Here is a 69,178-nt window from a genome sequence, read left to right as displayed (position 1 = left end):
CGAAGTTTTCCCGAATTCGGAAGAGGGGACGTGGCACCACCCATACTAACTAAAATATAAAAATAAGTGAACGTTTTTGGTGTGACAATATAACTTAAGAACGGATTCACCGAATTCAACCAAATTTATGCGGCATATTCGGGCCATCATGCAGATATTTTATGTGGAGTTTTCCCAAATTTGGAAAAGGGGCGTGGCATATGTATGTATCTTATGTATAATTACTGGTATAGAAAAACAATGAACTCTGAAAAGAATAACTATTTTATTCAACAAAAAAACTTTTTGTGTAACACATAAAGCATATTAGGGGCCACCAACTTACCTATTTTAAAGTATAGTTAAATCGTCAACGGATTAGATAACGGCACAGAAACGTAAGGAACATACATAGAAATATGTTTACTTGCCTTAAAGGAAAGGCGTTCGCTTTATGAGCGAAGAGTTAAATTCATGAAAATCATAAAAAAAATTTGAATGTCAATGATGAATAAATTTTGAAAAGGGCTAAAAAAGGGCTAGGAGCAATTTCAAATTTTTGTGGCCAAGAAAAGAATTTGGTAGCCAAATTTGGCCACCAAAGGGCTAAAACGGCAATACTGCTCAGAATGCACATAACTATAGCGGTATTCTCGAAGTCTTGCAAAGATCTTGCACCGTGCACGGATTGCACGGTTTGCAAGGTTTGCAAAGTTGTCGCAAAGGAAAACCGGTTTTTACCATGCAATTCGTGGGCCGAGCAAGGGCTTTGCAAGACTTCGAGAATATCCCGTATGCGAATAAAGGTGACCTCAAACAGATGCGATACTGCCGGTGCGATGCGATATCGTATTTGATGCGATAACGATGAAAACCAAAGGCCCTCAAATAGGTGCGATACGATACACTGCGGCGCTTTATCTTCCTTCCGAAAAGTTAACATCATATAACATGTACTAAATACTTTAACCCAAAGTACACCTCCTACCGTCATGTACCGTTCCCCTCCCGGTACCACCGACACGGATTTCGTCGGGATAATAACACTCTGTGACTGCAAATGTTATATATCTAGTGAAGCACACAAAATATGCATACTTAGAATTAAAGGGTATTCTCCTCAAATCTGGACTTTAGGTCTAAAAACGCGTTTTCATAGGTTGAGCCTTATAATTGTTCGTAATTTAATTTCTGTTTATCAGATGACAAATATTTACGTTCAGTTCCATAAATGCAAGTCCTTAAAACAAAACAACAGCAATGCCTACAACATTCCTTGTTTATGCATTCCACACACACAAAGGCTGCGTTTCTTTATACATTCCGGATAATCCCATTTCACAGCCGGAATAAACAGAATGCTTTTGAAATATACGTTAACATATCATCAGGAACGTTCTAAAGAATAAGTAAACAAAAAAGTTTATTCCAAACGTTCAGAATGAATAAAGAAATTCAGCCAAAATTTAAACTTTTTGGCATTTCTTTGACTTATATTCTGGAAAAACTAAAAAGTTTTGTTTTGAGAGAAAGTACAATGTTCCCATATCTGTCCAAGTGCTGAAAGCTAATGTTACATAAAAATAACCAACTGAATCTTTTTCCAGACTAGAAATACATTGCTGATGGTTCTAGACCGTTACTCGCTTGAGTAAATACACAAAGTTTTTCTTCTTATAATTATTTGGCGCTATAACCGCCTAAGTAATTTCGACCGAGTCCAAAACAGCCCGCCAGTCGTTTCTTTTCTGCGCCAACTGACGCCTAGTCCTTCTCCACTTGGACCTGCCATCGCAGTGGGGACTTCTGTCCATTTGCACGCCATTACCAAGCCAGCGTAGCCGTTGTATTTTAATTGGCCGCACTATGTCCATGTCGTTGTAAAGCTTATACAACTCATCGTTCCATCGTCTGTCGTACTCGCCATCGCCAATGGGTAAAGGCCCGTAACTCCTCCGCAAAATCTTTCTCTAGAATATTCTTAGAGCCGCCTCATCGGATGTTGTCACAGTCCATGCATTTTGCGACATATATGTACCAGGACGTGCATGATGAGTGACTTATAGAGTGTGGTTTTCGTATGTCGAGAGCGGACTTTATAGTCCCATCTGATGCGTACTCGTACGTCAATACCGCAAAAGTATGCGAAGGAAGTGGCGTACGTTATGCAAAGATACGCCACAATTAAGGTGTTTCGTTTGCAAACAAAAATCAGGTATTCTTTTTGGCGGCATACTTGGGGTTCACACGAGTTAATTTTTAGATCCTGAAGCAATACCTTTACAACTTTTTACTAATATATTTACACTTAACTCATTGTCTTCATCGCAGTCTTTAGATTTTCGAAAAAAGTTTATTGTCTGGACGCCTACTTTACTCAAACGATGTGCGAATTAATACATATTCCCAATTCTCTTGTCCCTTATTCTGGCGTGGCCATTACTCCTGAATTGCCTACTCTTGGATTTCGATGCTCATATTATTATCGGTGTTAATGCTGGTTCCCCGCTGCTGGGCGGCCGCTGTGGTGTAGTGGTAAGCAGTGCGCGCTTTCACTCCTGGTACGCCTGGGTTCAAACTAGAGATGGGCACGGGACTAAATATTTAATCCCGATCCCGCCCATCCCGAAATTCGATTTTTAAGTCCCGAACCCGCCCATCCCGACGTTTTTCAAAGTTGTACCGCGGGTCCCGATATATATCTCTAAAGCAGGCTACAAACGACGGTTGAGATTTCAACGTGTGTGGCGTGGTTCACAAACCGATCGAAGGTTGATAAAAATGTTCATGTCTTTCGAATTAATTTCAAATAATAATAATGAAAGATCTGGCATCTTTCGATTTTGTTTTGCTTTGCTGTTCGTTTTCGTCTCAATGAAACATTAGGAGTGCATATTTTAAACATCGTTTTTAATTATGATTTTATGAATTTGCGGGGGTTGCGGTTTTATCGGCAGTGTCGGGAAAGGATTTGGGTCCCGTCCCGCCCGCCATATTTTTACAGATCTTCCCGATGCCGCCCGTCCCGGCCAATTTTAAATCAGTACCGAGGGTCCCGCGGGTCCCGCTATCCCACGCCCATCTCTAGTTCAAACCCTGGTCAAAGCAACATCGCAAACAAATTTAGAAAAAAGGTTTTTTCTTAACAGCGGTCGCCCCTCGGCAGGCAACGGCAAATCTCCGAGTGTATTTCTGCCATGAAAAACAGCTTCTCGTAAAAATACAGTCGCAGTTCGGAGTCGGCGTAAGACTGTAGGTCCCTCCCCTTTTGTGACAGCATCAAGGCGCACACCACAAATCGGAGGAGAAGCTCGGTCAGACACTAACATGTGTGTAAGCGCCAATCTATTATTATCTATAGATATATAAATACGCCACATGAAAATTTTGCAATCCCTTTTTTGAAGGCACCGTTCGCTCAATTTCAATGAAACATACACCGATTTAAAGGATATAACTTCCTCTAATCCAGAAATGTTAATCCCGATACATAGGGGGCGTGGCATCTGACATATGTGAAAACCACTAAATCTCTAAAACCAATTATGCTAGGGAACTGAAACTTAGCACAGATGCATAGGTGGTGGTGAAAAATGGTAGGTACTGGGAAAGTATGCATGACACTTCCCATACAAACAGAAATTCTCATATCGCTTATCTCTGGAACCACTTATGCTAACGTCCTGAAATTTGACACAGCAACATATGTTGTCAATACCGTACTTACGGCGAAAAGTGGAAGATTTTTCAAAAGGGGCGGGATACCGCCCATACAAACTGAAATTTTACATCGCTTATCTCTGGAACCGCTTATGCTAACGTCCTGAAATTTGACACAGCAACATATGTTGTCAATACCGTACTTACGGCGAAAAGTGGAAGATTTTTCAAAAGGGGCGGGATACCGCCCATACAAACTGAAATTTTACATCGCTTATCTCTGGAACCGCTTATGCTAACGTCCTGAAATTCGACACAGCCACATATGCTATTAATACCGTACTTTAAGCCGAAAAGTGGTGAATAATGGAAAAGGGGGCGTGGCACCGCCTATAATACATATAAAATAGCAAGAATTATTCAAACGGTACCATTTTCTACCAAATTTCTAAATCGCATTGAACGATTGTTATTGTGTGTAATGATTTTTGAAAAGATGAGTGTGTTTTTCTTCCGTTAGGTGACGCAGGGATTGAAAGTGAAGATGGGCATGGGACTAAATATTAAGTCCCGATCCCGCCCATCCCGAAATTAAATTTTTAACTTCCGAACCCGCTAATCCCGCCGTTTTTCAGAATTGTACCGCGGGCACAAGTAATTTTTAGCAAAAAAAAACCGACCTAAAAAAAATATATATATATATATATTTCATGATCCAATGATCGGATCTAAACCAGATTAGTATGGGACCACCCCTGAGACACTACCTTTCCGAGGCAAAAAGAATTATCGAAATCGGCTCACGAGGTGGTTATGCGGTAACATACATAAAAAAAAAAAATATTCCGACAAATTGATAACCTCCTCATTTTTTGGAAGTCGGTTAAAAGTTCACATGTCTTGGAAATTAATTTTAAATAAAANGGATACCGCCCATACAAACTGAAATTTTACATCGCTTATCTCTGGAACCGCTTATGCTAACGTCCTGAAATTTGACACAGCAACATATGTTGTCAACACCGTACTTACGGCGAAAGCTAGTAGATTTTGGAAAAGGGGGCGTGGCACCTCCCATACAAACTGAAATGCTCCTATCTCTTTTCCCTGGAACCGCTTATGCTAACGTCCTGAAATTCGACACAGCCACATATGCTATTAATACCGTACTTTAAGCCGAAAAGTGGTGAATAATGGAAAAGGGGGCGTGGCACCGCCTATAATACATATAAAATAGCAAGAATTATTCAAACGGTACCATTTTCTACCAAATTTCTAAATCGCATTGAACGATTGTTATTGTGTGTAATGATTTTTGAAAAGATGAGTGTGTTTTTCTTCCGTTAGGTGACGCAGGGATTGAAAGTGAAGATGGGCATGGGACTAAATATTAAGTCCCGATCCCGCCCATCCCGAAATTAAATTTTTAACTTCCGAACCCGCTAATCCCGCCGTTTTTCAGAATTGTACCGCGGGCACAAGTAATTTTTAGCAAAAAAAAACCGACCTAAAAAAAATATATATATATATATATTTCATGATCCAATGATCGGATCTAAACCAGATTAGTATGGGACCACCCCTGAGACACTACCTTTCCGAGGCAAAAAGAATTATCGAAATCGGCTCACGAGGTGGTTATGCGGTAACATACATAAAAAAAAAAAATATTCCGACAAATTGATAACCTCCTCATTTTTTGGAAGTCGGTTAAAAGTTCACATGTCTTGGAAATTAATTTTAAATAAAAAAATTGTATGAAAGATCTGGCATCCTCCGATTATTTTGTTTTGCTTTGCTGTTCGTTTTCGTCCCAGTAAAATATAAAAAGTGCATTTCTCATAAAAATTTTTTAAGGAAGATTTTCTTAATTTTCGGAGGTTGCGGTTTTATCGGGAGTACCGGGAAAGGATTTTGGTCCCGTTCAATATTGGTGATAAGCAAAATTTACAAGTGTATGAAAAAATGTCGCATTTCGACAACTGGGCGATACTAGTTATTATTAATGATGGTTCCCAAGTAAACGAAATTCTCTGCTATCTTGGAATTATAACTGTCAACAGTGACGTGGATACCAAAGCGCGAATGCGCTTATCACGTTTGCCATTTCCAATTTATTTTTCGGACCAAAAAATGGACCAAATGGTAAAAAATGGACCAGTTTTTATTACATGGGGAAATTGAGTGGAGTGTATTCCTCTTTATCAAGAAAATATGCCAATTCAGATTTTATAACGATTTTTTTTTATATTGCATCCAAAGTGCATTACAATTGTATATTCGTTCCCACGACGGGTCTACGTAATCGGAACGACCCAGGTTTATATTTGGTAAAGGACTGTCACTCCAGCAACACTCACCAAAAACTCTTTGGGAGCTTGTATGCTGCTACTATTATTAACATTATATTATTTAAAGTTTTAAATTATAATTTCAAGATGTAATAATTTCAAGATGTTTATTATCTTTTCGATCAACTAAATAGAAAAAATTGAAAACGCGAAACTCTTGCATGAAGTGAAAGGGTGATAATAACCTAACCAAAAGGCAAATGGACCATTTTAAAAAGAATTGGACCAATGGACCAAACGAAAAGAAATGGACCGTGGCGCTTACTGTTTGTTAGTTACAAGAAAAACTTCATTTTCCCTCGTTGACCACCAGACCTAATCGCTTTGCTTTCTTATCCAACTTGGAAAAGGCAGAACACACTTTGCTGCCCTTGTTACCGCTGACGTCGATGCCATCGGCGTACGCCAGAAATTCTGCGCTCGTGTTGAAATTGTTTCTGAGCGGTTCAGTTCTGCAGCCCTTATTATCTTATACAACATCAGATTAAAGAAATTAGATGAAATCCCGTTTAGTAGCAAACGGCTCGGAATGATCTTTCCCAGTTTAGCGGCGTATAGGCAACTACTTTTAGTGCTATATATGGCGAGTGTCGATCCTTTTCCTTTTACCGGGTCTATGGGGGATTTGCCAGGTCTAAAGCCACACTGATAAGGCCCAATCAGCTCGGTAACGGTGGGCTTCAGTCTTTCACACAATACGCTCGATAAGGCCATGTTCCTTATGCTTAGAAGGCTGATCCCGCGGTAGTTATCGCGTATGGCGTAGTCGCCTTGCTTGTGGATTGGGCAGAGCACACTTAAATTCCAGTCGTCGGGCATGCGTTTATCTGACCATATTCTGCATAATAGTTGATGCATACACCTTATGAGCTCGTCACCGCCGTACTTGAATCGCTCAGCTGTCAGGCTGTCTGCCACAGCAGCTTTGTTGTTGTTGTTGTTTGTTGGTGGTGCTGCATCGACTCCGTCATCATCGACTGGGGGTTCGGGTTCGTCTTCTGCACAACTCTCAGTGTTACTACCATTCAGTATGTGGAAAAGTGTTCCCTCCATAATGTAAGTACGTTGTGGACATCGCTCAGAAGGTGACCATTGTTGTTTTTATAGGAGTTCGTATCGTAGTCCTTTAAACGTTTGCCGTGGTCGTCATCAAAAGAGGGGGTCTCAGCCGAGGCTCTTTTTCTTACCGTATACAGGTCTTTTAACCGTATACAGGTTTATATAGCCGAGCCGCTTGATCCAAGACCGACGCCCGCTTGCAGCCGCACCGCAAAATGTTTAAATAAAGTGGCCTGAAGAGAACTGGAGTTTTCCGATAGAAAAATAATAATTTTCAAGAATTCTATACCATTTTTACGAAAAGTGTTTTTATCCCATATAAATTCATGGAAAACTTTGGGCGCTTTGAGCGACCTCTAAATGTTTTTTTTTTTTGATTTCAAAATAAAAAATAGGGTTATATTTTTTCGCGATAGAACAATGCCTTGGGGTGAGAACATTAAAATTCAGACTTTACTTATTTAGGATCACCCTAATATGCATACATACAATATTTACTAAGGTTATACTAGATCCCACAATTTTTAGTCTGATAAATTCCCTAGATGATATGTGGGTGTGATGACTAGTGCCTGGTAGAGACGCCGTTTTTAAATCGAAGATCGATTACTCAGACGCTTCCTATTAGATTATTTAGTTCCAATTTGATTCGTAAGTCGATCTAAAACAATTCGAGAATCAACATTCGAATTTTCTTCAATTGATGCATATTTATATGCTCTGGAAAAATCTACAAAATTTTAAAGGGATGCCTATTGAAAATAACTCTGTATATCATTTTGGGTAATACTACAACAAACAGTTTTGTAACCCAATGAATTTTAGTATGTGAAAGTTTAAAGATGTTAGGACTTACCGTTAATTTTTGAATATTTTTTTCTTGACGCTCTTACAAATTTTCTTTCATAGAAAAAAGAATTTCCTCAAAAGCCTCAGCACTCTTGTAATAGCAGTTAATTTTGAAGTTATGTTTTACTCTTTTGTAATAAAAAAAATTCAAATAGTTTCACCCTCTTCCTAAGTAGGACCAAGAAATGAAAATCTGCAACAGTGTTGCAACTGCCAAACTTTAACGCGTTGCTAGAAATTCACACCGAACGTGATACTTCAATAATTCGCGCAACACTGCAGTTGTGATTGCAACTCGAAAAAGCCCTTGAGGGATCGATTTATATTTTTTTGACGATTTCTTCCGCATCCATCACTTTTTTCCGATTCGAAACGATTCAAAAATAGATTTTTTTTTGTATTTCAATCTATCATCGACCTATCTGCATCATTATTGTTTTTTGTTTATTTTTTTTTGTTTATTTAATTTTTTTTGGCGAATAAAAATTTATATTTTAAAATTTTATTGAGTTTGATGACGTTTTTAATGATTTTTTTAAATATAAAAACTTAGACATTTTTATTAATAAGAGAAAACAACCATATAGTTTAGAGATTTTATTTAATTGTTATTCGAATGTAAACAGTCACAATTCGATTTAATACATGTATTGTATATAAATATAATTTATTAAAAAAAGTCGTATTGTATATATTTCGAATGTTTATTAGATCAGATTATAAGAAACTTTTTATATTAAATAAATACACAGAAAAAAAATATCGCAATAGTAAACTTGTAAAGTCAATTCCTTTTCCTTAATTAATGCTATTGCAAGAATTGATCAGTTATTCTCAAAGTATCAAACAGCATCTGTAAATTCTTACAAACTTTTAGCCAACTATGTATGTATGTACGTATTTATGCGTGCACGTTTTGACCAAGTGAAGTATTTAGAAGAAGAAATCACCAAAACTTTCCACATCTGGCTGATACTGTGGTTGTGGTCGCTGTTGGCGTTTTTCAGGAACTATTATGTCATTGATCTCGTGCACAATACCATTCGTGGCGATCGCATCACACTTGGTCACACCAGCATTTGCGATCTTCGGGCGACGTTCGCGGGTAATGCGCAAATGAGCGCCATTCAGTGTCTCAATCGAACGCATAAATGGCCATTTGGTCGGTATAATACCAGCACAGCAGACAACATCATTTACGATATGTGTCTTGACCAGATCTTCTAGTTCGGATTTATCTTTGGTAAGTGTCGTCTGCCAGTCGGCGACTTCCTCGAATACGTCGTTCTTGGGCACAAGCAGTGTGTAGCTATCACTGGCATTTGTCAAGATGCTGCTTAGATTGGCGGCACGCACCAATTCGAGGAATTTGCTATACATGGGATTGGATTCCAAGAACTCCAAGAGATTCTTAAAAATGGCAAAACGAAGTTAAATACATAAGTTATTTTACATCGGGTGGTATTTCACTGCTTACCAATTTTGGTGCCTCCAGTGGTTTGTCCACTTGATGCAACACTGAACCACAGCTTTCATCATCGAAGTGCACCAGCCGCGCGCAATTGACGGTAGCACGATTCATCACATTCGAGAAGAGCGCATGTGTGGAGTAGAGATTTACACGCACTTCTGGACCAGCAATAGTGGGCAAGGTGGTATCTGACAAGTCGCAGGTCTTTGTCATCGGTTGCACGACGTGGTATTTGAGGAATTCAATCAATTCAGCGTTATTGCGCAACTGTTCCGGTGACTCTTCCAACAGCTGTGCCCATTTGGTGTCTTGCAAAGCTTTGTCAGTTGGTGCGAATACCGTCACATTATCCATGTCATCGAAGCTGTTATCCAATCCAGCGGCCTCAAGAAGCCGCTTAAATATGGTAACATTCTTCTCTTCCATCAATGTCGATAGCGGTAATGCAGACATTGTTGGTAGAATGGTATCAATCACATGCAATACGCCGTTGGTGCCCATTATGTCCGCATCAATGATTTTCGCAATGCCATTGATGATGACCGGCTGCTCACCAACCAAATCGGCAACTTCTGATTTGCCAGCGGATGAGTCGCTGCGATTGAAACGCATCGCTTCACCAAGCACGTTGTAGGCGGTAGTCTTGGCACCGGGTATGGAGGCAACAGAGCAGAAGGTCAAATCGAGAATGTGATTCTTTAAAATGTCTGAAAATGCAAAGTTAATTTTATGAGAAAATTGTAATAGGTACATTGATTAAGATACTGGGGAAGAGCTGATAATCTGTTCTGTAGCCTTACGTACTTAAGTATATAACTATCTATGATTTTCTGTATTACTTATATCTACTAATGTATTGCATTTGATGCCCACGTGGTCTACTGGAACTTAGTTTTAAAGTATGTTTGTGCAAAAGGACCAGGATGCACCAGGATCACTGATATATATTTGTTGAACACCATCTCTTCGTGGCCCATAATAGATTTTGCCATTTAATAAAAAAAAAACTTAAAAAATTATCAAATATACGGTTTATATAAAATCTTTTGAAGTTCAGTCCATGGTCAAAAAGGAGCAGTTGTCTAGGTGGTCCCATGTTATGCAACGTTAGACCAGAGGTGGGCAGGTCCAATGACATCACAATGGTAATGTAATCATATTTTCTCCATATACATATTTGAACAATTTTGGTCACTAGTATTTTTATAAGGTAGCGTGGTCATGTACTTATATTTAACCTAGTCCCACTTTTTGTAGGGATATGTGGAAAACAAACTCTGCTCATAGCAAAGTGTGTGTGGTTTTTTATTAAGAGCAAGAACATGTGTGTGAGCCGATTTTACTACAAATTTCTGCTCATGCACAAAATAATACAAATATTTTTAAAATACAATTTTTTATAAAACGTTATTTTTTATAATAAAAACAAAATCAAGAAGAGTGATACGATGTTTGTTTTTTTATTTGACAGAAAACATATTAAAAATTTATTTAAGACTTGAGTTAGGTCAAAATTGTTGGCCATAAAGCAGTAAGAGCTCTCAGACCCTTCTGATCACCAAAGTTCTCTTAGGATAAGCGAGTTCCCAGAAGAAATTGCTCAACTTTAACACAAATAGAGAGTTACCAGACCAACATTTTGTCCTCTGTTTACGAAACTGTCTTTCATGTCTCCATGCTCGGAACCTCATCATGAGCTGGGTCGAAAGTATTTTTGCAAAGCAATTTCTTGTCTCGAAGAGATAATTTTTTTCTCACTAAAGATCTTTAAAATTTTGCAAAACGGATAATTTCGATTCAAAGGAAATTAAAATTTTTTTTTGCCGCCTTTTTAATTTTTCGTCATATTGAAATTTACATAATCGGATCTTAGAGCATGATGAAATAGCGGAGTTCACGATGAGTAGCGTTTTAGGTGTAAAGTTGCTACGCAGCAGCCTAGCACGCATTTCGTTGTTGGAAAAGCAACAAAATATGTGCTTGATTGCTAGGTACGTAGCAGCTGTATACCTTAAATGCTACTGATCGTGAACTCCCCTTATATCTCGATGTATCGCACCCAGTCGGAACTAAAAATTTTGCAATATTAATTCTTTCCCATAAAACGGTTCGCAGACCAAATTTCTAATATCCATTAAAACTGTTTTGGTTTTTTTTGCACGACCTCTCCTGAACATTTGGGATGTTTTTGAGTTGTGACTGTTCTTGATTTAGGGTGCGATATAAAGGACGCCCAAACCAAGCGAAGCAATTTGCTTATAAGTATGTTGTTCTGCTTAAAGTATAAGTAAATACTTACTTGCAGCACAGCCTTTGCCTTCCTTAAGTGCACGTCGGAGATGTGAATCCACTTTGTCGAAAGCGTCATCGGTCGGCACAAAAATGGTGACTGGTTTCTCACCCTCTAACAGCTCATTCAGCTTGGTGGTCTCGAGTACGGTGCGCATAATCGACATATCGGCACGTTCGCGTATTAAATCCATAACGTTTTTGGTTACTGGCTTCATTACACCGCCCAACGTGTGAATCATACCCAGATCTGAGAGCTTATCATGTTTCTCAATTGGTACGCAGTTGGCTGTAAAGCGGTAAGGTTCATCACCCAAAGCGAGTGGCACCTCAAAGGTGTTAATACGTATGGACTGATCGGGTTGCTGAGTCTTCAACAATTGATCGTTTCTCATATCATACAAGCTGATTTCACCATCCACAATATGGCGCTTATATAAGTTCATCATAGTACCATCGGCCTTAGGCTCAACAGCGTTCTAAAAACAGTAAATAAAAAAAATATATTATTGTTTAGTAAATCTGTTTTTATCTCATCTGAAGAGTAGTGAATGACGACGTCGTTCTTTTTTATACGCCACTTACATTTTCGCTTTGCATTTGTTCGAGGTAATCATTGAAAGCTGCATCCAAAGGCATAAAGATGGTCACGTTTTTCTTGCCAAACACATCGCTTATGCCAGCATTCTTGGCAGTCGCCACGAACTCTTTGGCTCCCATATCGGCTGCAGTTTCGTCGATGCTTTTAATTTCCATTTTCTCGCATGGCGTTGCGAAGTCGGCATTACGTGGACGTCCATAACCATGACAGCACTGACGTGTTACGGTAACCGTTTTCCTCTTGCCATTTTGGGTTAAGCTGTTTTTTTTTTTTTTTGTTTGGTGTGGAAAAAGTACATGAAAACGCGAATTTAGTAAAACAAAGTCTTCATAGGCATATTTCACAAAATAAAGTTTGGCTTGCAACCGTGACTTTTTCGCTTGTCTGTTTATTTTTTTATCTTGTGTAGCTGGGGTTTGTGTAGCAATGTGCAAAAAAAGACTCAATACTTACATTCGAGTACAAACGTATTTGTTGTGTTTCTCAACACATGAATTGAGGCTAATTTGATATTGTCCGAAAATGCTGGGTCTCACGTCAACGACCTCCGAAACACCTGGAGCAATCTCTTCATCGCTGGTGGAATCGGCTTTGGAATCGATTACCTTTTCGTCCTCTTCCTTGTCGATGCAAACGTTTGGACTACGAAATAGATTATTAATAGGATTATTTATATATTTATTTAGGTAGTGAATAAATAAAGTTACTAAGCAAATATGTAGTGCAGTCATAAGATTAAATTTTATTATGATATGGGTGGTCCAAAAATAAGCAGGAAAATCAACTTTTTAGAGTTTACTTTTTCCGCAAAAGTATGAAAACCCGGTTTTTTAACGGTAAATCAAGATTTTGGGGGTGTTTGGCAAATTTCATATTTCGATTCTGGTTTTTCTTGAAAAGACCAACCAGAAAATATACATAACTTCCCAGGTATGTATTTCTGCTTTAAGCTTTTTTTTGTAGCGCAGCAATAGGCAAGCTTTCAAAAAGCGCAATTTCCACTGCATTATACATACATACATATTTATAAGCAAGCAACAACCTACATTAACAGATGCCACGCAACAAAATGTTTGTGGTTTTGATTAAACGGCATTTAAATACTTCAATATAGGTACATATACATACATACTTATGTAAATATATTGTGTATATGTATAACAAATAATAGCTGTGACCGTGAAAATTCTAAATGCTGAACTAATTTTCAAAACAAACTGATTACTCATAGTCAGTAATTAATTCATTGCTATGAACTAATTAACTTTCTACCGGTGACATATGTAAGTACGAGTGTTATAAATACACAACTGGGTTGCGCTATGTTAATCGAACAATTAGTACATACATATGTGTACTCACATATACACTGGTGGCAAAAAAACAAAGTCTTGGCCTTTGACTTACTCGTTCATACCTCGTCAAGCAGCTATTTTTTTTTATCTCACTTGCCATTTCAAGTATTTACGCACCTTTGCTCGTTGGCGACGGCGGATGCCGCAAAAAATGGAACGATGACCTGTATGCGCTTTACAATGCCATCTATATAGTACAGCGAATTAAATACAGTTGCTCCACTGGCTAGGCCAAGCCCTACGAATGGACGCAAGCGATCTGAAAGTATTAAAGTGGTAGCGTAGGAAGAGGAAGAGCCTTGGAAAGATAAGGTGGAGAAATACATGGGTTCAGTTGGCGTTTTCAATTGGCAACAATTGACGTAGAAGAGAAGTGACTCGCGTGGTTTGTTGGACTTTAAACAAAATATAATTACAATAAAAACGCTAAATTAAAAAATCATTAAAAATGAGAAAAAATGTCCCTGCCCGAGTACTTGAACCTCAGACCTCAGGAATGGCAGGACAATACACTATCTCTGTCGGCCATTGCCTCTGTTGGATTGCCGCGAATAAAATGGCATACTTACCCCTTTCAGGGCAGATGAATTGGCAGACTATCCCACCAACTGCTATGATGTTACTAGTATTTCTACTGGTACGCGCTGATGCATAGCCAGACAATTGGCATCTCGTAGGACACCGCCATGTCAAAAGTACCAGCGCTAATATTGGAAAAGTATAAACGGGAACTAGTTGGACTGAAACGCAAACTGGTAGCATTCTAGTTCACAGCTAGTAGCTTTCCCTGCAGGGGCATTACAACGGGTATATGTACGTCCATACATACAAATATTGAACTATGTGCGCGAAGGTTGGACCCTCCAATCATTCTAGGCTAACCTAGAATGCAATTCAGAAATCCGATTATAGTTAAATGTGTACATAGATATTTCCATACATATGTACATATGAATGTACCTACATATGTATAGTATATACAAATGTACATATGTACATATGTACATACATGTATATTTGAGCACTGTGTCGATTTGCCGGCCGGCCAATGCACGCAACTAAACTAAGGACCAGTTGTTGTTTCAATTGTTTCTAATTAATAACTTTTGTTTGTATATTTTTCGCAGTGAACAAGCGTTTACGAATTGTGTTGTTTGCTTGTTGTGTTCAAACGAAGAATTCGGGCAAAGTGCAATAATAATAGTCAAATATACGCGAATTAGTGCATTAGCAAGATACCTTAATTCGCAAAAGCCCTAACCAACAAATTTTTTATTCTACAGGAGAAGCAAAAAACTATAAAAATCAAATTATGCATATGTACATAACTCCCTTTTTTTGGGACTGGCACTTTCAAATTTTTAGTGAAATTGTATTTAATATATCCTACCAAAATCTGTGAAAAACGCAGTTTCGAAAAAAAAGTGTTGGTTAGGGCCAGCGTTGCCTCAGACAAATTTTTTTTCCTACCAAAATTTCCTACCATAACCAACCAAAACCTACCAAACATTTTTTTGAGTTTTAATATTTGTTTTCAATATCAAATTTTTTAAAAACATAGTTAACATAACATTTAGTAAAATTAAAACACAACTAGATTAATAAAAACAAATTAACTGCATATAACGATTCATTTTATTGTACAGACTTATCCATATGTACATATGTCTCTTTACACATACATACATATCGTCACCAGATACGAATAAAGACGCGAGCTCAAAAGTTGATAGCGAAAAAAGAGGCGTAAAATCAATTTCGGCGAAGAAAGACTCTTAACATAGGTGACGGCAAATAAAGGCGCATCAACCTCTTTGACAGCGAAGAAAGACCCATAAACTTATGTACGCGGTCAACTATGTATATTTTCGAGTGCAACAGTATTCCCCAGAACTCCCCAAAGAGTTTTTTCGAACTCTTTATTCGTGTCTAGTAACGATATTATTATTATTATTTTTACGTCGAAGATACCCGCGCTGCGACCTAAGAAGATATGCTGTGCTAAATCCAAATTGGAATCACTTCAACCTTAGGCTGTTTGAAAAGCTCAGAGCTTTGGATGAGGCCGCGTTTCAAATTTTAGATGGAGAAGGCAATCGTTTTCCTAGGTGTATCAATCTACGATTCATGCTCCGTGGACAGGCACATATAATGGGTTTCTTTCACCAGCCGACAAACCCTACAGTCCGTCTCTACACAAAGACCCATTTAATTAAAACGGTACGTTAACTTACAGTGTGCTGTCAGGTTGCCTAGTTCTAGGTTCAAGGTGTCTTTCGCAGTTCCTGCTGGAAAAAGTTATGCATATCTTTGATTATCTTATTCCCTTTGACTTCCGCCAGTGGGCAGCAATTTGAGATTATTCCCAGCTAGCTCCTAAGTAGGTCTGCAGTGTCTCCTTTAGATGTACCGCAGGCTAGGGGCCGTGAAAATGCATTTGGCTTCACGCTTTGCGAGACAGTCGGCCCTTTTGTTGCCTTCAAATCCTTCATGTCCATGAACCCTCCACAGCGTGACGCTATTGTGGGCTCTAAGGTGGTTCACCGCTGACCTGAATGTCCGGCCTTTAACGCTGCCTGAATGTCCGATATAATATTTGTTCTGGCCTCATTTACCTTCTACGATGACGTTGTTGTTGAGTACGTGCCCATTGGCAGACTTTTCTGGAATCTTGGTCCAAGTACGCCATAAATTATATCGCTACCTAAAAGTGAAAAGGTGCCAAGTCCATTTTTTTTTCAAAGCTTAGTTTTTAATGCAGAATGGCAGGTAATACGAAACTACATCGATTTTTCCTCTCTCTTGAAAAATTTAAAAAATGGACTTGGCACCTTTCACCCTTAGGTGACGATATATGGAGGTCCGTATTGCATATTGGCAATAATAAGGTATACGTTTGTACTTAGGAATCAGGTATATTTACATGTTTGTGGCCGCCATTATATGAAGACACCGGTGAAATATTTGTGTAATAAAGGTTGCTAAACTGTTTGGAGATAAGTACATATTTTCTATTTTTCTCAAATAACTATTACTCATTGTTCCGAAACCTACCAAAATCCAATCAAGCCTACCAACCTACCAAATGGAAAAAAAACTACCAGTTTTGGTAGGAAAAGCCCATGTTTGGTAACACTGGTTAGGGCCTTTGTGAATAAAGGTACTATTGCATACATTCCCTTTAGGAAATGCGAGTATTCAACCATGTTTTAAAAAAGCGTTCCGCAGAATGAAAGAAACATTCCTCTTTGTTGGACAATCGGGGCGCATGATGTCATTGGGAGAAAGTATTTCCTTTCACTGATTGCAGAAAATCTAGGGAAACATAAATGTTCAAACTAAAGATTTTTTAATACTCTTTCGTTGTGAATGCCGTCTTTGAGTGTCAGGAAGAGGTAAATCTGTCAAACGATTCACTATCCTTGGATGTTCGAAATTTTCACTTCTGCTATCTCCCCCAAGCTATTGAAAAAACGTGATCCCAAATGCTTGAGAAGCCTTGCCTGGAGAGCTGGGCATTGACATTAGAAGTGGTGAATCGATTCCTCTTCATCCCGATACCGACAACTTTTGCAGAGGAAGCTTATACGCCATCGATGGACCATTAGTGTTATAGCACCGTGCAATGTGATGACGCCCTTACTGCAGATTGGTTTAGTGTCAATAGTTCCTTAGTACGACTCTTATTGAGTTTCGGCCACAAGGATTTTGAGATCTCACAGTCGTCACGATTGATCCAGGTCATTGGTTGCGGCTGGGGTGTATTCTTCAATCCCCCTTAGCAGAGAATAAATCGGTTGAAATAGGGAGTTATTTGCTTTGCTAATTTGCATTTCCGAGCCGTGTCTAGCCATCTCATCGGCCATTTCGTTCCCTTCTATATTGCTATGTCCAGTAACCCAGCAGAGAGAGGTTTTTGGCGTGACTCAGTAAAGCCAGCGTTGCACGACATTTCCGAAGTACTTTCGACCTTACCATTCTGAAGACTAATGTTTGAGACAAGCCACCTTCTCCATGGCAAATATCTCTGCCTGAAAAACGCTGAAGTTATCAGGCAGAAGCTATGATTGCCTTATTTAAAGGCCCTTGGAGTACAGACCCGAGCCAGGTCCTTTGTAAAAATCCATTTAAATTATGAAATTGTAAAATTTTAAAACTTCGTCGGAATTTCCTCACGAAGTAATACGGAATATTTCCATTTTACTCCAAGTGGAAACTTTCCTTATTTTCCAAGAGGGGTATATACGCATTTAAAGGTATGTATGGATGTATATATGTATGTACATATGCTTGCATATATGTATGCACTTGTAGTAAACTTATACATATACATTTAGAAAGAAATTTAAATGAAAGCTGACAACTTGCATGTCAATGCTGGCCGTAATGAGTGGGTGGAGTGCCAACCATTAGTTAATAGAAATTTCACGAACTCGCGCGAAAGTAGAAAATTTGCCGGTTAGGCTTAAAGTGGCGTATTGAAGCTAAATACATATGTAGCCACCTAACAGCAGAGTCATTGTTTTACCACAATGTTGACACACACGCGCGTACATTTGAATACATACAGTATATTCGCTAATAGTTTGTGCCAACTAAAAGGGGTACAAACAGAGGGTGGGGAGCTAACTGAATGATAGACAGCAACAATAAAAATTAAAAAAAAAAATATTCTACAGTGTTCTAAAGGCAGACAAACTTCATACTTAATGACTTATGCATATTATGGTCCCAAAGCTCACAAAGCTGCGGTGCCATCTATGGGCCCGCAAATAAAATTACTGATCCCACTGCGCAATGAAATGGTTTGACTCTAATTGAAATGAAGGAAGCAATTTAGTTGATCTCTCGTTTTGATTGCATGAAAGCATTTTTAATGCGATACGCACGCAAAAAGCCTCCATCAGACACTCCATCTTTTCCGGCAGTAAATAGGTTCTGTTTTTTCTATTCATGCATCATGATTGCCCCGATGAGTTATGAAAAATGTGTAAATTGTCTATGAACGATTTCACTTTACCAATTGCATACAAACACACACACTTACGTGCATATATGTATGAACCGACAAACAACGAAATTGTCTCGCTTGGATGTCAATGAACAGCATTCAATGCTGGACTTTTTTGTAGTGGTTGTGAATTTCTGCTTTCTGTTATTTGTATAAATTTCAGCTTTCTGCTATTTGTATTAATTTATTTACCTTTTTGCTATGCTAAACAAATATTGGCGTATTACTGTTATTTACTTTTAAGTTTTTATATTTGCTTAATTTCTCTCTGAGTTTCGTTTTAGCGATCGAACGGTGAGATTACTTCAACAAATGAAAGTTTTTATGAGGAATATTTGCACATTTATTGAAAGAAATATGTATGTACCTGCATTTGTGTGCAAGTCGAACTATAATTTTATTAAAATTAGCAATGCAATAAAAGCAATTATTTTAATGGATATAATATCCGAAATAAATAAGTCGTATTTTTTAATGTGAGTGTGGTCATGACTGAGAGCAGTAAATTTTTTGTTGTTTGGTGATTTGAAAATGCATACTCTAGCTTTAGGGCTTTTTTAAGTAAATGAGTAGGTACGTGAGCTTGGATTCAGTTCAAATACTCTGTGCCATAAAATTTGTCAAAATAAAATAAAATAAAAGCGTTGTTAAAATAACACGGAAGCTTCATTGAAAAAATAATTGCAACAAATTTATACACACTTAGTAGTTCGTCTCATATTTGATTGCATGCAACTCATTATTTTAAATACGTGCCATTTTGTTACAAGTAAGTGGTTTGTTTTTATATTTGTAGTTGTAGCGAAGAAGTCATAGTTTCACGGTATCTTTCAATATTGATTATCAAGACTGTTGATACAAAACTAAGGCTTCTATGAAAACTACCATTATTTGAATTGAATTTACATATATGTATACTTATCGTTTACTTAAATTGAAAGACCTTAACTCGCTTTCTTTCGAAATTTAGCTTTGTGCAAAGGTCGGTGGAGTACTCACTAAAAATATTTACAAAACAACACATGTTTATGGTAAGTTTATCCGATTTTTTGAGTTTTAATTTTATTTTTTTTTAATATATTTATTTCATTCAGAAATATAAATCATATCATTAAAATTTAAATGTTTTGTTAAGAGTTTGTAGAAAACTGTTGGGTGTGCAGGGTTTAGCCCTCCAAGTGGCATAGAATTTACGTTAATTTTTGCAAATTTTTTTTATGGAAGATCTTTCGCATTTCCTTTCACACAAACAATGTTCTAATATTTTTTTTTTATATCCGCCACCAAAAAAAAAAGAAAAGTTAATGCAAAATTTGAGGGACGTTAAACATGAACCTTTTTATATTGAGATGGAATGTTCTATAAACCTGCATTCTACGGAAGATTTACGGGTATTTACGCGTTGGCGAATACCGCAGACGGTAAAACGCTGTATGAGCTTTACAACAATATAGACATAGAGAAAGGCCTCCTCTGCGTTGGTAAGATCAGTTGGAGATATTACTTCTCTGCACTTGATATTTCCAATTAAATCGTTTAATAACAAAAGGGTATAAGTCAGAATTTTTTTGATCCGGCAAATTTGATGCAGTTCAACAGAGCTTAAACGAACCGAAATGCATAAAAATTTTCATATCGAAAAAATACTGATTTACTCCCTTTGGTTATTAACCGATTCAATTGCGTCAGTTGACACAAGAGAAGCGTATTGCGTACTTTGTTAGAGTCGGCCTAGATCGCTTAAAGGCCGTTATCACTTAGCTGCCATTTTGCATATGTATGTATATGAGCGGACGTAATTAAAATTTTTCTTATTTTGACAACACTTGACGTCACATATAACATAATAAAAACCAGGCATTACTTAGGCGGTTTCAGCGTTATTCAAGAAGAAGAAGAATTTTTTTTTTTTACTTTCGCGATAAAACCGTTTATAGATACCTCTTGTCATATACTTATTAATTAACTCATTATATTTCTTTGTTCTATGTTAAAATCAACTTACCCTTTCCACCACTGTTGTCGCGGGGAACCGCCAAATCCAAAACCGACAAATGGATTAAATATATCACTGCCGAAGGGGAAGGTTTGTTGGAAAAACAAACCAGGGCCTTGGTTGCCGCCATTAACCTCGCTTGTCACCACATCCACATCTGTAAAATAACGATACATAAATGGTATAGAATATGTACGCGAATGTACTCAAGTAAATGTTTATATTAAATATTAAGCCTGGGTGTGGCCCGCCCACTTATGTCAAATATGTACTTCGCATTATAGTACTTCGTTCTTCTAACTTTATTAGTTGCAGTGAAACCTGTTCGTCCTTGTGCAGCAAAAAGTTAATTGTGCTTCGTTATAGAAAATTTTATCTGTTTTCTTATACCCATATAGTTATTCTAAATTTCACTAAATTTTTTAAATATTTTTTTGAACTACACTCTAAAAAATTTTTGTTTAAATTTGCGCATATTAAGAAAGGTAACCAGTTTCCTTAATTAATGCGGTAAATATGCATATATGTTAATTAAATTAAACACTGCTTGCTTACATTTACTTATCATATGTGTGGCGTAGAAAAAATTTCAAATTTGTTTGTTGAATTCTGAACATTTATTGTACTTAATTCACACTTTACACATAAAATTTACGTGTATGCAGAGAGGTAACGAGTTTCCTCTCCTAATGTGTGCAAATTTACACACCGTATAATAAAATTACACCGAGGCTGTTTACCTTCACATACTTAATTTGTCGCGTAGAGCAAAATTACACAAACATTTTTTAAAATTGAATAAATATGAACACGTAATGTTTATTATTAGTAAAAAATGTATTTTTACTTTCATAATTATTGCAATTTTCATGTGGGTTTTTTTTAAATCTCATGTTAAAAATCAAATCTTGAACATCTTTTGAGTATACATACATATTTACACAGATTCTGGTTGTAAAATAAACACTTTTCTGTAGTCGTTTTACATGAACTTTTTAGAGTGTGGGTACATCTCAAAGTCCTTCTAAAAGAAATCCTGAAGGAAAATTAAAACACAGTTTTATAATATTTGGTCCATAGTTTTGTGAGTAGATTAAAATTTGCATGTGTTTTGAAATGTTTCAGTTTTAGTTGCATAGCGTATTCGATAAAAAGCAGGAACCGAGAATAAAAGGCTTTGTTCTTAAGGACGCTTCAAAACCAAAACCGAAATGAGAACAAAACTGTCGAGAACGTTCTCAATGGGAAATAAATAAGAACAAAATTGTGTGGAACGTTACCAAAAAGAACGAAATGCGAGCAATACTTGGAGGAATATTTCTAAGATGACACAATGGGAAAAACAGTCTCCGGAACGTTTTGGCCAAGAACAAAACGGAAAAAAAATCAAAGGAAAATTCTCTCAAAGAACGAAACGAGAACAAATCTTCTTTGAACTCTTCACGGAGAACGGAAGCGAGACAATTTTTTTTCGGAGCGTTCCACTAGTTTGAAGTTTTTGAATATCAAAATTATTTGAAAAAGAATTGCAAGATAATGGTGCAAATAAAGTCAACGAATTACTTAAGACACGAACTTTTCTTGCACAGAAAATTTAAAATTTATTCATAAATGGTCGATCTAAAAGTTCATTTTCTTCCCGTTCAAACTGCTCTCAATATTCTGGCATTAAATATATTGTGGCATTAAATTTTGTTTTCGGACAGAATAAACCAAAACTGCGACGCATTCTCGGTCCGTGATAAAAAAACAAAGTTAAGTCAAATCTTCCAGACTACTTCGGACTATTTCTGACTAAATCCTGGAGTACGGGAACAGGCTAAATTCGACTTTTTTGATACCGTTCGAATTTATATTTATACATATTGGTCGTCAAATATAGACATTTTTTTCTTACTTAACCAAACAAATTAATTTTTTCACTACTTACCAAACGGTTTGTCCCTCAGATCCAGTGTACCAGCACGTGCCTGTTGTGATTGTCGCTGTTGTTGTTGCTCGAGTGGTACGAAATCGGTGTCTTCATCGAAATTTCTATAAGCCAGATTTAGAGGATTTGGGTTAGCAAAGTTTTTCCAAAATTGTGAATATCCATTAGATGCTTGCGCATGTGGTTCAACAATATCAACTATTTGTGTACGAGTATCGACAGCGGGTGTGTGTGGTGGTGGCATTGGTGCGAATGGTACTAATGGTATGGGTTGTAAGAGGCGGTGTTGCAACGGTGTTGTGATATGATGTAGATGAGCAAAACTACGGATATACGAGTAAGTAAGTAAGTATGTAGTTATTGTATTAAATGAAAAAAGCGTTTTTATGTTATTTTCAATTAAATATGCTTATTTATGAATATGTATTTATGTGACTTTGTATGCATGTATGTATGTATTAAGAAAATTAATCAAAAAAAATAGTGAAAATTGTTTGCCGAGACCAATATATGTACAACTCTCCAACAAAATTTAAGTCGGCTGAAAATATGTAGTGAATTTACCAAGAATAGCGTTCTCTATACTTTATTAACCTATACTAAATGCATTTACTTCTCGTTTGCAGTAATCTGTCAATTCTTAATTTGAAACCTCATTTATACAAATGCATATGTGTGTATATATGTAATGTGTGGAAAGTTATGTGACCAGAATATTTTAAATGATATTTTGGGTTAATTTGATGGGTTATTCAATAAATAAAAAAAAATTGTGAATATTATGTATTCCAGATACATAAACGTGATTGCCATATTAAGACGAAACCACAGCCGGAATATTCAAGTTGCAAAACAATGTGACAGAAAGACGCTATAATGGCTAACTATTTGGCAAAATAATAAAGAGTTTACGATTTTTTGCTTATTAAGAAGAAATGTGTATGTACATATTTATGTATATAAAATCGATTGCACACAAATTTTAATGCGAACCAAAAAAAATATGTTCCTTCGCAATTTTCAATCGAAGTGATAATAGTACCAACATATACCAACAACATTGTGAAAAAAGGTCAACTTAAACAAATATAAATAAATCGGATGTTGTGCGTTGAATAAATATTTGACAAATACTAAAATACCAAAAAGAATGTTTCTGCTGCCGTTTTATGGACATATTATTTTTCTCTGAAGCATAGAAATTTGCGCAAATAAAAAAAATACATACATATATATGTAGGAAATAATTAAATAAATAGAGTAGAAAACTTCTAGAAGTTGTTAGTAATTTTTAAACATAAGCAGACAGGGGCGGATTTGAGTTTACAATCCATTCATTAGGGTTGCTATATTATATTGCAAATTCTTTTATTTTTGCTGATAAAGCATTTAAAGTTATATATTTTGTTTGTAAGTCTAAACTTTGAATATCATTTTTCTTCGACATTTTCTAGTTTACGAGTATTTAACAGTTAGAAACAAGCCCTAACACCTACCTACATACCTAGATATGTATGAACCTTGGGTTAGTCCAAAAATGCACGTAAAGAGTAAAGTCGGAATTTTAATGCTCTCACTCCCTAGGATTGTTCTACATAGAAAAAACATGTCCCTTTTTTATATCGATTTATTTATCGAAAAATATTTGAAGGATATGATTCTTGAAAATCAAAATTTTTCGATTGGTGAACTCTGTTCCTGTTCACAAGACTTTAAGGAATAGTACCCAATTGTTTATTTTACAACTTTGTATTACTAACGATTTTTTATGGGTCCCTTAATTGCATTTTTTGGGGGACCTATAAAAAATAGTCAATATTAAGAAATTGTTAAAGCGAAACAGAGTTTTCTTATCGAAAAATATTAATTTTAAAAAATTCTACACCATTTCTACAAAAAACTGTTTCTTCCTTATATAAAATACATGGAAAACTTTGAGCGCTTTGAGCGACCTCTAAATATTTTTCGATTTCAAAATAAGCAACCAGGGGTATGTTTTTTCGTTATAGAACAATCATAGGAGGTAACAAGAGCATTAAAATTCAGACTTAACCTTTTCGACATGCATTTTTGGACCATCCTAATATACACATAGTATCTTAGCCTTATTTGAAGTTCTAATTAGCAGAGAAACTTAGTTTAAATCGAATGTGCTTAAGTGCGTAGCATAATATATATCTATGTATACAATAAATGGTCGAAAACTGTTTTCAAAAAAATAAAAATAAATATTGAATTAGAAATCGATCTTCGTTGTAAACCTTTTTTTAAAGGAAATAAGAGTAAAGGTTCAATAGCCTTAGCACTATTCATTAATATTATTCATGCAGAGTCAAATATATATGCATATTTTTCGCAATTCAAAAAAAGACATTCTCAAAAATTATGTTGTAAGTAAAAGCATACGTAAACCTTTTATATCACAGATAGTATATATCTTAAAATCTAGCTGCCCTGAAAGTTTGCTTATTAGGGTATTGGGAAATAATCCCAGTGAAATACATAAAAAATTAGAAAAATTATGGGGGTCTTTAATAGAGCAACAGAAGCCAAATCAACAATTTTTATAATGGCAAATATGGGTAGAGCATCAAATGTACTATGTAAAGAAATTCTTTAGTTTTTGTTGTTTCATTTTACACAAAAATAAACGTTTTTTACCTATCCATTCCAAGTTCATTTTATTGGTATTTGATTCTCAACTGTATCTGTAACTGCTACTTCTTAAAATTTCAGGCCTTTTACCTCAATTCGATGGTATAAATCTAGCCAAGGCGAATTAATATAAGGTGATAGCAGGAGTACAAAAACAAAAATTTACATGTATTTTGTTTTTGCTTTGGCGGCATAAACTGTCAAAATCTGTAAGAGTATGTGTAGAAATTCAAACAAAATTTTTCAATTTGATATCGGAAGCCGTGCGGCGAAACATATACACAAAATCAGCTGAGCTAGTAACACCACCTTGTATAAATTCGCCTTGAATCTAGTAAAAAGGCCCAAAAATAAAAAAGAAAAAGCAGTTGCTTAGCTTTTATTCATACGGCCCGAAAAAATTTTGAAAAGTTTTTCGATTGTAAATAAATTCCAAGTGTTTTGAAAAAGAAAAAAATGTCAAAAAAAGGCAAAAGTATGCCAATTTTTGGAAAAATACGTGACAAAATCTGGAAGGCCTCTATCAATTGGTAATATAACCTAGACTAGGTTAAGTTAGGTAAGGTGGCAGCCCCGTGTAATCGAAGCTCACTTAGACAATGTGAGATTGTCCTTTGTGATACCACATTTTGGAACGGCCCCCTGAACTTTATCGTTAAAACGCTCCGAGCCCATTATATATTTACGAATACGGCTAATCTCAATACCCCGGAACTCCTCGGGGTCTAAGCCTCGCAAAAGCTGAGCACCTAAGAAGGTAGTGTTGAGGTGATTCCACCTCGTCCTTTTCCAGGCAACTGCGACATAAGTAGGGGCACGATATCGAACCAAAAGTATCGATACGGTACTCATTTAAAGTATTGCTAGAAAAATATCGGGTACCCATTTATATCGGAATAAAAAGACTCGATATCGCAAATATCGTTACTAAAATCCAAAAAAAAAAGAAATATCTGAAAAAGTGATTACCGCAGAACTCCACAGGCAAATACCGATGGCCTACCAACTGTCATTTTGACGAGAAATATGATTGCAAGTCTTTGTGTGTGAGCACTTTGATGTCTTGAAATAAGCATTTGCCGCATGACGCCACCAGACAACATTCTCTCAATTTCGGTGTTTAAAAACATTTAAATCTTTAAAAAACTTGCTGAATAATATCCTAAAACGTAATCATAAATAATCCAATAGAGAACAGATTTTTATTTTGATTTCATATCAAAATATCATCGATGCTACCACCAGCACGCTGTTTATCGAATTGCTTGCAATAGATGTCAAGCAATAAGCGCTGACATATATTGCAGCCCATGAGAAATAGGCGGTCTCCATTGGAAATATATTTTGTGACATGGTTATCACGACATCACTGTTTTCCTGTAGAGACAGGGCCTTAGAAACCTCCGAGCGTATTTTTGCCATGAAAAATAGCTTCTCATAAAAACGCCCTCTGTGGCACAACATCGGAGGAGAAGCTCGGCCAAGCGCTAACATATTTTGTAAGGGCCAATCTATTAATTTACACGGAGAGATTGAGGTGTTGACTTAAAAAACCGCGTGTTCAAATCCCACCACATGCGATCCTAACGATAGTAAAAAATTTCTCTTCTTCAAAGCCCAATTTATAACGAGAAGAGTTGATAATCAGATAAGTCTTGAAAGCAAATTTTTCGTATTCTGTTTTGTGTTTTCTATTAGCTTCCATACGCGTCAACTTTTATCGAATTCAGGTTCGTGGTTCTTTAAATGGGAGGTATCTGCACTCTTCCCCTTTCTTCTCACCTCCTTCGCCTTGGAACGAGCAGACTTGAAAGCAAGCCTTGACGTGTCTGAAATCTGACTAATTTGAGTTTATGATATTCGATCCGATACTAGGATTCTGGTACTCGATTCCAAAAAATATCGTTTTAAAACTATCGAGTAAAAAATATCGGTATCGAATGCCAAAAGTATCGATATGGTATCGTATTTCGTGCCCCTAGACATAAGCAGTCCGGTAGAATGGTCAGCCTTACTGCGTGAATGCTAATAGGACAGTGACCCGTTTAAACCCCCACCAGAAGTGAGAGCGGTGGCTTTGTAAGTGTGAGAATTGCCCCCGACCGCCCCCGGTCCACCCGCGACTAAAAGCATGATTCAATAATACAAGGTTCGATAAACTGACAGTTGTCTCTCTCGCACCGCTCCCTTAGCAGTGGCACCGTGTTGCTTCTTTGCAAATTTACATGGAAACAGTGTAGCTTTCGTGTGAAATAAAAGTATAAGCTTTTGTGCAATGTTTATTTGTATATGAATATGAAGCATATTTAACTGATGAAAACATAAGCCTTGGATGTTTACATCGATCTCATAGTAGTCTTATTTTAATTTTGAGTCATTTTGCAATTTTTATACAGCTAAATAGCATATAAATTACGTAAATCACGTAGATATATCAATATTACGTTCAACATTTCGTTTAAAATGCCAGATTTCCTGCAAATACATTAGAATTTACAAAAGGAATTTCACTACTAATTGCCTACTTTGCGTACTTTTCTACTACCATTTTCGCAACAAGGGATTGCATTCTTGCCCTTTCTCTGTCCTTCGTAAATGCAACCTTTTGTAAGGGAGTGTCAAACCGCAGCTGTCAATAATTATCTAACCTTGTATTATTGAATCATGACTAAAAGGATCTTGCGATCGCACATTTCGTGGTTTTCACCCAGCGCTCTCTGAGCTGACATGAGGCCCATCTACCCAAGAGTGTACCGCAAGTGATCAACGGCACCCCCGGCCGCCCTTTATCCCGTGATAACGTTTCACGGGTTCCTTCCCTGGCCAGCTCGTCAGCCACGTAGTTCCCCTCAATGTCGCTGTGACCCGGAACCCAAATAAGACATTCCTTAACCAAGTTAGAGCGCACCATATATTATAATTAGCTTTCATATATGTACATAGCATAGCACATAATTTTCGCTACCAAAACATCAACGAACAATAAATAAAAAGTAAATAAAGAAACCATAAATGTATTTTCATTGCAGATAATGATTTTAATATTTTTGCACACAAAACACGGACAGTTGTTAAATATTTATATTTATTTTTTTATTACATCGTGACTTTGAATGTATGTATTTGACGATGGGTTTCAAATGTACATACATACATATATAATGTGACCAACTATTTCATAGCTCAAAAAAGTACAAGATCTGAGAACCAAAAATAGGATAAAAATAATGAGAAAATGGGAAAAGTAAAATATACAAAAAGGCTGACAGTGTACCAATTCAACAAATCAATTTTATTAATTAAAAATCAAACTTTATTCAATAACAATTCACCCAAATTCAAAAAACATTAATAAGACTTTAACTGCTTTATAAATAGGACATTTGTACGAATCTGCCATTTTATAAAGGTCTTTTAACCAATTATATTTGTTATGAATATAGGAATATTATAAATAGATTAGAATATTGCCCTGTAAATTTTCGAACTTTATTACACTTCGTATCCGCTGGTTTTTGTTGTTGCTGATTATGAATCTGAAGTCGGTTTTTGGAAATTTAAAATGGCGAATGCAATATGACGGATAGATTTTTCAAAAATTTCAAAATTTTTATGAAATTTGATATCCAAAGGTTCTTTGAGTGGCTGATTACAAAATTGAAAACATTTATCAAAAAATAAAAATGGCGGATCCAATATGGCAGATGGATCCTTATTGGATCCGCCATTTGGAATTTTTGATAAATGATTTCAGTTTTATAATCAGCCACTCAATGAAATTTTGGTTGTCAAACTGCATACAAATTTTTAAAAGTCTATGAAGTTTGAAAAATCACAAAGTAATATTCTTTTGACCGATTCAGCATAGGGTTTTTTAAAGGTTGATTTTCCCCTTAGGAGCGGCAAAATACGGGTGCTTTGTTTTTGCCCATACTTACTTTCCGAAAATGCTTGATCTTTTCATGGGCACAAATTCGTGTCGGTCGGTGTATTCAACGGTGCTTTCTTCATTACTATTGGCGCATTCTTAAAATCACGAAGGGGTATTCCCTTAGCAAATGGTAGCTCAGAGAATTTTTCCTCCTTTCCTTTGGCATGTTGGTTTAAAAAAATTAAACACCTTTTATGTTATTATTATTGCAGGGCAAAAAAGTTGGTTTCAACAATGTTATGGAGCTTTTAATAAAAATTGGAAAAGCAACAAAGTCTAACGGTAGAAGATATCTCCTCATCAGACTTGTTTGGCTAGACTTCAGCCGAGCCTAAGCACACCCCGAAAACCCTTAAACACCTTTTAATTTTTCCTGATTGGAAAACCATTTACTATGAATTTTATCAGCTAGAGAAGTGAAGTGTTTGACAGTCAAAATTTATGTGGTGATCTACGAGTACCTATTTTAGCAGAAATGAATAAGCTTTTAAAATTTTTCGAATCAGCTAAAGAAAACTAAACTTAAAATTAGTACAAAATATTTCAAAGACGAAGATTTTACTGTACTGCGAAGTACGAAGTGCAACGGCCTAAAAATAAGTACTGTTCTTCCGAAAGAAGTACGGTTGGTCACATTATATATACATCCATACATACATACGTACATACATATGTACTTAGAAATATACAAGTGAAAAGTTGAAAGCAACAATACATTTTACAGCTGTATTTGTGTTTGGATTTAATGAGCAGTGGATTTAAATGTTACTTCCTTTCAAAATTTAAAGAAGTGACAGCTAGACTTTTTGTTTGTTATTTATGTTTGTTTTTATCACGTTTTTGGCTTGCTCATCAATTACTTGTTGCTTTTGTTTTTTTTTGTAGGGTACACCCTGTTCACGTTTCCTTTTTTAAAAAGACGAAAAATACTCGTATTAAAACAAAAAAAAAAAACTGTTTTATTGTGTGTCATAACATACTCGAGTACGTATAATAATCACTTTGCATTTTAATTAAAAATTAACGTTGCGTATCGTTGACGTTATACAAGCGTCTGGGAATGGATAAAATAGAATTATTTATGCGAATCTATAGGACTTTTCTATAACTATTTAGCATTTACTTAGATATGAGGTTTGTAAGCTTTCAAATATAAAAAGATAATCAGTCAAATAAACTATTTCCATTTTTAAAACATCCTGTTTTGCCAAAGCTGAGATCAGCCCTAATTTATACGAAATAACCACATCGGAAAAGATTTACGAATATTTCATGCCCGAAAAATATTATAGCTTTGCTTGGTAATATATTTAGGTTCAACAATTTCCATTTCTAGCGAACATAAAAATTCAATTGATGTACTCTAGGCGACAAATGAAAGTGTACACCTTGTTCTAACATAATATTCACAACAAAAATATAGTTCATTCTATAATATAAACCATATAAATCATAGATTCACACTTTATATAAAGTTCACAAAAATTCATAAAAATGTCATCCAAATTTTCAACTTTTTATTGAGAATTTCTAGAAAATTTTTTAGTATGCAGTCTTGTAGGGCATACAATTTTAGTTTATTGAAGTGCAAGTTTCAACCGGCTACAAAATCGCGTTAATTTTTGAGATTTTTTTTTAAGACTGCTTTTGCGTTGTAGATACTATTAGCTACTGTGGTTAAAAACTTAGCATTAAAGCTCTAAACCATAAAACCGAAAAAATATTATGACCTGAATATAAAAATTATTTTTACACAAAAAACAGGCATAATTTTCTCAGAAATAACTCAGGCAAGCATTTTTTTGTATTCAAAATTGCATGAGCGCTACCGCTAAAAATAATAGAAAATTTACATATTAGTTGCAATTAGTATGAAAGACACGCTTGTTTGTTTTTCATAAACCCAATTAAATATACAAATTTGGGCACACTTTTACTACGCACATTTCGAAAAGAATACATACATTAACATAATGAGTCACATGCAGTGCGTATAATAATAATAATAATAATAATAGATTGGCGCTTACACATATGTTAGTGTTTGGCCGAGCTTCTCCTCCGATTTGTGGTGTGCGCCTTGATGTTGTCACACAAAGCGGAGGGACCTACAGTTTTACGCCGACTCCGAACGGCGATTGTATTTTTATGAGAAGCTGTTTTTCATGGCAGAAATACACTCGGAGGTTTGCCATTGCCTGCCGAGGGACGACCGCTGTTAAGAAAAAACCTTTTTTCTATATTTTTTGCGATGTTGCTTTGACCAGGGTTTGAACCCAGGTGCTGATGAGTGAAAGCGCGCACTGCTTACCACTACACCACAGCGGCCGACGCGGCAGTGCGTATAAACAGTATGTAATACGGTGCCGACACAGAGACTAAAGAAATTTCCTCGTAATTTAAAATTTATTATGATGTACGTGAGCCATCATTTTTGAATATAGGGAAGTTTGTTTAGGTGGTTTTTTGGGGCATACAAATTTTTAGTTACATAGCATCTATGTATGTAGTGTAACATCAAACCCCAAAAAAATTTCCAATTTTATATACAAACATATGTACAAGGGACCCATAGAACTCGCAACATAATGTGATTTAAACCGATCTGACCATTGCATCGTTAAATTTTACATTTTTTAGTATTAACGTGTTTAGAACGTTTAACATTGCGAGCGCACTTTGTATTGTTTACAGTTACTTTAAAGTTTCAAGTACATATGTATTTCAAAAGATGGGTTTCGTTGAATGCAGTGTTCAGATTAGGCGATTTAGCGCCAATTTGGTGATTTTTTTCATATTTGCCCGTAAAAATTTAGGAAATTGCCTTGGGCGATTTTGGGCAATTTTTTCCTTGAATTCAATTTTTTGTGCGCTACCATGTAAATTCGTCGAAACACGTACAAAGTAGATTTGGGATTTATGTTGTTACCGATTTATTGCAGCATATCGAACATTTGCCAATATTAAACCGCCATTTGTGACTGCCACTGAATGTGAAATTTACAAATTAATTTGTGAAAATTTATTTATTTTTATTTAACTTTTAGAGTCGAGCGCTTATAAACGGATGGTGCACTTAATAAATTAATATAAGTTATAATAAATTTATTAATTTCGCAGCCCTATTTGAAAATGTTTTAATACAAATATTAAAAAGAAAAAAATGCGTATTTTTAAAGAAAATTGTTTGTACATCACTTTTGTATATGTGATTTGTGTTATTTATATTATATTTGTAAACTGAAGGTATTGTATTCGTTTTTGGTTTAAACGACTATGTTATAGCAAGATCTCATTTTTAAAATAAAATATTTGTTAAGCCGAATTCATGATTTTATTTTAGTAATTGGGTTTTTTTTAACAATCTGGGCACCCTGTTTGAATGATTGTTTACAACTTTCGATACATTAACATAATAAGAGTGCATCGAATTTATTCGACGAAACACCATCAAGGGCCATTGGTATAATGCATTGAAGCGTGGTCGTAGGACTCAGAGAAGAAGGCCAATAAGCTTAATGGATCTTTCAAAGTAAGAAAAAAACTAACACAATTTTTCGCACTTTTAAACAAATGATGGCTTGTTTCTTCGCAACACCAGAACAGTTAATTCTAAGTGCCACACAACCATTTGTTTGGCAACAGTTTTAAACGATAGGAGTAAAAACAACGAACAACGGTTAATGTGAGCTTTTACACACTTCGTCAAAAAAGGATTCTTTCAGTCCCCAAACAATCGAATTGATAGGATTTAGCACCTAATGGGTACCGATTTTCACCGCAAGAAAAAGCACATTCAAACCCCATATTTTTGAGGTACCGACTAGAGACGGGCACGGGACTAAATATTAAATCCCGATCCCGTCCATCCCGAAATTCGATTTTTAAGTCCCGAACCCGCCCATCCCGAGGGTCCTGCGGGTCCCGAAATCTATCTCTAAACCAGTCTACAAACGGACAACAAATTGAAAGGATCGGTTCAGATTTCAACGTTTGTTGCGTGGTTTGCAAACCGATCGAACGTTGACAAAAATGTTCATGTCTTTCAAATTAATTTTAAATAATAATAAGTAATTTTTAAGCAAAAAACAAAACCGACTTCAATTCTCATATAAAAATATTAAAAATATATATATATATATATTTCATCATCCAATGATCGGATCTAAACCAGATTAGTATGGGGCCACCTCTAAGACAAAACCTTTCCGATGCAAAACGAATTATCGAAATCGGTTGACATGGTCTAAAGTTATGCGGTACATACAAAAAAAAAAAAATACTCCGACGAACTGATAACGTCCTCTTTTTTTGGAAGTCGGTTAAAAATAATAGTGAAAGATCTGGTATCTTCCGATTATTTTGTTTTGCTATGCTGTTCGTTTTCTTCTCAATAAAACATTAAAAGTGCATATTTCAAACACCGTTTTTAAGGAAGATTTTGTGAATTTGCGAATTTTGTGAATTTTGTGAATTTTAAATCAGTATCGTGGCTCCCGCGGGTTTCGCTATCCCGCACCCATCTCTAGTACCGACTTCGTTGTGGGAAAAATGATTTACTAATTGATTTGAGCGTGAGCAAAAGTATATAAATCATACTGAAGAATATCTTGAAAATCAATTAGATCATTTTTACTTAAAAAATTTGTTTCCTTCTTAAGTATATTAATGACTTTTTAGTGACACACCTATATAGGGTAAGTTGCGGTTCAAAAAGCTCACGACTTCCGATCTTTACACCAACCGAACTAGTGTGAGAAGGCTCGCCCACCATCAATGCGTTGTGCTCTGAGTTTGAGAACTATAAAATATCCGGACTCTTATTGGGGAAGGTGCCTCTTGTCCGGTTGATGTGCTCGGGAAGACCAAAAAGCTGACACCATATTTCAAAACTAGGAAAAATATTTATTCAAAAATCTAAATATCAAAGACAATAACGCATGCACCGCTAAGTTTATATGATCACAAAAAATACGCACACCTTGAAATACATATATATGTTACATATTTAAAAAGATAGGAGGAATATTGCTAATTTGTTTCAGATTCCTTGTTGTTCCAGAGCGATGTTTTGTAAAAATTTTTTATATTTAGATAAATATTGATAAAATAGCAAATTGAAATAGTTACGCTTTAAAAACGATGTCAATATGAAGAAGAATGAGCCCTGAATTTCATCCGATTCGATAAAATAGATTATGAGATGTAGGGAAACGCAAAAAAAATGTCATTCAAATTTTTATGCCAATAAATAGCAAAATAAAGATAATTGCAATGCTAGCTATATTTTGGAAATCCCTTTCTATGCTCACGAACTAGACATCAACCATTATTAAATTGAGAAACCAAACCCTTTCATTAGTGATCGATTGCACGAATACTGACTCATACTTATTTTTGATTAAATGTTAATGAAGTACAAAATTTTAATTGCAATAAACTGCAGGTATTCACACCACCTTCTTGGTCATTAGGTGATCAGGTATTTTGTTGTAGGAAACTGAATACGAAATAGGCGTATTCAGTTAACATGATAAACGTCAAAAAATTACAAATTTGTATGGAACGTTAGATGAATACATCCTATGTACAAAAATATGTATAACAACGTAAACAAATAACCCCACAAGCAGCAATATGTGCCAATATGCTTAATATGCTTTCCATTTTTTACGTATTCTTGCTTCTGGGTCTAATTTCAAACATTGCGTTTAATCTTCAAAAAACGTAAGCTCTAATTGAGTTGGTGGTTTTAAACTAATCTATGGATTTAGTTTATTATGTCTTGTTAGTATATGATTTTTCGCTTAGAGTTGACTCTAAAGCTGGCGTGACAAAACGCTGTAATGGTATTTAATTTTTATTGTTTGTTTTTCCCATTTATGTTGCATGTCGGGATTTTGTGTATTATGTATTTATGAAAATACCTTGAAAAACATAAAAAGCCGAATAACACAGGACTAAAACAAAAAAATCGATGAATTAAACATTTTTCTTTTAATTTGACCATCATATTGGATTCGCCATTTTGAATTCTGAAAATCTGAATTCAAATTCGAAAACCCCTAACGGGAAGCATAGGGCAACAATAATAAAAATCTATGAACTGTAAACCTATAACTCCATTTCCGTGTGTATATTCTGGGATTTTTCATTTCCTAAGTAAAACGAAAAGTTTATAGTAAGACATAAAAAACATAAAAAATACATACCTATGTATGTATATGTATGTATATCTATATGTTCATATAGCAAAAATACATATGTTCATTTCTGGCATCACTCGCAGTGCACCTTGAGACCGTCAGGTTCTAAACTGTAAATTACAAATTCAACTAAGAGCGGAGTGCTGTGGCTCATCGCCCAACTTACGGAAGCTATTTATTTTCCAACAACGGTGGATGTCCGCGTATGCATGCAAAAAAAATTTTCTAGAATTTAACTGAGTGGAACAACGCTACTTCGGTAGTCGTAATTCTAAAAAGTGCTAAATGCTAAATGGTAAGCCCGGCCTGAAATTTTTAACGCATGTACGTATGTATGTATGTAGACAGTTGAATACGTAACGCATACATTGTAGTTGGTGGAATGGCATTCTTTCGGCTCAAATATTTTCATTGTTTACTAAGCAAATACATACATACATATGTATATATGTAGGTTCATAGATGCGTATGTAAAGGTACGTTAAAACAACACCAATAACAAAAGCCGGTGGCCCAGTTTAAAAAGTTTTGTTTTGTCCCCCTCTTAAAAGTCGGGTCATGGCAGTAAAAATGGTGGAGTAAAAAAAAAATAAAAATAAGAATGCAATACTACGTAGACGAGGTATAGCGATACAAACATATGCACATCCACACATACATATTTGCTTCGTACATTTGTATGTATGTACATATGTGTATGTAAAAAAGTTAAAAAATGCGGAGTTTATTACTCAGCAGGAAATAATAAAAATTAAACAAAGTTAGCCGTAAGCGAATTGTGAGTAGTGAAGAAGCGTAGAAATATCGCGATTCGCGCGATTAGTAAGCTCTGCCGTTCAAGAAGTATGTATGTACATATGTAAGTATTTAAGCCACCAACGGGTGCCTGCCTGGAAGCTGCACCGCTAGAATTCACTGATCTTTTAGCTCTGAAGATATATGTAAGTTTGTATTATCGTACATACATACTTACATACAAACAATTGCAATTAAATTCATTGCAGTCACTTCAGCTGAACTTCAGTAAATCTGGCGAAACTGCCGAGCAACATTCTGGCCAACCCTTTGTAAAAAACTTGTACAGTTACGAGTATAAAAAAAAAAACCATAGATTGAGCTCAGAAATTCTTAAAAACATTCAGATTTATTATCACATACTTCAAATCAGCATTTAAAGTTTTATAAAGAAGAAGGTCATAATCGTAAAAATCTGCGCCTCTTTGCTTACCGTGGCCCCAGTTGAGGTGTTGTTAAAATATATTGTATGTGTTGTTAAAAAAAAACAGTAAAACTACCAAATTTCACCGATTCTTCGAAATGCACTCACATAAAAGTGAAACGAGTTGAGACAAATGCTAATTTTGTACACAAAAAGACGGAGGTTGTGCGACAAATTAAATAATGGAAAAATCAAAAACAAGTTTCCACCAACAAAGGGATACAAATCACGTTATTTTAAAGTCACCTATCTACATACATACATACATGCATATTTATTTTAAAAAGATGAAAGGTCTTTGGAGAAAATAAAAAAGAAGATATAAAAAAAGCTGACAAATGAGTTTTGCATATTAAGGTGGAGCATACCAACCTAGATACATTCAAATGTACTTACATACATATGTAAGTACATACACATGCATGTGCTTGATATATTTGTTTTAGTTATTAACTAACTTAATTGACTAATTTTATTACCCGTTTTTAAATGCATTTTAACTTATTTTCCAATTTTAATTTTATGCACCAGTTACGTTACAGAGAAAGGTTTAAATAGCATTCTAGTTTAAAAGCTGTTTTTTATCAAAATGGATGAATCATTTTCTTATACATATGTTAATATGTAGATATGCATTATACTTAATTATATTTAGTAGAAATATATGCACAAACATATACAGCACACTTGCATAACTAAATAGATAAATAAGTATGTATGTAAATAGGTGTGTCTCGAAGTTTATAAATATTAATTATGGAAACATCGAGCAAAGCATTGATCTAAGGGCAATCCCTTGAAAAACATACATCCCTACATACATACATATGTATGTATGTAAACTTTAATTTAGTTACTTTGCTATATGTACATATGTATATCATTCAATAAGTCGCCATTTAAACAATACCTAGTGTTTCAAAACAATTATAATTAATTAGCGGGCTTGCGATAACTATAGTTTTTTTTTTTTTAAGCACTTATATAATTTCAGTTGTCGATTTGATTCTACCATTTCGAGAAAATATCAGGTGGCCCAATTTCTGGAAATTTTCTTGGCTGATAAACAATTATCACTTCTCAGATATACTGATTGAATTTCAAAACCATGCTGCCACCATTTGATATTCTGATACGAGTAAGTACTTAATGATTCTGCAAACAAATAATTGAACGAAAAAGTCAGTTTATATCGAGAAAGGTGTCATATTTTAGTTGTTTTAAAAATTTCTGTACACATTCGAAAGGGCGGTACTCCTCCTATAATAGTAGTATTTTTTATTTATTTTACAAAACGTTGTGTGACGAGATATACGGATTTATATGAGAAGACTTTTAGAAAATTTCTGAAATTCAGATATCTTATATCGAGCCCTAACCGCCAAAATAACGTAAGCGACATTTTTTTTTTCATTTGGATCAAAAATAATCCAAAAGAATCAGAATTTGTTGCTCTGTGTTAGCGTGTGTTTTAATCATTATTTTTTGTGGAATTAAAAATTTTATTTTATTAGGTTTCTCGAATTTTTAGTAACTTAATATGTATGTATGTATGCGGACTTAAAAATTCAAATTGAATCGCAAAATACGCGAATCACGAATACGCAAAATGAGTATTTGTAATTTGAACACTTATTATTTTATTTGTATTTTTTGCTCAAAGTACATACTTTATTTTAATTGAAATGTATGGCACATCGAGTTTTAAAACCAGAAATGTACTAAAATGTTGCGAGCGAAAAAAAAACGACAAAATAACAAATATGGATGTACATGCTTGCACTTTAATACAGTATCTACCTAAATTGTTCCTCATTCGCTTTAATGCTCTTTTGTACTATAATTATAAACACCGGTGAGATTCACTCTATTAAGTATATTTATGTATCTACTTAGAATTCTTTGCGGCGTTAGAAACTTATTTAACGATTTTTTTAAACAGTAAGTGCAATTAGATTGACTGACAGCTGTGAAGTGGGCAATCCCATCCAAACGGCGCGTTTGAGTTAGAGTGAATAATTGTACATATATATGTATATGTAACTCTAGACAGACTTGGAAAGTGTTATTGCCAATTTAAGAATTAAATATAAAAAAGCTACTGCACTTTTCATAATGCATTTAAATACATATTTACCTATATAATCTTTAAAGCTGCTGCAACTGTGCGCTTTCATTTCAATTGCCTTGCAACGTAATTTCACTTTAAATTGAAATGATGGCTGCTGCATGTATGACCGTTAATTGAGAAATTACTAGAAGTAATAAATCAAATGATGATGTACATTTATACATACTTATGTGGTGTAGGTAAGTGAAGGTATGTATATAAATATGTATATGTGTACCTACATATAGTAAATTTTTAGAAATACATATGATTCACGCATGATAGCCTCATATACATATATGGATGTATGTATATACATATGTACATTAGGGTGCCTCCACAAATCGAGTACTTTTTTAAATAAAATAAATAAGTTTAAAAAAAAAATGTTTTTGCCAAAGTGTACTGTGTACTTGGCCGGTTATCTGGTTAAACATTGTTATTCTGTAGTGCATGTTATTGTTGTAAACTGAATAAAAAAATAGCGAACACTGTTAAGCACTAATTTTATTTATAAAATGCTCGATTTTTAGAGGTATATATTTTCAAATCGGTTCAGTTCACGTAAATCTTAATATTTTTCCGAAATATTTTTGCGCAAGTCTTCAAATGAAATAAATTTTATAAGTTATTATTAAGAGTTGTGTACTCTAATCTAGTACATACATACATATGTATTTAGAAGAGTAGAAATTTTGATTAGAAAAATGCAATTATGATTCTGCTGATGGTCTTACCAATAAACAAGCAAACTAATGTGTAAATCGTTTTATGTAGGTGCTTCAAATATAAATTACGACATACATACATACATACATATGTACATACATACCCATGTACATAGCGCAATATTTATGCATAGACTACATACATATGTACATATATATGTGCGTGGCCTATCTATTTTTTCCAGTGCTGCACACATCTGTGTTGCACATGTTGCCGCTATTGCAATGCACGAAGGTATGCACATACATATGTATTTACGTATTTTTTACATGTAAAATTTCTAAAGTGTACTTACTCTCCATAGTATGGCAACGCCTGTAGATAGCCGAATATGGCTAGTAGTGTTAGCAATAAAACGCTACCTCGCAACATTTTTTGCTTTGTAGTTTCCACCCAAAAGTGAAATGTTACACCAAAATCACTAAAAAAAAAATAATAATAATTAAAAGAAAATCACTAAAAAAATAATAATAATTAAAAGAAAATCACTAAAATATATTTGTGTTTATTTTTTCACGATGAATTGTCTTGCTAGTGGCTTGAAATTGTCACCGACTGCAGTTTTCACGAAGACTTTCAAAATCTTTTTTTGTCTTTTCTTTTACACTACACTTTTAACACTGTCTTCACTATTTAATCACCGTAATTATACGGCAGGAGTTTCTTGCAAAATACTAGTAGGTAACACTCTGTTGAAATGCTTACAAGTCTCTATAAAATTTGTATGTATTTTCTTTTCTTTCTGCAATATGTATGTATGTTGTTTCTCGAATGTTTTGAAATCTATGTTTAGTGTTTCGTCGCTTTATCAGCTTTTTCGTTAGTTTTATATGAGTTGTTCTCTATAGCACCGTTCAATATAAACTGAGCGCACAGAACAACAGTGCCGGTATTTATAAGGTGCGCTTCCCCCTACACATCACCTGCCACTTGAATGGATCGTACTGTATGCATGTAGTAGTTGGCTGAGTGATCGCTTAGTTGATCGGCTGTCTCGCTGGCAGGCTTGCTATTATACGTTGTTGGTTTATCGAGTACGTTCGTTTGTTGATGACTTACTGGCTGCTGGCAAATCTTCATGCGGCGGCTGAGGTCTGGTCCGGCGTGACCTGGCTGCCTTTTGCTTGTTTTCGTTGACTGCCTGGATGAATAGCGGCTGCGGCAGCTAATGCGTTGCGGCTTTGTATGAATTAGAGATGGGCCCGGGACTAAATATTCAATCCCGATCCCGCCCATCACGACATTCAATTTTTAGGACACGGACCTGCCCATCCCGTCTTTTTTAGATTTGTACCGCGGGTTGCATGGGTTCTCATATCTATCACTATGGTTCTCAAACAAATTTTGAATAACATATATATGTACATATACATATATGTATGCACTCAAATATATATTTACCGAATATTCTACTTTCGGCATACTGAGAGATCTGGCGGGTTTTATCGGGAAATTCGGGAAAGGATTTTTTTCACTTGCCGCTACCGCCCATCCCGACCATTTTGAAATTAGTGCCGTGGGCTCCGCTGGTCCCGTTATCACGCCCATCTCTAATATGAATGTATTACAATACATATGTATGTAGATGAATTCCTGCAGCAATAAGGCGGCCAATTTTCCGTAAAGTACTAGTACTTCACTGGTTAAAATTTGACTGGTCAGAATTGGACATTTGCTTGCATCGAAAATTTCAGCCTTCGACCAGTCCCCAAGGAACCGGCCTAGAGATAGACGAAAAGTACAGTTCGGCAGTGACAGGGTGGTGTTGTCTTGCAATTCAATAAAAAAAAAAAAAATTAAAGAACACCACCCTGTAAATGTCCCAATCGCTTGGTCTGGCCTTGATGCGAAGTGAACATTTGAACACACATTTACATGCGTGGCTATAGCTCAGTGCGCAGAGATGCTTGCCACTATTTGTTAGCTTACTGGAGGGTCCGGGTTCAAATGCCGTCAGAAGCAACATGGTTATAAAATGATAAAATTTATTTTTTTCTGTGTTTCCTAATTATGAACAAGCATCTGCGAAGTGCAGAACGCAATCTTACTCTAACGAAAAAAATCTCCCAAAAATTGGACTAGTCCAGGACTATCTTACGGTCAGTGTTGATTGGACCGGTCCTTTTCCAATGACACGTCAATGCTAAAAATGGCAGTTGAAACCATTGGCAGGGGAATTATAAGGGAGTAGTGCTGGTAACAATAGGGACTATCTGAGGGCTAACCTAGGGCGAGTCTGAATTGCTGCAGGGATACATGGTTTATGGCACTTTGGTTGACTTGTGTGTCGATTGTTGCCGTCGTGGCGCTTGTCCCCCCATATTTAATCGAATTTGTCCATACTTTGTCTTCTTCGTAATTGTTTTTTTTTTGCGTGCAATATCGATTTGGTTGGCCTGCATTTTCTGCTATCTGCTTATTTCTTATGAGTTTTTATCTTACGCAGTCTTAAATATTTTTTTAAGTATTTTCTACCTTGGCTTTGTTGTCTTACCTGACTGTTTGCCTTCCCCACTTTCTACCGTGCTAAAGATAATATGTATGTATGTATATAGTTACTCGTGGATCGACAGTTGCAATAATGTGGCTAAGCTTTGTTGAGGTGTGTATTGAATTGTTCTCAATTTTTGCCTGCCGGTATAGTTGAAGTGGCTGCGACCACAGAGAAAGGTGAATGAGACCAAGAGATGCGAGGCATAAATAATTACATATGGGCATTTCCTGCGTTACGTACGTTCCATGGGTATTTATTTTCATTATAAAAACAATTGTAGGCTTTGGATCCAAACATTTTGTTTTAATGTCACAAATTTCCTACATCCAACACAAGTAAAACTTTTTTCCATAAATAGCCCCTAGTTAGTTTAGGGCGCCTAAAAATAGATGTAAGGACGTTCCTAAAAGGCATGATTCAAAATTAAATATTATTGAATCATGCCTAAAGTATGTATGTACATCAGCTGACAAAGTTTATAAAATTCTGTTCATCTATTAAAGCTACGAAACAATGATGTATGAGTCGTTGGTAGATCAGTAAGCAGTCTTTGCCGCTATGGTAGTTTTAACTTCATAAAGGTGTTCAGTACTTGTCAAAAACGGGTCAAAGTTATTCGGACGTTCTAATATTGTCCAGTGAACAGAAATACTCATGTTTATTAAAGAATTCGCCGCAGGGCTTAATATTTTTATTCAAATATGGGTTTTGTTCTTAGTCGCTGCATATGAGTATGTATGTAAAAATTAATTACATAGCTAACTATGGGCGTTAGAATCTTTCTCGCCTTACAAAATCCCAGGGCCAGACGGATCCTCCCGATCATTTTACAAATGGTGGAGGACGCTATCATGCACTGGGTTTTGTCAATTTTCAAAGAATGCCTGTCGCCTTATCGTGGAAGCGAGTAAAAGTAGTAGTTTTCACACACGCCACAACTTTGAAAGCGAGAATGCGTCTACGCTAATAATTTTCGCCCACGCAGCTTAACTTCTTTTGTTCTGAAAGCTTTCGAGAGGATTCTTGAGGCGCGAATCCGGAGGATTATCCACGGTCAGAACAGTTGAGACGGCACTCGAATGCAGTCTTCCTCGGCATAGAGGAAGCCTTTAACAATGTCAGTGTAGAAGCTATTCAAAAATCCCTGGACGAGCTTGGCATCGAGGAGTCTATAAACTCATGGTTTATGGCGATGCTTTGCAGTAGAATGATTTCAGCTGTACTGGGAAGCTGCAAAAAAGGAACGGCAGTAGGGGTACTCCTCAGGGTGGAGTGATTTCTCCAATTTTATGACTTACCACTATCAACTCAGTACTAGTCAAGATCAACCAAAGGGGAGTAAAAGTAATGACCTACGCTGATGATGTAGTAGTTTTATCAACCAGGTTGTCTTCTTCTGTGATGAGCATTTTAAAATTTTAGCAAATAAAGTAAAAGTGACCAAAACTTTTAATTTTTGATAAGGAATTTAAAAAGCATAAGGCGTACATAATCACTACATATACTTTTAATTCTTTATGAATTTGTATCTTAATTAGCGAAGTATGTTTTTTACAAAGAATATAAAGAAAAAGTAGTTTGCAAATCGCTAATCTTGTAAATCGATGTACCTATTAGTATATTTCAGCTGTCAATTGGCTTCATCAAATTTGGTCCAGATGGGTTTTTATTTTTTGCTTTTGGTTGTCTCGTTTTAGGAAATGCCCATATGTGTATGTGTGCACCAGTGCATAGTGTGGGCATTTGCTTAATAACAAAAAAATCCCCAATTGTTGATACTTCAGATGATAATTAAAGTATGTATGTGTTTAATTCTGTCCATAAATACATACATAAGGAGATTTCCAGAATCTAAGTACATATGTGTACATACTTATGGACATCCATGAATATATAAACATGTTTAGGTATTAGGAGTGCAGTCTGCCACTCCGACTTGTTCGATTTAAGGGCTCGCTGAAGTCAGCAGCGTCTGTTCATCAGTAGATCTTCCTTGAATGCTACCCATGGCGAACACTTAAAAGAATATGGTTTGATGATATCTGGGATTTTTGAACCCTTCTTAATGGGGAAGGTTCCTCTGCGTGGCTGGTTGATGTCCGAAAGGCAACTAAGTCTAACATCACCGCCATCCAATAAATACGCCGGGTGTTGTGAGGCAAGAAATCTGTGGTCACAAGCCATAACAGCTTAAGTCGAGAGGTTGACTTTAGTATAATGTTCCATTTCCTTCCTAGGATGATAAATAGAGCACTTGCCATTGAAAAAACTATTGAAAAAATAACCCGAAACGTCTAATTTTGGTGCCAGCAACTCACCGTAAATATTCCCATCAAGTCTCATAAAAAATTCGATGTAGGCTACTTAAGAAATAAAAGGTGCAATATACTAAAGTCAACCGCTCGATTTAAGCTGTTACGCCTTGTGGCCACAGAAATTTGTACATACTTGCGCCTTGCGACGTCTGCTAAAGCTGTCATTTAAAGGAGCGCAAATCCGGTGTTGCCTCTGTGGTGGGCGAGTACAATCGTTCAACTCCTTCGAACCAAAGCGGAAGTTTTCTGCAACCCTTTGATTTTCGCCCACTCCCCATAAAAACCGTCTAATTCTCTCGTTAATTAGCCTTATATAAAATAAAACGAGTATTTTGAGCGGTGATAATTATTTATCATTTACCCAAGTTTGCAAAAACAAAAGTTTTAATAAGCGTTTTGTTTTTAAGCGGTTGCATTTCTCGGTGGCTCAGCAGCCACCGAGGTACCAACTAAATTACAGTATTTTTTCGAAAGTCCCTAAAACTTTGGGCAAACATTTTTCATTTCCTCCCAAGCATCTATGATATTCATGTCGTTTTTTGGGTGACCGAAATCATCATCTTTTCTTTTACGTTTGTGTACAAGAGATTCATGAGGGGCCCAAAGATCGATGGATGGAATTTAGACAACTACAGAACTCATATTTCTTGGAAATATTTTTTTGATTATTTTACAATTAATCGATTAATAATCGATTAATGAAACACAAAACTACGATACAATTAAATCGTAAATTGGACAAAAATAATCAGTTAATTTCAAATGAACAATCGCTGCCATCCCTAGACGCAAGGCACGCTTCCAGTGTTTTGGACGTACATACATCGGTACGCTCCAACATTGACTCAGATCACTATCTTGTTGCGGCCAAGAAACACACGCAGAAAAAAAAAACTTACATCCGGCAACTAAAGCAAAACATAAAATAAAAAATGTGCAATCACAACAAAACGGTTTCGTAAAATGATCTTGAGCAATACCTATTTGCTTTATTCTAGATCCCTCTAAATAAATATTCACAATTACAGAGATCTAATATTAGTATTTACCACTTACGCTTCTTTGGCAAAATATGATTTTTTTAGCTACTGGTTTTTACGTAATTTGTCAATCCGAAAATGTTAATTTTATTTTACTCTTCCTGCTAAGTATTTACCACTAAAAAATGCAACGAATCAACAACATGATTTAGCTGAGTTTGCATGTAATAAATTAAGTATTTCTTTAAACAGAAATTCAGCAATAAATTTAAAATGAAATTTAGTGAAAAGTTATACAATATAAATGCATGCGTAGGTAAATCACTTGTACTGAACTTGATATCATTGCGTATGTAATATGTATAAAGTATATTGTAACGGGTGATTTTTTTGAGGTTAGGATTTTCATGCATTAGTATTTGACAGATCACGTGGGATTTCAGACATGGTGTCAAAGAGAAAGATGCTCAGTATGCTTTGACATTTCATCATGAATAGACTTACTAACGAGCAACGCTTGCAAATCATTGAATTTTATTACCAAAATCAGTGTTCGGTTCGAAATGTGTTTCGCAAACCCAATTGCTGCGAACGGCGACGAATCGACATTTCACGGTCTTCAGCAACACTCTCAGAAACAGACGCAATATTCTCTTCTGTACGCACTGTACGCATTCGTGTGGTTGGTTTAATGTCCAATAAAGTAAACTGAGTGCGAAACTTGGTCACAATCGCATTAATTGTTTGCTCACTTGGTCGATTATGTAGACCATAAATCGGACGTAAAGCGAACCGAACACTGATTTTGGTAATAAAATTCAATGATTTGCAAGCGTTGCTCGTTAGTAAGTCTATTCATGATGAAATGTCAAAGCATACTGAGCATCTTTCTCTTTGACACCATGTCTGAAATCCCACGTGATCTGTCAAATACTAATGCATGAAAATCCTAACCTCAAAAAAATCACCCGTTATAACCAACGAAGGTCAAATGAGGCTAAAAAAGCTACTGTCAGTAAATTTAGTTGAAAACCATTTGATGGTTAAATATCAAGATGCATACATATCGTCGATGTTTTTGCAAAACCGCCCATCGCCCAATTGGGTTTTTCTTTGAAGGCAGTGCTTTGAGAGGCGGCATTTTCTTTAGCTATTAGCTATGCTTCACAAATATGTTGTTTTATTAAGGATTTTACGATTGTTATGTATAAATCTCGATGCCTGGAGTTCAGGGCTCGAATCGTAATATCCGTTCACGGATCGAAAACCATACGAAAGAAAATTACGTGATACGTCAGGCAGTATAAGCTCAATGGGACAAAGAGTACGTTAACGTATGTCATAATCCGAAAAATGTGTTTTTACGTGACGAGTAGTACGATATCGTATGTGACGATTCGAGCCCAGGGTTACGAAATCTCATTTTTGCCACAACGGCGATTTAGGCGGTTTTGCAACTGGTCGATGGGCGGTTTTGCAAAAACATCGACGGTATGTATGTCTTTAGCGACATCTGCATCGATATTCTTATTGACATCAAAAATTTATCGACTTCATTATAGATATGATACATCTATTAGGTATTTATCGATATATTTATCGCTATAAGTAGAATTATTATTAATTAAACTATGTTAACTTATATCGGCATAAGCTGAGCTCACACACTATGACTGCCAAATGAACAAATGTACAAATCGTGGGATTTCTGCTTAATACCATGTTCGGACCCACAACGAAAACACTTTGAAAACGGGTTACTAAGCAAAGTGGCAGGACACTTTTTATTGAAAAATGTTCTACAGGAAAACCTAATGAAAACGAAAGACTTAAACAGAAAACTCGAGTTTATGTAAAATATCATTTCCGAAAAAAATATTAGTTAAGGCTTTCAGCATTTCACTAACGATGTGTGCCTATTAGAGATGAGACTTCTATCCAGATTTTTTGAATATCCGGATATTCGGATATCTGATTAAAAAATCCGAATATCCGGATAATACAATCAACGGTTATTAACCGGAGCCCAAAATTAACGAACATTAACTGGATATCCGGACTTTATCCGTATACTTGAATATCCAAAGGAATATCAGTATTTCCGAATATACGGATAGTACCTATTTATTAAACTACATATTTACAAATTTTATTTGTTGTTTTATTTAACTCCTTTTTCTCACATAGAAAGATATGACTTATAAAAAAAAGATTTCCTCTATGTAAAGTTCTAGGCTAAGGGATAAAATAGACGAAAAGAACGAAAGACTATCTTTTGAAAATCACATTTCGTAGATAAATCTTATTGATTGCGTCATTTAAAAAGTAGCACTTCTTAATTTCATGTGATGTCTTCTCGAATTCATTTTAAAGAACTTCTCCTAAATTTTCTATTAAATACTGTTTTCTCTGTGCTCTTCCCAGTAGATAATTTTCCTGAGAGTCAAGAGGCCTTCCACTCTACATTTCTTTCTCCTTTTCTTTGTATGGAGTGGCCCAAATTGAAGGGCTTCTTCTTTCGCTACCCATGGAAGGCCTTCCATAAGTGCTTTTATACGACGTACTTCAGGAGTTATTTTAACGTTGATTCTTTAATTTATAAAAATCATACATCTTTGAAGTATTTGCTTAAGTTTCATTTGTAATGCTAAATAATAGTAAAAGGCATGCAAGGGAACACTTTTTTCAGCCCTTCTTGGGAAGGCTTCTTAGAATTGCTTTAAATAAGAAGGTCTTCCTAAATTATCTTCTGGGTTATTATAATGGTTTGCGATCACCCTAGTACTTAAACTGAGGAAAAATTTTATTGTAAATAAAAAGTCAAATAAAGGTTAGTTCTTGACCTTCAACTTTCTTTCGCCCAATGTTTATGTACATATGTATATGTATATGTATGTATAAGCGTTTATGCATTTGCAACACCAAACAAATTAAGGGCACGTAAAAACATTTTCTTTCTTTCATAAATATATGTACATATGTACGCTTGAATAGATTATATGATTGTACATACTTAATATATGTGTGTATGTATGTTTATCTACATATGAACTCGCATGTGGACATACTCGTAAATTATACATACATTAGTGCACACAAAAGAAAATCTCATAAAGCAGTCATTAGCACTGGTACCTTGTCTCGTTATCGTTTGTCAATGGATGTGCCAGTCCATTTGAGGTATTATTTGCCACATAACTTCAAGTGAAAAGCCTATTATTGTCAATTCGGTGAAACTCAGGAACACGATCGTACAAAGGTAGATAAATAAATATGGATTCATGAGTGCACAAACTCCAATATAACGCTGAGGTACAAGTGTACACACTTAACTAAAAATACTTAATCATAGGTAGAAGAATTAATTCCTATATCATTTTTCTTGTATGTAATGAGATTCGAAACTACTTATTGTGTGCACTTTTTGAGGTAGGGCTGATATGCTTATTACCCATAGATACATTTGTACATACATACATTAATACTTACATACATATCTCAATAAATATATGCCAGACATACATACGTATTACTGAATAAATTATGACAGGCTCGAACATTTGTTTTTAGTGAATTATATGTATAATTTGTTTACCTTATGCTTAACTTTCACTAAAATATATTAGCGCAACACAAGGTTATGGAAGCTGTACATACTTTACTGTAAAAATGTTTCCCTAAAGTATAGATTTCTATAAAAAATATATGTATATGTATACCAAAAACTTTTTTTGTAGAGCCTTCTATTTCCGGACATTGTTCGAGAACAATTTCTCAGGTAAATCACTTTCTCACGAGTTTCTCGTGTTTCGAAAACCTCGTTGTACTTCTCGATGCTCAATTTAGGGTCATGTGTTTAATTTAGGGCATTTAAACCATGAAATGTTCAATTTCTTTCTCACCGCAATACTCGTCTCTCTCTACATAAAATATAAACAATGTGAGTTCCTTGAGGTCTGTATTGTCCAACCCTTAAGGAGCCGCCTTGCAAATACCAGTTACTCTTCTTCAATCGACGTTACAAAAGTTAATGTTAGTACAAACGCAAATAACCTACATACACAGCATATAAAACTATATTCTATTTGAAGTTGTTGGTTGGAAGTAAATTGGTAAATGCAACGGTAATGAGGTTGCACGGTAATGGTTCGGACGAAAATGTTTGCAACGGAAATAAGTGTCCTTAAACGTATGCACATTATAGCGGATCAATTTTTTTTTTACTACGCATAGGATTCTTCGTGTAATTCTAAGCAAATTTTTTTCTTCGGAGATATGATCTGACAAAGTTTGGATTTTTCCGTGATTCTCACTCGTCATGTATTCAAATCGTTATATCTCGGGTTCTTCTCATCGTAGAGTCTTCACCTTAACGTCGTTTTAAAGCTAAAGGAACGGCCTTAACATTTCTATACATAAACATTTTTTTTTTTTTATCACGGGATGGTTTATTTTGTAAGAGTCAACAATTTTTTGTAATACACATACTCTGCCGAAACCCGCAATAAAATCTGCGTTTTGCTAACTTTATTCCTACAATTGCCACGCCCATTTCTAGGGCTTTATCACCTTCAAGAAAAATCTTGCCGTACAAATATTATTTATGGAGGGTTATTCTATCGGAAGAAGAAGAAGAATTCTATCAAATCCGCAATAAAATTTAATTTTTTGCTAAAACCCGATTTTTAACACCTTGCTAAAAATATCTGATCATAAATAAGTTTTCGAAAACTAATTACAAAAATTTTTTTACACAAAATAAACCATCCCGTCATAAAAAAAAAAAAAAATTTTAAAATAGTTTTTTATGGGCAATTAAACAAGGATTACGAGCTAAGTAAGCTTTAGGACAGTCATGACCATCTTATATATAGAAATGTTAAGCGTTATTTATCTTTAAAACGACGTTAAGATGAAGTCTCTACGATGAGCAGCACCCGAGATATAACGATTTGAAGAAGTACATGATTAATCAGAATCTCGAAAAATTCCAAATTTTTACATATCTCCGAAGAAAAAAATAAAAATTCCTCGAATACGTGTTAGCTTATTTCCAATGCGAATTTAAATAAAGTGATGTTGTTTCATCAGCTGTAAGTAGCGTTTGATTGTCAAATTTTTTTATTCCGCTAGTGAGTGAGTGAAAACGTGAGAGCGTTTGTATTGTCTGTCAGCGTTTGTATTTGTTGGATCGATACCACCTTATATGTATTCGCCTTGCGTTCAGGTATGGAACGCATACAAAAAAAATTTAAGTGAATCGGAGACATGATATAATTTTTTTTTTATGAAAACCGTCCGACTTAAAAAAGAATGGCTCCCTTTCTGTGCCCTCTACGCACATATACTAAGGAAGTTAAAGGTAATTATAAAGGGAGAGAGACTCACGACAACTAAAGTCACCACCTTGACTCACCACAACTGAACGCATCACAGACGTTTTCATCACACCTCAACTTACCTCACCCCAATTTGGGAACTATTTCTATATTTTTGTGATTTTCGGTATTCTCAGGACTAAATCAAGATTTTCAAGACTATTTCAGAATTCTTGAAACAAACCGAATTTTATCTACTCGGCACGCGTATTAAATATCGTTTTCCACTTTTCTGAAAACTGCCATTAGATTGTCAGCCGGGATTTTCCCTATTTAGAGTTTCAGTAATATGCTCAGTTAGACTTAGGACCAATTTCAGATGAACAATTTAGTGCCGATTGATAACACAGGCCTGCGAAAATTAAATTTTGTTTCTTTCTCCAATAATTACATATGTCTTTTTTTTAACATCTAAGAGCCAGTTTTTCAACGCACGGTCGATCTGGCTGGTTTAAACTAAGATCAGCCAATCAAATGTAAGTCAGCTGTTCAATTTAAACTCAGTTTACTTAATCTAAGTTTAAACCGGCACTCAAACAGTGGCCCTAAGTATGCTAAATTAAAACGCATCTTCGGGTTTTTTATAGCTCGTCGAGATTTTTTATTGACGATTTTTAGCAATTTCACATCTCTCTCAATTTCGAATTATTGAAAAAACCTCGCATTGTCAATGTGTGACAGATAATAGCTGACTTAGTTATAGTATGTGTTGATTCACAATCTCCACCATGCAGAATTTAGATTCTACAAAAGTAGAACCTTATTATATTAATTAAAAATATGAATATATGTTCTTATCTATGTTTTGTGATTGCAAACAAAGAAAAAATTTGAAATGTCATCGCGTCTTTGTAAATGTAAATGTATCTATGCTATGGATCTCTGCGGGTGGTATCGTAATCGGATTCGAAGGCGAGTGTCACCTCCCATCTCGCTTTATTGTAAATGGGTCTTAATATTAATATCATGATTGACAGTTAATTCATTGTTTGATTTTTATATCAGTCCCTCGATATGTTATTTTCTAGAACTGACTTTTTCCAATAGGGAAGATCTTCTACATGTCTAGAAATAATCATGTTTATGTACATATATATACATATATGTGCATTGTACAAACCTACATACCACCAAGGAATTCCCCTTACTATCAATTAATCATACCAGAGCAAAAACAAATTCTATTGTAAACAAAACTTATCAAGGCAAGCTTTAAATAAAAAGGAATGCGACAGTTTTTACGTTCGAGAACATTCAAATACACACCATGTATGTACATATATATGTGTAATAGGGTGGTCTAAAAATGCATGTGAAAAAGTAAAGTCGGAATTTTTATGCTCCCACCCCCAGGATTGTTGTATACCGAAAAAAAAATATAGCCTTATTTTTTTTTTTTTAAATCAGAAATAGCTAGAGGTCGCTCAAAGTTTTCATTGTATTTTATATGGGGAAAAAACAACTTTTCGTAGAAAACTCCATATTATTCTACCAGCAAATTTTTTTTTATCTACAGGAGATTCCCAATAATAATACCCAATTGTTTATTCAACCATTTTTCATCGTAACTATAACTTATAGGTCCGCCAAAAACCCCCGAAAAATGCAATGGGTGACCAATAAAAAATTGGTAGCATTAAAAAAATGGCTAAATAAGCAATTGGGTATTATTATAGAAAGTATCCTGAAGAGAACCAGAGTTTTCCGATCGAAAAATATCGATTTTCAAGAATTCTATACCATTTCTACAAAAAATTATATTTTTCCCATATAAAAATACATGGAAAACTTTCAGCGCTGTGAGCGACCTCCAAATATTTTTTGATTTCAAAATAAAAAATTATGGGTATACTTTTTTCGATATAGAACAATCCTAGAGGGTGAGAGCATTTCAATTCCGACTTTACTGTTTTTGGAACACCCTAACGCATAAGCAAAAGGCAAGAACAATAGGTGTTTCTTCAATTCTAACAACATCTTTTTCACTGGTTAAATATATACATATGTATGTACTAGGGATGGGTAAATTCGATATTCGAAGCTTCGAGATTCGACTTTTAATCGAATTTCAAAGTCAAAAAGTACACTAGGGGTATTCTCTGAGTCTTGCAAAGCCCTTACACAGTGCACGGATTGCACGGTTTGCAATGCTGTCCCATACGAAATCCGGCTTTTACCGTGCAATCTGTGCACCATGCAAGGGCTTTTCAATACTCAGAGAATACCCCTAATGCTGTTTTTTCGATCTGATGCATCGATGTATCGTATATAAAAATCGATATTTGTATTGACAAGTATACAAGAGAATTAAAAAATCGGAACTTCGATAAATGTTTAAGTATGAAGTCCCAGTGAAATGCATTTATTGATTTAAATAGGTACACATCCCAGTTAAACAAATAAACTTATAAACAATTAATTTTTAAGCAAATTTTAGCGACATTCCGTTTGCATTACTGATGTCTCAAATTGAAGTGAAATTTTTGGCATAAGTCAAGAATGCCAGCCGTTTAGCTATGGACAAACCAGAAATTAGACTTGATAGAACTCTTCATGCCCTATTATTTCGTTCCTTTTTTACTTAAAGATCTCGCTTTAAAAAGCAAACTCATACCTTGTCATTAAATGTACGACTTTTTTATTCGCTTTATCTTATTACATTAAAGGAACAATTCTTGCATATGTATATATGTATGTATATATATTAGACTGCATCACTCCCCACACAAAAATAAATCGGTACGGTTTTTCCATTGGAATTAAAAAATCTATTATATTTTAAGATGTCCACCAAAATATTTCGGAAAAATATTAATATTTAAGCGAGCTGGACCGATTTGAAAATACCTGCAAAAATTAAGTTTTTTATGAATAAAAATAGTTTCTTAAAGACGTTTATTGAAAAAATCCCCTCACATGACAAAACGGTTTAAGCTTAAAAAAAAAAACCGACTTAAAAAAATAAATAAATATATATTTCATGATCCAATGATCGGATCTAAACCAGATTAGTATGGGACCACCTCTGAGACACTACCTTTCATGCAAAAAGAATTATCGAAATCGGTTGACGTGGTCCAAAGTTATGCCGTAACATACATAAAAAAAAAAATTTTTTTAAATATTCCGACGTACTGATAACCTCCTCCTTTTTTGGAAGTCGGTTAATAACCGAGCTTTCAATGGGCAGTCATACAAGTTCCCACTTCTACTTGACCTTTGACGTACGCTAAAGAGAACATTGTCTTTTTAATAATATTTTTTTTTTTTGTTTTCTTAAATACCTGCATTGGTTTCTTTTTTTATTATGATTTTTTTGGGCCAATTTTAAAAACGCTACTAGACATAAAAGAAGAAAGTGTGCACTGTAATTTTAAACCAAATTTTCGTGATTTGCTTTTGATGTTACAAATATTTGTTTCAACCTTTTCAAATGGGGCCCTTTGGGGAATTTCTTTTTAGCAAACATTTCAAAAACAGTAACTTTGTTTACTTGTCGGGCAATGTTCCTTGGCTACAAAATTTTGTGGTAAAACTCTTTTCCTACGTCTTCGTTCTTTGCTATTTAAAGTCAAAGAGTAAGCTCCTTCAACAGGGATTTCCAGCAGAAATGGTCAACGTTTGGCTATAAAGAGAATCGATGCTCAAATAATTAAAAATCTATAGATCTGACTTTCAATTAGGTAAGAATTACGTAACTTTCTAAGACCCTCACCATCCGTGATTCCAATAATTCCAATACTTATAAAAAAAAAAAACAATACTCTGATCCGATTCGGCTGGCAGCCACGACTTTGAAAACAGAATTTTGTTCAAAATTTTCATTCCTGGATTTATTCACAGAAGAAAGCATTAAAAATTAATAGCATAAACTAAATACGTTACAGGTTACCCAAATTCTGAAACAACCATACGATAGAAAATGAAGAATTCTTTTTAAAAGGCTTTTTGAAAAACCTAACACTTCTGGTTCGGCTTGTAAGCGGCGCTGAAACAGCGATCTCGCCGTTATGCTAGATCCTTCAAGTGAAGATTAAAGTTAGGAGGATACAATCTATATTTTTAGCCCCAATGCAATTCTCATTACTTTTTATTAAATAAAATGTTCCATCTTTTAAATTCAAGTACTAAATAAAATAAATATTATTAAAAATTACTAACATTCCCATTTTTTTATTTACCTAAATAACTTAATTTATTTTTTTCTTAAAAATACTTGACATCCGCATTCGCAACATCCCTAGTACATCCTTACGATTATGCATGTAGGTATGAGTACATTTGCGTTTACACAAATGTAGACATGTAAATATTTTCTTTTATTACCTAACATAACAGCTAATTTATGTACAAATAACCGTTTGAGTCATACACGTCTTTCACAAATGAAGCAGTTAATAGATAGTTTTTTTAATTAAAAATTTAATGTTTCCACTTGCATTTCTATTGTTTCTTATCGCTTTTAAAGCACGTTCTTATAACGCCTCTTAGTAAATAAGTTAATTTTTTCGAAGAAAAAGAGGATGTAAAAATGCATTTTACATTAGACATCAACAAAAGTTAAATCATATGCTTGAATTCATGTATATGTAATACATATTCCGTAAATAAGCTACAGAAATCTCTCCTCTACAAGCAACTCCCCGCACCTAGATTCTTGAGGCACGACTTAATAATTTTAATTTATGGCTTCAAAATGTCGGGAACGTCAATTTCTTTTTTTGCATATCGTGATTTCACAATTTGACATCCATTAATGGCCAAACCAGGTTTCTAGATAGGGTGGCCAGATATTAAAGTGACATAATCAGCACAGCTGGGATCAAAAATCAGTACAAAGCCATAGAAATCAGCTAATTTTTAAGCGAATTTTTTACTACTAGCAGACCCGGCGAACTTCGTCCCGCCCAAAATTTTTATATATTTTATTGAAACTTTTTGGTCCAACATTTTCACCAACAATTCACGTTTACGATTTTCATTGGCACATTTGTCTGCTAAGATTACGGTTTGGTGGTCATTTACCACTTTAAATAACCTAAGGAAAGTGTTATATCCGTTCTTTTGAAATTCTCCAGTTGTGCGGCATTTCATAGCACGGTTATTCGCAAAACGAAATAAATTTTTTCCTCTTCACTCCCTGGCGGCAACAATGACCCGGTTCTATAGTGAATGTCCCAGAAGCTTTACAGTATAGTAGGTGGCAATTTCAAAATGGATGCGAATCATTGTTCTACAGAAATGCAATATACATATACTTATTTCAGACGAAATACCTTAAAAGTTTGAACGCATAATAATATTGGAAAATCACATCCATTTGGCCAATTGCAACGCAGGAGCGTTCGATATACTCAATGGTGCAACAGGTCGATTTAATCTGACCTTCACGGCCCCTTTTCTCACTTGGCTATTTTTAGTAAAAGCTCGACTTCAGCACCACTTGGCAGCACGTTTTTGCAATAGTATTGCATACATATTTAAAACATTAGCCAAATCGGATCATAAATAAGATTTTTAGTAATAACTCAACTACAGCGCCAACTGTCGGATTAAATTGTGAAACTAAACCATCCAGAGACCCACTAAAATACACAAAAAGTTTCGTTAAAATCCGTACAACCGTTTAGGAGGAGATCACTCACAAACACACCTACAGAAGAATAAAAAAAATTCATTCAAAGATAGCTGAAGGTCAGTACGTTTGTAGGCCTCACACCCCTTTTCAAATAGCCCACATTTTCTCCATGAGTATGGGCTTGATTTCAACTATATACATATCTCCATACGAAGTTCCAGTACTGTACCATGAATACTTTCAGAGATATGCAGTATAAAAATTCGATTTATATGGGAGGTGCCATGCTCCCCTTTCAAAGAGATGCCTTCTTTCTTCATGAGTATGCGTTTGATTTCGTATATCTCCATACCAAGATCCAGAACTCTACCATGAACACTTCCAAAATAGGCAGTATGAAAAATTCGGTTTGTATGGAAGATGCCACGCCCCCTTTTCCAATAGTTCCAATTTTTCTCCAAGAGTATGCGATTTATTTCGTACATCTCCATACAAAACTCTAGAACTCTTCCAAAAAATTTCCAGAGATAAGCAGTATGAAAAATTCGGTTTGTATGGGAGATGTCACACCCCTATTTACAATAGCTAAAATTTTTCTCCAAGGGTATGCGATTGATTTCGTATATCTCCATACCAATTTCCAAAACTCTACCATGCACACTTTCAGAGATATGTAGCATGAGAAATTCGGTTTGTATGGGAAGTGCCACGCCCCCTTTACATATAGATTTTTTTCAGCCTAAAACCATCCTTGGGACACGTGCGGCTGGTGGCAGTTTCAAAAAAATCGGTTCAGCCGCTCTCGAGCCCTGCGAAAACTAACAAACGGCTTTCTAAATATATATTAGTTGAGATATATTATATATTATAATTATATTTTGACAGTATCCGTTGTTTCTGATTGGCGCAAAAAAATCTTGCCTAGTGACGAATTCGCCCCTTGATATGGTCGTTACTTAAAGCTATTTATATTCGAAATTGCATGAAAATTGGAAAACAGGAATCTATAAGCTTATCCATGTAAAAAGCTACCTACGTACCGAATTTTAAGCAAATCGGACCATAAATACGATTTCTTCGAACAGATCGGTCCCTGGTCCACTTCTCGGACAAAATGGATCATATATGCTAATATATGCTAAAGGCTACCTACGTACCGAATTTTAAGCAAATCGGACCGTAAATACGATTTTTTCAAATAGATCAGTCCCTGGTCCACTTCTCGAAAAAATGGACCATATATCCTAATATATGCTAAAAAACTACTTACGTACCAAATTTTAGGCAAATCGGACCATAAATGCGATTTTTTGGAATAGATCGGTTCCTGGTCCACTTCTCGGGAAAAATTGGTCACATATGCTAATACATGCTAAAAAGCTACCTACGCACCGAATTTTAAGCAAATCGGACCGTAAATTCGATTTTTTCGAATAGATCGGTCCCTGGACCACTTCCCGGAAAAAATGGGTCATATATGCTAATATATGCTAAAAAGCTACTTACGTACTAAATTTGAAGCAAATCGGACTATAATAAGATTTTTTCGAATAGACCGGTCCCTGGTCCACCTACCCGAAAAAAAGTAAAAATGTTTAGCCTAAAACATGGTGGTTACCGAAAGCTATTTGTATACAAAATTTCATGAAAATCGAACCAGCCGTTCGCGAGATTACCTGTTACAAAAAAAAGGGACTTCTCTTTATATAATTAGTATAGATTAACAATATAACAACCAAATAACAGCGTATTTATTTAACAAAAAATAAACAATAGACTTTTAAATACATATAGTATTATCAATGTAAAAATTCATTACTTTAAAACAAACAAAAGGTATTACATATGTATGTACAGCTGTGCTCACGAAAATAGTAGTAAAATGTATTGACAGGTTTTGACAATTTTTTCTTTCCTTATTTAATTTAAATTTTTTATAAAAATGTAGTTAATTCTATAACAAAAGACATGTGAGTTGAAGTCTCAAATTTCTAGAAAATTTATAAAAATTGAGAATATTAAAAACAAATTGTAGCCCATTCAATTTCAGTAGAAGACGAGCTCGAGTCAGAATCTGTTTGCATATTTTAAGCTACAAATTTAAAACATATTTAGTTGGTGTGCTTATTAAATACAACATTCACATTAAAATGTTGACTAAAAGGTATATTACCGAAAGGTATATCGCTAAACGAATTTTCGAGTACGAATGAAATTTAATAGTGTTAAATGTGTATGGGCAAGTAAAATTACAGGTGGTCGAACATCAAAAATCAAAGTAAAGCTACATATATCATATCCAAGAGTCGGTAGTTTGCACCTTTTCCAAATTTTTAGAACGTACATTGCACCGTAGCAGTAGTCTTAAGTTTGAAATACTGACAGCCGATTTCTCGTTGGATGTTTAATTATAATCAAAAGATTATCTCTTATAGTCATATTCTCAGTGTACTTAATTTATGATTAACTCACTACCAGCTTTCATAAAATCGTGATTGCAAATCGGGTTGGGTTGAATCCAAACAGTTTGTTATTTTGCGAAATCCTAGGAAACGAAACATTTGCAAGCTGACACCTTTTTAATAATGGTTTAAATTTAATGAATGCTTTCAACCAGCTCACACGAATAAGTTGTCAAAAACCATTGTTTTGAACACGTAAACCTCAAGTAAATGTCAATTACACCAATTTACAATAGTATTTCTTAAATGTAAAAATCAGTACAAAATCAGTACAAACTCAAAAAATCAGTAGATTTTGCGTACTGATTTCGGGCTCTTAAAAATCAGCACATGTACTGATTAAATCAGCACATCTGGCCACCCTATTTCTAGAGGACAATATTAGCTGGCTCGTTGATAGTTTTGTACCAGTTAGACATGTCTTTCTCGGGGTGGGAGAGATGCAGGACTCCCGAAACACTTGGTCGTTTTAAAATACGGCTTTAAACATGTTTTTAAAATAAAAGTTTAGCTCTGTGATAAACTCAAAGCAAAATTGGGGTAGGAAAATCCAATGAAACTACACTTATACTTACCGATGCAAACGATTTTAATAGAAATTTTGCTAGAATGTCTGTTACCACAGCTAATATATGCGCGAGTATGTACCCTGCAAGACAGCTGAGCATCAAATAAGTGCTCATTTTATCATTATCACTATATACAAAAGTGCTTATTAAAATAATCATTTTTGTTCAGGCGATGGGATAAAACTGAACACTTTCCCCTTGTCGGTGTAATATTTTACCTCTTCTTACTAATTGAAAACTTTAATTAATGAAAAATATATCTGCTCTGCTCTAGAAACTACCAAACTGCTTATTTTCGTTTTTATAAACACATCAGTGCTAATTAATAAAGTACTCATTGTTGTTATTAGCAAGTCCTCAGTGCTAATAAACAAACTACTCATTTTTGTCGTTATAAACTTCTCAGCACTAATAATCAAAATACTCATTTTTTGTCGTTATAAATACCTCAGTACAGGAAAAAACAAATAAGTAGAAAATTAAAATTTTTACTTTTAAAAATGAATTGGTTTATTTAAAAAACATTTATTAATACAAAACCCTTATGGAACTCGATGGTCCTGTGTAATAACGACACAATTCAAAATTCAAAAAATAGAACCCTTACTACTGTTAAGTGGCTCATATATCTAATCCATGTCGAATCCTTGTATAATATTTAGTACTTACTTTAGCAATCCTTACTGCTTACTTTAGTAATGGTTGGAAATGGATTACACGAGGATTACAGACAAGAGCCACTTAACAGTAGTAACAGTTTTTATTTTTACAAGCTTTTATTTAACTTGGTCATCCCGCGCAAATCGCGGAAATTTCCAATCGATTTTAAACTCACTTCCAGACAAGTTAGAGACTTGAAATTTTCAGCATAGTTCCAATCACGATGACAATGCAATTTAAAATATAAATGAATTCCCTATATGATCCAGGGATCTTGATTCAAAGGCGGTCAAAAAATAGTAAGATTTATGGCTAACAGAGCGTAATTTGCCAAAGAACGTAAAACCACTATAAAATTGTTAAAGCTGCCGGCGGTAGTGTAGCAAAGCTAGTTATGGCAAATTCTAGATATCAACATAGTCCAGATATGAACCTCGTGTAGGCATCATATCAAGCAGATACAATTAGAAGACTCCAGATGTCGCCCCGCCAGAAGAAGTTAAGTATTGCGCCTAAATATATGTATCATTTACATACGCTACAGCGGAAGTGGACGACACGCCATTTCTTTAAATGAAATTAACTGCTGCTATATGTATGTATGTATATATCGCACACCGTCTTCAAAAGAGTCACAACTCAAAATTTGGCATTTTTTAGATTATGCGCTAAAAATGTACACAGAGCTTTTATTTACCTAAGGTAAAGTCGCACTTGTCCATATGACTATCATGTGCTAAGAAATAGTTTTTCGCATTTTCTGACAAACTTATTATTTTGAGTTGTGACTGTTTTGAAGACGGTGTGCGATATGTATGTTTATACGAAACGTAAGCAAATAACATTTTGCTGCATAGTCTTCTGTTCTCTTTCATTGCAAGTTGAATTATTTTAATATCTATTGCAAAATTTTGTACATAAAATAAAACACCACTTTTTAATATACAACACTTTTATAAATAGACTAAAATTTAGGAAATAATACTTCTTAAAAAAAAAAAATAATGTAAAAAAAATTTTTTTAAAAACAAGCTTTTATTTAACATGTACAATCAAAGGAATAAAATAACGTAGTGTAACAAAAGATTTTTTAGCATGAGAATTTTGTCAAAACTGCACTAAAATTAATAAAATAAAATAAGTTAAGGTCTCGTTAAAGTTATTAAAAGCCATTTAGTGAAAGGAGTTACTCAAATTCTAATGGAAATTACTAACAATTTGTACTAATTTACTTCGTTTTTAAAAAAGCTTGTTGGCGAATTCAGCATACATGCATAATTGGTTAGGTATGTATATGTATGTACGCAGATATTTAAATGCCGGTTTGCTATTCGCGCGACAAGCTTTTTAACACCCTTTTATTAGCTTCACCTGTATGTTTGTATGTATATATGTATGTTTGTAACCGACTCCTTTGGACTCGATTTTGACTCACTTTAAACGGACAGATTTAATTCAAACTTTGTACACTTATCAAGAATCAGCGACAATATAATAATTTCATAAGTTTATCTCATTATCCTGATTAGGATCGCCAGGATTAAATAATTTCCTCACACAGCCTCTGTGTGAGAGCAAGTAAGACAACCACGCTGTTTGCGCATGCGTACCGTCCACTTACTTTCCGGCTCGAGCATTTAGGAAAAATTGTATTTTTAACAATAAATCGAACTAAAAAATTAAAAATAAATATAGTTTAAAAAAACTAAAAAACACGCTTTTAAAGCATATCAAACTAAAAAGTAAAAAATAATTCTTAATATAAGTTGAAAATAATAGTGAACAAAAAATACTAGTATTATTGTGAAAAAGTGTGGGTTGCTCGATAGACGAAAAATATGGCAAAGAGCGCCCCATGCTTTTTCACAATAATACTAGTATTTTTTGTTCATTATTATTTTCAACTTATATTAAGAATTATTTTTTACTTTTTAGTTTGATATGCTTTAAAAGTGTGTTTTTTAGTTTTTTTAAACTATATTTTTAAAAACGAAGTAAATTAGTACAAATTGTTAGTAATTTTCATTAGAGTTTGAGTAACTCCTTTCACTAAATGGCTTTTAATAACTTTAACGAGACCTTAACTTATTTTATTTTGTTCATTTTAATGCAGTTTTGACAAATTTTTCATGCTAAAAAATCTTTTGTTACACTACTTTATTTTATTCCTTTGATTGTACATGTTAAATAAAAGCTTGTTTTCAAAAAATATTTTTTTTTTACATTATTTTATTTGTATTTTGAATTGTGTAATTATTGCAGAGGACCATTTATGTATGTGGATGTGTTTAACATTGCTGGTGCCGGCGTTGAAGGTGATTTTGCTGGTGTTGAAGATGATGGTGATGATGATTGATGATGAGTGCGATATCAGCTGGTGACGGATTAAAGATAATGGTGGCGATGGTAATTTTAATTTTAATTGTCGCAAATCTGTAAAAATGAGAAAATAAATTAAAATGCGCAAATTAAGTAATTTACATATGTATGTACATACCTTAAAAATAATGATCCAAAGTCAACGGCAACGGCAACGGGAACATAAAATGAAATTTGAAATATATATAAAATTATAAAAAATATTTATACTCTAATGGCCTTATTCATAAAAAATAAAGTAGGTTTAAAGAGCTTTACAAAATGACGTTTTCATAAATTTTTCAGTTTATAAATCTGTCGAATTTGAGAGGAAACTGCTCAGCCATGGCGTGCAGGGTACGTACATAAGTATGTCTAGTTAACTGCAGTGATCGTTTGAATGTTGATGATAGTCCATTTAAATTTGTTTGAGTTGATGACTTTGATGTTGTACATATCTGCGGTGACCATTGGTACCGATTTTGGCGGTATAGTACCGCTTTTGAGAAATTGTTTATATTTTCTATGATCTTTGGTTATGTTTTATTCTGTCAAACTGCTACTCCCGCTATGTTGCAGTCTATCACTCTTGTCCAAATTTTTTTAAGGTTTTTACAATTCTTTGTTAAGTGCAACGATTCTTACCTGAATTTAGTGAAATTATAAAAAATTAAACTGAGGAAAGAATCATGGATATGAAAAATATAGCTGTGGACACAGTTGGGAAATATAAACAGAGAAGAGATGCAATCTTTGCTTATTTCCCATTTCGAGTATTTACTTATTGTTTATTATTTTTTATGTAAGTGTAGCCCGTTATCCAACTAAGACCATGTGAGTTAAAATTTCCAACTTTGTACAAAAATTAGCAAAATTCGACAAGGTTCATCAAACTCTTTAATCAGATTTCTTAGAAATATTCCTGAGTATGCCGTTTTGTAGCCCATTAAATTGAAAGTGCAAGTTTTAAGTAGCCAGAACATATATATCCTTGATTTTTGGTAAATTTTTCTTTTTTTGTGGAAGGGGTTGCTCATTTTCTCCATACAAAAAAATGTTTGAAATGAAATTGGATGGAAGAAAATGCGCGAACAAAAAAATTGCCAAAAGTCAACGGCAAGTTCAAGGTACTTCAAACTTGCGCTTTATTACACTAAAATTGAATGGGCTTTTGTAGCCCAAAAACTACAATAGTGCAACTGCATTGCTTTCAACAGTTTTAGAAAATCAGATTAAAATTTTGATGAAAATTTGTTAAAATTCGTCGAATTTTTACAAATGTTCTACAAAGTTTGAAGTTTTGATTTACATGTTTATTTAACTTTTCATAAAAAAAAAATAATAAAAAATTTTAAGTCCACGAATGTAGCCAAAACTTTTTAAAATGTATTTTCCCTATTTATATTCTCGCCACCGTATGTATACATTTATTCAGAGTATGTATTTTTTCGATAATTTTTCAAGTTATTTTCTCTTTCTTGTTTCAGACAAGGCAAATCACTCTCATGCGATTTTTTCAATCCGATGCTGGAAAGCGTATAAGAGCTGCCAATCTGAATCGCTGCTGGCGTATGCAGATGATATTAACATCGTTGACCTGCAATCCAAGAATGTCACCGCAGCATTTTTTAGTTTAGAACAAGAAGCTAACGAAGTCTGGCGTTGAACGAAGACAAGACAAAGTACCTCCCGACAACACATAAAAAGTCTTAGCTTATTGGGGCACACGTCACTGTTGGCGGTCATAATTTTGAAGTAGTGAAGGACTTTATTTACTTAGAATCACGCTCTGCAAATCTTTCATCATGCCCATCCTTTTATATGGCGCAGAAACATGGACGATGTCTAACAAAGATGAGAGGCTTTGGTTTTTTGGTTTTTCGAGAAAACTATTCTTCACAAGATCTATGGTCCCGTTCGCGTGAGCGACGAGTACCGAAGAAGATTGAATAACGAATTGTAAGAGCTTTTTAACGACGTGGACATAGTTAAGCGCATAAAAATACAACGATTGCGCAGGTTTGGACATGTTGTAAGGAAGGATGACGACGCTCCGGAGAAAAGATTCTTCGACTCCGCACTAAAGCATCCAATCCCGAACCATTTTGTTAATCCCGGGATTTCGGGATCCCGGGATATTATTACCATTAATTAAAAAATAATAAATATAAATTATGCTAACAAACTAGTTTGGTAGTCTTGCTTTAGTGCGAATACTACACCTTTTCTAATTGTACTCTAGAAAGCGTCAAATATATTTCAGAAATCATCAAATGTACTTCAGATTAGTCAAACGTACTTCAGATTAATCAATTGTACTTCATAAGACGTAAAATGTACTTCAGATTAGTCAAATGTACTTCAGAATCCGTTAATTGGACTTCAGATTAATCAATTGTATATCAGAAACCATAAAATGTCCTTCAGATCTGTAAATTGTACTTCAGGTGTTAAAGTAGTGCTTTCCTTCTCTTTTAAGAATATTGATATACCCAGTAATTATTTTTTTGAGGGTGATATAGCCCTCGAGCAAACTTTATGAAAAAGATATTTGCACGACAAAAGGAGAACTATGTAAATACATATGTATGTGTATAGGGCGTTCATGAAAAGTTTTTTGAGATAGGGCATTTTTGAACTGCCTGCCGAGATAGGTCGATCTTCCACTCAGCAGTCGATATAGCCTTTCGCTTCATAATACATAATAATAATAGATTGGTGCTTACACATATGTTAGTGTTTGGTCGAGCTTCTCCTCCAATTTGTGGCGTGCGCCTTGATGTTCTCACAAAAAGCGGAGGGATCTAGAGTTTTACGCCGACTCCGAACGGCGATTGTATTTTTATGAGAAGCTGTTTTTCATGGCAGAAATACACTCGGTGGTTTGTCCTTGCCTGCCGAGGCGTGGCCGTTAAGAAAAAACCGTTTTTCTTTATTTTTTTGCGATGTTGCTTTGACCAGTGCTTGAACCCAGGTACTGCGGAGTGGAAGCGCGCACTGCTTACCACTACACCACAGCGGCCTTTCGCTTCATGCTTATCTAAAAAAAAAAAAAAACAGAATTATCCTGGACCTCCTTTTTACAAAATATACACACTTTATTAATTAAAACTACATAATAATTGCCTCAATTGCAAAAAATCGCAAGCATAATGCTATATCTAATGCGATTTATATACATGTACATAGTACTTATGACCATAATAAACATACTATGCATAAAATTGCTTGAAATCTACTTGATATTCATGGTTGAACCCTCATTTGTGGTAAGTGCATTTTTTGGCGAACATTTTATGTATGAAGTACAATTTACAAATCTGAAGTACATTTTATGGTTTCTGAAATACAATTGACTAATCTGAAATACATTTTTCGGTTTCTGAAGTACAATTGACTATAGTGAAGTATATTTTACGGTTTCTGAAGTACAGTTGACTAATCTGAAGTACATTTTATGGTTTCTGAAATACAATTGACTAATCTGAAATACATTTTTCGGTTTCTGAAGTACAATTGACTATAGTGAAGTATATTTTACGGTTTCTGAAGTACAGTTGACTAATCTGAAGTACATTTTACGATATACGAAGTACAATTGGAAAAGGTGTAGAAATAAGAATAAATTTGTGTTTTTAAGCTAAGAAATATAAATGTGTATATTTTATATCAGTTTAAAAAGCTAATTACGAACTGAATAAACTAAAAACTGTGGACCGAAGAAAAAGAATCGGTTAAGAATTGACCAAAAACGGCCGATGCCGATTAATCGGTCGGACTCTACAAATTTTAGCTCGTAATATATTGTGTCTCTTTAAAAAAGAAATGGTGTATGCAGACTTTTGCTGTAAATGAAGTTGACCGCGAAAATAAGTTTACGCGTCGTCGCCGCCAACCATGATTAGAGTCTTTCTTCGCTAAAGTTTTTTTTTATGCGTCATTTTTCGCGGCCAACTTTTGTGTTCGCGCCTTTATTTGTGTCTAGTGAGGAATGTATGTTTCGATAATGCGAAATATATGTTATACATTATGAACTGATCCGACACTTAAGGAAAACATCTTTTGTATATATGTGTGAGATGCACTCATACTCATTTATATATGTTTAGTCCCTTCAAACCATTTTTTCAGAGTATTATGAGTTATAGAGAAATTTTAGAGAATTTGTAAACATCTCCTCCGATTTTTTGCCGAATTTTCTAAAATGAAATAAACTGTTCACACTTCGATTCTTTTACGAAATTTCGGAAGAAAATCGGTAAAGAAATCAAAGTAAAGGCATCCACACACCTATGCGATTCTGTCGCAAGTACGCACACATCTGTGCGGTTTTATCGCAGTAAAACTGTCAATTTATAGGCAAACAAAAACTATTTTTCAAAAATAAAAAATAAAATTCTTAACTTTTCTACATCAAATATGTTTTTTTTTTCTTTTCATTCAATTTTGTTTTAGTGTTGTAAAATCCTCCTATTGACCTTTTTCGTTCTCAAAACGCGGTTTCGGCACGACCAAAAGAAGAACTGTGAATGTTCGAATAAATCGCTGCAGTAAAATCGCATAAGTGTGTGGTTCCTCATTTAAAACTAGGGTTGTACATTTTGTCGCAACAGATTCGCACCGACCGAAGCGCATAGGTGTGTGGGTACCTTAATACTATGTGAAAATTTTCTTGCAGAATTTTTTCAGATTTTTCGTACAAAAATTACTTTACGAGTTCGTATAAACTCCTTCATATAATTTTCTGCAAAGATTCGTAAAAAAATCGTTACCGAAATGAGATGCCAAAGATAACAAGCGTAAACATGTGTAGAATCATAAACACACACATGATATTCCTAGCAGATAGCGAAACCAGAGCACAAAAAGTTATTCTCGAAAGTACGAAAATAGAACATTCCTAAAGTTGCCCTTGTTTAAGCTGCAGCAAGTAGCAGCTGGAATAGAATTCCAAAAGCGCGACGGCATTTCGTCGACAAAATAAATGTGTGTACCGTTATTTCTACTTGCGCATATCATTGAATGTGCTTGCATTTATTTTGATTAGTCGAACATGATTTTAGCGATTATTTATATTCAATATTGTAGGTATTTACGGTTTAAAGGTTATTAAGTGATCTATTTATATTTTGTAATCAATTTTCCAACAATAAACTACACTGAAAATAATAGTAATAACCAGAGTAACGCCTGTTGCTTTCTCATGGCCTAATATGTAGATATGTAGCAAGCGATAGCTGCAATGAAGTGTTATCGTTAGTTTCATGATATTTTATCATGGTTAGTTCTATGCCCTGACAATGGGCCATATGCATAAAACCTAAGCAAATGTTTTTTCTTCAAACTTCAGACCTTTTACTCAATTTGTTCAAACAAATTTAAGTGAAAGGACAACAATTTAAAGAAAAAGCAATTGATTAGTTTTTATGCATACGGCTCTTTAATGTTTGTTGATAGGTTACTCCGGTTTTCATAGCCTCATATGAAAGCAAATATCTAAATAATAATTAAAGGTGTGAACACATTAGTTTAATCATAAAAATCGGCATACTTATGTATATATGTAGCTTAAAAGGTAAATATTAAAAAAAAAGTAATTTAAGTGTTATAAAAAGGAATGGAATGTACAAAGCTGCTATCAACACATTAGCCACAGTCATTTTAATAGTATATTGTGTGGAATAAAAAGCGTTATTGCGTCTTAAACAGTGACAAACAGTTCTATTCAGTTAACGAAGATTTTCGTAAGCGAGGTTTTTTCATAGAAAATGTAGTAGGCCATTCAGTAGTTAGTTGCTATGATGTGTTTGAATATACACACGTACATTAAGTATAATTCCTTCCGTTACTATTAAATCTCTGACTAAATTAAAAATTTGAATAGTGCAAACTATTATTTGGTTATGATGAACAATATCGTTGTTTAAAGTACAAATCCGCGTATCAAGAGAAAGCAAAAACGTATGTGCGGTTGCGAAAATTTTACAAGATAGAGTAAAAGGGCCCATACATGATACCAGCATGCTGGCGCCATCAAGTGTTGGTGCCAGCCGGTTGACCTCCATGTTTCTGTGGTGTGATTGTGCCAGCGACATCAAAAACGATTTGATATTTTTATGATTGCTGATGTGAATGGTGAAATTAGCTATTTTTTAAGTAAAAAGTATTTTGGCAGAAATCTCTTGCACTGTATGAGTCGAGCCATGTTTGTGGTAGATTTAAATTTGCAATAACCACTTGTGAATTAAAAACCCCAATGTTTAACAAAATGGTACTCATTTCGATCTTTTCCGAACCTCATTTGTTAAGAGGCTGGTATGTTATATGCTTCGAGCTTGATAGTGCAATCATTTGATGGTACCAGCAAGCTGGTATTGTGCATTTTCAATTTTAGTATCTCTACCTCTTATGTCTAAATATCGATATTTTGGTATGAATGAATACGACTTGTTGTTAGAAACTTCTAGTGAGCAAATCTCATTTTTGGTACAAATGTCAGTTACGAGGTTTCGCAGAACCACGATACGCGGTTTTGTACTTTAAACGACGATATGTACTCTTAAGAGGTGCATATACTAAGTGTGTCAATTGTTCTTCGAAATTTATTAATATGCTTATCCGTTAAAGCAGTCTTAAACTAAGTGGTATTTTACTTTTGTATTTTATATATAAGTATATATATTTTTTGAAACTATTCGATTTGTGTACCCGAACTAGGGAAGACATTAAAAATCCGGTTCAAATAATATAACACCAATCCAAAGCCTAAAACTATGCCCAACAATGTGACGCGATTACGCCAATGATGTTTGGAATCGTTCATTAGTCTCACAATGCGCAAAGCTGATTCCTTTGTTTCTTCAATACTACCGGAATTATCAATGACAAAATTCGACTGTTCACATTTCTTATCTAATGGCATTTGTGACTGAATGCGCGTTTTAGCATCCTCCATTGAATATTCATTACGTTGCATAAGACGA

The 69,178-nt window shown here is 34.7% G+C and overlaps 3 protein-coding genes across 5 annotated transcripts in view; all 3 read right to left on the bottom strand.

Moving 5' to 3' along the window:
- LOC108363533 (uncharacterized) overlaps positions 1–1,274 on the bottom strand; it is a 2,540-nt gene extending 1,266 nt beyond the window's left edge. Inside the window, exon 1 of one of the 2 annotated variants that reach the window (XM_017616918.1) lies at positions 601–1,274. In XM_017616918.1, coding sequence (XP_017472407.1) covers positions 601–973 — 373 coding nt within the window. In that variant the 5' untranslated portion in view covers positions 974–1,274. The remainder of the gene's footprint in view (positions 1–600) is intronic. The other variant, XM_017616919.1, reaches the window with a different exon arrangement.
- A 7,280-nt stretch (positions 1,275–8,554) lies between these two features.
- mfas (midline fasciclin) lies at positions 8,555–40,285 on the bottom strand. Of its 2 annotated transcripts, none has more exons than XM_017616913.1 (9): positions 40,107–40,285; positions 39,697–39,822; positions 22,552–22,874; positions 20,631–20,778; positions 12,713–12,901; positions 12,244–12,517; positions 11,669–12,137; positions 9,376–10,076; positions 8,555–9,308 (listed from the first exon to the last, which is right to left on the bottom strand). In XM_017616913.1, exons 2-9 carry the CDS (start codon positions 39,771–39,773, stop codon positions 8,832–8,834), a joined length of 2,658 nt encoding a protein of 885 aa, XP_017472402.1. In that variant the 5' UTR covers positions 39,774–39,822; positions 40,107–40,285; the 3' UTR covers positions 8,555–8,831. The 2 variants fall into 2 exon arrangements, with proteins under 2 accessions (XP_017472402.1, XP_017472403.1); XM_017616914.1 differs by having other exon boundaries at positions 22,552–22,655.
- A 26,675-nt stretch (positions 40,286–66,960) lies between these two features.
- Positions 66,961–69,178, bottom strand: part of Dpck (Dephospho-CoA kinase) — a 3,195-nt gene continuing 977 nt past the window's right edge. Inside the window, exon 3 of the mRNA XM_017616912.1 lies at positions 66,961–69,178. This exon is cut by the window's right edge and continues 21 nt beyond it. Coding sequence (XP_017472401.1) covers positions 68,887–69,178 — 292 coding nt within the window. The 3' untranslated portion in view covers positions 66,961–68,886.

Source organism: Rhagoletis zephyria, unplaced genomic scaffold (assembly GCF_001687245.7).
Source record: "Rhagoletis zephyria isolate East Lansing unplaced genomic scaffold, Rhagoletis_zephyria_1.1 Rzeph_scaffold_01297, whole genome shotgun sequence".
Taxonomy (NCBI): domain Eukaryota; kingdom Metazoa; phylum Arthropoda; class Insecta; order Diptera; family Tephritidae; genus Rhagoletis; species Rhagoletis zephyria.
This window is presented reverse-complemented; position numbering and strand designations above follow the sequence as displayed.

Coding starts and splice junctions, on each gene's coding strand:
- mfas (XM_017616913.1), bottom strand. CDS start 39,773: ATGTTGCGAGGTAGCGTTTTATTGCTAACACTACTAGCCATATTCGGC. Junction 22,875..39,696: donor GCGTTGCCATACTATGGAGA/GTAAGTACACTT, acceptor GTATATCCGTAG/TTTTGCTCATCTACATCATA. Junction 9,309..9,375: donor CACTGGAGGCACCAAAATTG/GTAAGCAGTGAA, acceptor GCCATTTTTAAG/AATCTCTTGGAGTTCTTGGA.